We start from the raw sequence: 72,089 nt of genomic DNA on the forward strand, positions 1-72,089 counted from the left end.
CTTGGCACTTGAAGACTTGCTGCTCCATTGCTTCGAGCCTCGCCTTCACGCTTCCGGTCTTCTTGGGCCCCTCAACATCACGGATGTGCAGCACCCCCTCACGCATCTCGATAGATTGAGGGTGTTGCAGCACTCCCTCTAGGTAAGGATTGATGACCTTCTCGAAGAACTTGTCCTTCGGAGCTTTTGGGTACGCCATAGCGATCTAGATCTGTCTGCACAGCAACTCGAAACGAAAACAGAGGAAATTTGCATGATACGAGGGTCAGACCTTTCGGGAGAATATATAATGATTTTTTCCTAACCAGAAGGAGTACTCCACAAGAAAACGGAGTCGAGGAGGCACACGAGGTGGTCACAAGCCCCCTAGGCGCGGCCAGGGGGGTGGCTCGCGCCTGGCAGGCTTGTCGCCTCCTAGTGCGCTTTCCGGACTACTTTAAAATTTTCTATTTTCCTGAAAATTCCAAAACGGAGAAAAATTCCTACTGGAAAAGTTTTGGAGTCGGTTTACTTACCGAATCACATACCTCTTCGTTTTCGGAATCTGAAAGAGGCTGATAAATATCCCTTATGTACTCCTCCGAAGTTATGGAATTGATAATATTGCTTTCAACATTTATGGGAGTACCTGATATAAAATGCTTGATTCTTTGCCCATTTACCACTCTCTGAAAATTACCTTCCGTGTTGTTGATCTTGATGGCACCGGAATGATATACTTGCTCAACAATGTAAGGACCATCCCATTTAGAGACAAGCTTGCCTGCAAAAAAATCTTAAACGAGAATTATATAGCAAGACATAATCACCTACATTGAACTCACGTTTTTTTATCCTTGTATCATGGCACCTATTAACCTTTTCTTTGAACAACTAGGCATTTTCATATGCCTGAGCTCTCCATTCATCAAGTGAGCTAATATCAAATAACCTCTTCTCACCAGCAAGTTTGAAATCAAAGTTGAGCTCTTTGATTGCCCAATAAGCCTTATGCTCTAGCTCAGGAGGTAAATGACATGCTTTTGCATAAACCATTTTGTACAGAGACATGCCCATGGGATTCTGATAAGCAGTTCTATAAGCCCACAATGCATCACCAAGCTTCTTAGACCAATTCTTTCTAGACCTATTGACAGTCTTTTGCAGAATTAGTTTAATCTCTCTATTACTTAACTCTACTTGACCACTAGACTGAGGGTGATAAGAAGATGCAAGTCTATGGTTGACATCATACTTAGCAAGCATTTTACGGAAAGCACCATGAATAAAATGTGAACCACCATCAGTCATTAGATATCTAGGTACTCCAAATCTAGGGAAAATAACTTCTTTAAGCATCTTGATAGAGGTGTTGTGATCAGCACTACTAGTTGGGATAGCTTCTACCCACTTAGTAACGTAATCAATAGCAACTAGGATATGAGTATACCCATTAGATTTTGGAAAAGGTCCCACATAATCAAAGCCCCAAACATCAAATGGTTCAATGACAAGTGAATAATACATAGGCCTTTTCTGACATTTATTGATATTACCTATTCTTTGACATTCGTCACAAGACAAGACAAACTTACGCGCATCCTTAAAGAGAGTGGGCCAATAGAAACCTGATTGCAATACCTTGTGTGCAGTTCTATCTCCCGCATGGTGTCCTCCGTAAGCCTCGGAGTGACACTTCTGTAGGATCTGTCCCTCTTCATGTTCAGGTACGCAACATCTAATAACACCATCTACTCCTTCCTTATAAAGGTGAGGATCATCCCAAAAGTAATGTCTCAAATCAAAGAAGAATTTCTTCTTTTGCTGGTATGTGAAACTAGGTGGTATATATTTGGCAACGATATAATTTGCATAATCAGCATACCACGGTGTACAACGCGAAGCATTGATGACACTCAATTGCTCATCAGGAAAGCTATCATCAATAGGTTGTGGGTCATCAAGAACAATCTCCAACCAACATAAGTTATCTGCTACGGGGTTCTCATCACCCTTCCTATCAACAAGATGAAAATCAAATTCCTGTAGAAAGAGAACCCATCTGATAAGTCTAGGTTTAGCACCTTTCTTTTCCATAAGATACTTCATAGCAACATGATCAATGTGAATATTCACCTTGGAATCAACAATGTAAGACCAGAACTTTTCACATGGAAATACGACTGCTAAAAATTCCTTTTCACTAGTAGCATCGTTTCTTTGGGCACTCTCTAGAGTTTTACTAGCATAATGAATAACATTAAACTTCTTATCAACTCTTTGTCCTAGAACTGCACCAACAACATAATCACTAGCATCACACATGATTTCAAAAGGTAAGTTCCAATCAGGTGGTTGAACAATAGGCGCAGTTATCAAGGCCTTTTTAAGTATTTCGAAGGCTTCCTCACAATCATCGTCAAAAACAAAAGGAATATCCTTTTGCAAGAGATTGTTAAGAGGCCTAGAAATCTTAGAAAAGTCCTTAATGAACCTTCTATAGAAACCAGCATGACCAAGGAAACTTCTTATACCTTTGATATCTTTAGGGCTTGGCATTTTCTCGAGCGCATCAACCTTAGCCTTATCGACTTCAATACCTCTTTCGTAAATTTTATGTCCTAAGACGATGCCTTCATTAACAATAAAGTGGCACTTCTCCCAATTGAAGACAAGATGGGTATCTTTACATCTCTGCAAAACTCGATCAAGGTTGTTGAGGTAATCATCAAAAGAAGACCCGTAAATGGAGAAGTCATCCTTGAAAACCTCAACAATCTTTTCACAAAAGTCAAAGAATATAGTCATCATACATCTTTGAAAGGTAGCTAGTGCATTACATAAGCCAAAAGGCATACGTCTGTAAGCAAAGGTACCGAAAGGGCAGGTGAAAGTGGATTTTTCCTGATCAGATTGTGCAACAGGTATTTGGGAGAAACCAGAATAACCATCTAGAAAGCAGAAGTGTGTGTGTTTAGACAGTCTTTCTAGCATTTGGTCGATAAAAGGCAAAGGGTAATGATCTTTCCGAGTGGCTTTATTCAATTTCCTAAAATCAATCACCATCCAATAGCCAGTAATAATCCTCTGTGGGATCAATTCATCCTTATCATTAGGGACAACGGTAATACCTCCCTTCTTAGGGACGCAATGCACCGGACTTACCAAACACTATGAGAAATAGGATAGATAATACCTGCTTCTAGGAGCTTTAGTATTTCCTTTCTTACTACCTCTTTCATCTTAGGATTTAATCTCTGTTGATGATCGGCAACTGGTTTGGAATCAGGATCGTTTTTAATTTTGTGCTGGCATAAAGTGGGACTAATGCCCTTAAGATCATCAAGAGTATATCCAATAGCAGCACGGTGCTTCCTCAGAGTTTTTAGTAAGTTCTTTTCTTCATGATGTGAGAGGCAAGCACTAATAATAACACGATATATCTCTTTTTCATCAAGATAAGCATACTTAAGAGTATCAGGCAACTGTTTAAGCTCGAACACGGGATCACCCTTTGGTGGGGGTGGATCTCCAAGCAGTTTGACACGCAAATTATTTTTAAGGATAGCATGTTGTTCAAAGATAACTCTATCTATCTCATTCCTTTCATCCATCTGCATATCATTTTCATGCTCAAGCAAGTATTGCTCTAAAGGATCAGTAGGAGGCACAACAATAGAAGCTAGGGCAATAATTTCATCCTTACTAGGCAACTCTTTTTCATGAGGTTGTCTACCAAACTTGGAGAAATTGAACTCATGTGACACACCTTCAAAGCCAACAGTGACAATTTGCTTATCACAGTCAATATGAGCATTGACAGTATTGAGGAAAGGTCTGCCAAATATGATGGGACAAAAGCTATCTTGTGTGGTAGCAATAACGAGAAAATCAGCAGGATACTTAGTTTTACCACACAAGACTTCGACATCTCTAACAATTCCCAAAGGGCAGATAGTATCTCTATTGGCAAGTTGAATAGTGACATCAATAGGTTCCATCTCGCAGGTGCAATCTCGTCTATAATTTCATCATACGAAGATTAAGGTATTGCACTAACACTAGCACCCACGTCACATAAACCATGATAACAATGATCTTCTATCTTAACAGAAACAACATGCATGCCAACAACAGGCATATGTTTGTCTCTAGCATGTGGTTTAGCAATTGTAGCAGCATCTTCACAGAAGTGAATATCATGGCCATCAACATTGTCGGACAGGAGATCTTTGATAATAGCAATGCTAGGTTCAACTCTAATTTTCTCAGGGGGGTGTAGGTGTTATAATGTAGCCCCTACGTATCACAGTTGAAACTTTAGAATGATCCTTTATCCTAACAGGGAAAGGTGGTTTCTGAATGTAAGCACTAGGAACAATAGGATCATTATAAGCAATGACTTTCTCTTCAACTGGATTGGGTTTAACTACATTGACTTCTAAGGGAGGATGATATTTAAACCACTTCTCTTTAGGGAGATCAATATGAGTAACAAATGATTCACACAATGAAGCTACTATCTCAGAGTCAAGTCTATATTTAGCGCTAAAATCACAAAAAGTATATGTTTCAACAAAGGATTTAACGCAATCGAACATAAGATTCATACCTGGATCCTTACCTTCATCAAACTCCAAATCTTCAGAGTTGCGTTTAATTCTTTCCAATAAATTCCATTTGAAGTCAATATCTCTCTTCGTAAAAGAACCAGTATAAGAAGTGTCAAGCATGGTGCGATTATCATGAGAAAGTCGAGCATAAAAGTTCTGAATGATAATTTCTCTCGAGAGCTCATGGTTGGGGCATGAATATAACATTGATTTAAGCCTCCCCCAAGCTTGAGCAATACTTTCTCTGCCACGAGGCAAAAAATTATAAATATAATTCCGATCACGATGTACCAAATGCATAGGATAAAACTTTTGATGAAATTCCAATTTCAATCCGTTGTAGTTCCATCATCTAGTATCATCACATAGCCTATACCATGTCAATGCTTTATCCCACAAAGATAAGGTAAAGACCTTCTTCTTGACCTCATCCTCAGGTAAACCTGAAAGCTTAAATAAACCACAAACTTCATCTACATAGATTAGATGCAAGTCGGGATGTGATGTTCCATCTCCTGTAAAAGGATTAGCCAACAGTTTCTCTAGCATACCCGAAGGAATTTCATAACAAGTATTTTCGTAGGTGCAGAAGGTTGAGGATCAACTCCTCGTGCTTCCGTTCGAGGTGAAGATACCCCAAGCAAGCTCCTCAAAGTATTAGTTTCCATAGTGACAAGTGACAATAAATTTCAGCAGACTATATAAATGTTTCCTAACCAAATTCCACTTACCAAAGGCGCTTCACTCCCCGGCTACGGCGCCAGAAAGGAGTCTTCATGACCAAGAAGTGTAGGGGATCTATCATAGTCCTTTTGATAAGTAAAAGTGTCGAACCCAACGAGGAGCAGAAGGATCTGACAAGTGGTTTTCAGCAAGGTATTCTCTCCAAGCACTGAAATTATCGGTAACAGATAGTTGTGTGATAAGATGATTCGTAGTGAGTAGTAAGTAACAATAGTAACAACGGTGCAGAAAGATGGACCAATCCCTTTTTTAGCAAGCGAAAAGCCTGGACAAACTCTTATAGGAGGTAAAGTGCTCCCGAGGACACACGGGAATTTCTATCAAGCTAGTTTTCATCACCTTCATATGATTCGCGTTCGCTACTTTGATAGTTTGATATGTGGGTGGACCGGTGCTTGGGTGCTGCCCTTACTTGGACAAACATCCCACTTATGATTAAACCCTCTCGCAAGCATCCGCAACTACGAAACAAGAATTAAGACAAAGTCTAACCATAGCATTAAACTAGTGGATCCAAATCAGCCCCTTACAAAGCAATGCATAAACTAGGGTTTAAGCTTCTGTCACTCTAGCAACCCATCATCTACTTACTACTTCCAAATGCCTTCCTCTAGGCCCAAATAATGGTGAAGTGTTATGTAGTCGACGTTCACATAATACCACTAGAGGAAAAACAACATACAACGCATCAAAATATCGAACGAATAGCAAATTCACATGACTACTTATAGCAAGACTTATCCCATGTCCTGAGGAACAAAAGTGACTACTCACAAAGCATAATTATGTTCTTGACCAGAGAGGTATTGTATAGCATCAAGGATCTGAACATATGATCTTCCACCGAGTAATCCAACTAGCATCAACTACAAAGAGTAATTAACACTACTAGCAACCTTACAAGTACCAATCGGAGTCGCGAGACGGAGATTGGTTACAAGAGATGAACTAAGGTTTGGAGATGAGATGGTGCTGATGAATATGTTGATGGTGATGAGTCCCCTCCGATGAGAGGAGTGTTGGTGATGACGATGGCGACGATTTCCCCCTCCAGGAGGGAAGTTTCCCCGACAGGACGACCCTGCCGGAGCTCTAGATTGGTCCTGCTGAAGTTTCGCCTCATGGCGGCGGCGATTCCTCCCGAAAGCCTCCTCTTGATTTTTTTTCTAGAACAAAACCCTCCTTATAGCAAAATATGGGAGCTAGAGGGCCAACAGGGAGCCCACAAGCCCCCTAGGCGCGGCCAGGGGGGTAGGTCGCGCATAGCAGGCTTGTGGCCTCCTCGTGGCTCCCCTCTTGTACTTCTTCCGCCCTCTAATTTTTATAAATTCCAAAATAATTCCTCGTTAATTTTCACGGCTTTTGGAGTTGTGAAGAATAGGTATCTCAAACTTGCTCCTTTTTCAGGCCAGAATTCCAGCTACCGGCATTCTCCCTCTTCATGTAAAACTTGTAAAATAAGAGAGAAAAGGTATAATTATTGTACCGTGAAGTGTAATAACAGCCCATAAAGCGATAAATATCAACATAAAAGCATGATGCAAAATGGACGTATCACTGCCCAGAAGGCTTATGTCCTTAATGCACCGCTCGGTGTGCTGAATCCCGAACGTCGTTTGTGGATGCTTCGAACATTTCGCATACACGTTTTTGATGACTACGTGGTAGTTCAGTGTGTAATACTTAACGGCTTAGAATTGAGGGGCCGAAGACTTTTTGAACGTCATAGAACATCTGAGATGTTCCAAGAGATGAAATCGGGATTTCAGGCTTGTGCCCGTGTTGAGAGGTATGAGACCTCCGACAAGATTCCTTGTCTACAAAGTAAGGGAGAAAAGCTCAATCGTTGAGCATGTGTTTAGATTGTCTGAGTTCTATAATCACTTGAATCGAGTGGGAGTTGATCTTCCAGCTAAGATAGTGATTGACATAGTTCTCCAAAGTCACTGCCACCAAGCTACAGAGCTTAGTGATGAACTATAACATATCAGGGATAGAGATGATGATACTTGAGCTATTCACGATGTTTTACACCGCGAAGGTAGAAATCAAGTAGGATCATCAAGTGTTGATGGTTAGTAAAACCACTAGTTTTGAGAAGGGAAAGGGCAAGAAGGGATACTTCATGAAAGGCAAACCAGTTGCCGCTCTAGTGAAGAATCCCACGATTAATCCCAAACACGAGACTAAGTGCTTCTATTACGAGGGGAACGGTCACTGGAGTGGAACTTGTTGGGTAACGTAGAATAAATTCAACATTTTCCTACGCATATTCAGATCTTCCTATGGAGAGACCAGCAACGAGAGAGGGGTAAGATCATCTTCATACCTTTGAAGATCGCTAAGCGGAAGCGTTGCTAGAACGTGGTTGATGGAGTCGTACTCGCAGCGATTCCGATCTAGTGCCGAACTACGGCACCTCCGCGTTCAACACACGTGCAGCCCGGTGACGTCTCCCGCACCTTGATCCAGCAAGGAGGAGGGAGAGTTTGGGGAAGAACTCCAGCAGCACGACGGCGTGGTGTCGATGGAGAGACGAGGTCTCCCGGCAGGGCTTCGCCAAGCACTGGCAGAGAGGAGGAGGGAGAGGAGCGGGGCTGCGCCGAGAGAGAGGAAAAACCGTGTGTCTCAATGGCCAAAAGTGCCCGATATATATAGGGGGAGGGGAGAGGGGGTGCCACCCCTAGGGTTCCCACCCTAGGGGGTGAGGAAGCCCCCCCAGATGGCAGGTGCGGCGGCCAGAAGGGGGAGGAGGGGGTGGCGCACCATCTGGTGGGACTTAGGCCCACCTGGCCTAGGGTTTGCCCCCCCCCCCTTTTCTCTCCCTTGCGCTATGGGCTGAGTGGGGAGGCGCACCAGCCCACCTAGGGGCTCGTTCCCACCCCCACATGGACCACCTTATCTCCCGGGGTCGTTGCCCCCCTTCGGTGGTCCCCCGGGGCCACCTCCGGTGGTCCCGGTGGTCCCGGTACGTTACCGGTGATGCCCGAAACACTTCCGGTATCCGAAACCATCCGTCCTATATATCAATCTTTACCTCCGGACCATTCCGGAGCTCCTCGTGACATCCGGGATCTCATCCGGGACTCTGAACAACTTTCGGTAACCTCGTATAACAATTCCCTATAACCCTAGCGTCATCGAACCTTAAGTGTGTAGACCCTACGGGTTCGGGAGACAGGCAAACATGACCGAGACACCTCTCTGGCCAATAACCATCAGCAGGGTCTGGATACCCATGGTGGCTCCCACTAGCTCCACGATGATCTCATTGAATGAACCACGATGTCAAGGATTCAATCAATCCCGTATACGATTCCCTTTGTCTGTCGGTATAGAACTTGCCCGAGATTCGATCGTCGGTATACCTATACCTTGTTCAATCTCGTTACCGGTAAGTTTCTTTACTCGTTCTGTAGCACGTCATCGTGTGACTAACTCCTTAGTCACATTGAGCTCATGATGATGTTCTACCGAGTGGGCTCAGAGATACCTCTCCGTCACACGGAGTGACAAATCCCGATCTTGATTCGTACCAAACCAACAGACACTATCGGAGGTACCCGTAGTGCACCTTTATAGTCACCCAGTTACGTTGTGACGTTTGATACACCCAAAGCACTCCTACGGTATCCGGGAGTTGCACAATCTCACGGTCGAAGGAAAAGATACTTGACATTAGAAAAGCATTAGCATACGAACAATACGATCTAGTGCTAGGCTTAGGATTGGGTCTTGTCCATCACATCATTCTGCCAATGATGTGATCCCGTTATCAATGACATCTAATGCCCATGATCAGGAAACCATGATCATCTATTGACTAACGAGCTAGCCAACTAGAGGCTTGCTAGGGACACATTGTGATCTATTTATTCACACATGTATTATCGTTTCCTGTTAATACAATTATAGTATGAACAATAGACGATTATCATGAACAAGGAAATATGATAATGACCATTTTATTATTGCCTCTAGGGCATATTTCCAACAGTCTCCCACTTGCACTAGAGTCAATAATCTAGTTACATTGTGATGTATCGAACACCCATAGCATTATGGTGTTGATCATGTTTTGCTCGTGGAAGAGGTTTAGTCAACGACTCTACAATATTCAGATCCATGTGTACTTTACAAATATCTATCACTCCACTCTGGACATGGTCCTGGATGGAGTTGTAGCGGCGCTTGATGTGCTTCGTCTTCCGGTGAAACCTGGGATCCTTGGCTATGGCAGTGGCTCCAGTGTTATCACAGAAGAGTGTCATAGGACCCGACGCGCTTGGAACCACTCCAAGGTCGGTGATGAGCTCCTTCATCCAAATTCCTTCATGAGCCGCTTCTGAAGCAGCTATGTACCCCGCTTCACATGTAGATGCTGCCACGAATTCTTGCTTGCTGCTGCACCAGCTCACTGCCCCACCATTCAACACATATACATATCCGGTCTATGACTTAGAGTCATCCGGATCTGTGTCGAAGCTAGCGTCGACGTAACCGTTTACGACGAGCTCTTCGTCACCTCCATAAACGAGAAACATTTCCTTAGTCCTTTTCAGGTACTTAAGGATGTTCTTGACCACTGTCCAGTGTTCTGTACCGGGATTACTTTGGTACCTCCCTAACAAACTTATGGCAAGGTTTATATCAGGTCTGGTACACAGCATGGCATACATTAGAGAGCCCACGGCTGAAGCGTAGGGGACAGAACTCATCTTCTCTCTATCTGCTGCCGTGGTCGGCGACTGAGTCTTACTCAATCTCATACCTTGCAAAACTGGCAAGAACCCTTTCTTTGAGTTTTCCATATTGAACTTCTTCAATATCTTGTCAAGGTATGTACTTTGCGAAAGACCTATGAGGCGTCTCGATCTATCTCTATAGATCTTGATGCCTAATATGTATGCAGCTTCTCCAAGGTCCTTCATTGAAAAACTCTTGTTCAAATAGGCCTTTATGCTCTCCAACATCTCTATATTATTCCCCATCAATAATATGCCATCCACATATAGTATGAGGAAAGCTACAGAGCTCCCACTTACTTTCTTGTACAGACAGGCTTCTCCGTAAACCTGTATGAACCCAAACGCTTTAATCACCACATTAAAGCGAATGTTCCAACTCCGAGATGCTTGCACCAACCCATAGATGCAGCGCTGGAGCTTGCATACTTTGTTAGCACCCTTAGAGTCGACAAAACCTTCTGGTTGCATCATATACAACTCTCCCTTAAGGTTCCCGTTAAGGAACGCTGTTTTGATGTCCATTTGCCAAATTTCATAATAATAAAAGGCGGCTATTGGTAACATGAGTCGGACTGATTTCAGCTTCGCTACGGGAGAGAAAGTCTCTTCGTAGTCAACTCCTTGAATTTTTCGAAAACCCTTTGCGACAAGTCGAGCTTTGTAAACGGTTACATTACCGTTTGCATCAGTCTTCTTCTTGAAGATCCATTTATTTTCTATGGCTCGCCGGTCATCGGGCAAGTCCACCAAAGTCCATACTTTGTTCTCATACATGGGTCCTATCTCGGATTTCATAGCCTCAAGCCATTTGTTGGAATCCGGGCCCACCATTGCTTCTTCATAGTTCGAAGGTTCACCGTTGTCTAACAACATGATTTCCATCACAGGGTTGCCGTACCACTCTGGTGCGGAGCGTGCCCTTGTGGAACTTCGCGGTTCAGTAGCAACTTGATCCGAAGCTTCATGATCATCATCATTAACTTCCTCTTCTGTCGGTGTAGGCGCCACAGGAACAACTTCCCGCGCTGCGCTACTTTCCTGTTCGAGAGGGGGTGTAATTGCCTCATCAAGTTCTACCTTCCTCCCACTTACTTCTTTCGAGAGAAACTCTTTCTCTAGAAAGGATCCGTTCTTGGCAACAAAGGTTTTACCTTCGGATCTAAGATAGAATGTATACCCAATAGTTTCCATAGGGTATCCTATGAATACGCATTTCTCCCCTTTGGGTTCGAGCTTTTCTGGTTGAAGTTTCTTCACATAAGCGTCGCAGCCCCAAACTTTAAGAAACGACAACTTAGGTTTCTTGCCAAACCATAGTTCATACGGTGTCGTCTCAACGGATTTAGACGGTGCCCTATTTAAAGTGAACGTTGCAGTTTCTAATGCATATCCCCAAAATGATAGCGGCAAGTCAGTGAGAGACATCATAGATCGTACCATATCTAATAAAGTGTGATTACAACGTTCAGACCCTCCGTTGCACTGCGGTGTGCCAGGCGGCGTCAGTTGCGAAACGATTCCACACTTCCTTAGGTGTGTGCCAAACTCGTGACTCAAATATTCTCCTCCACGATGAGATCGTAGACATTTAATTTTTCTGTCACGTTGATTCTCAACCTCACTCTAAAATTCCTTGAACTTTTCAAACGTCTCAGATTTGTGCTTCATCAAGTAGATATACCCATACCTACTCAAATCATCGGTGAGAGTGAGAACATAACGATAACCACCGCGAGGTTCAATGTTCATTGGACCACACACATTAGTATGTAATATTCCCAATAAGTCGGTTGCTCTCTCCATTATTCATGAGAATGGAGTCTTAGTCATCTTGCCCATGAGGCACGGTTCGCATGTGTCAAATGATTCAAAGTCAAGAGACTCTAATAGTCCATCAGTATGGAGCTTCTTCATGCGCTTAACGCCGATATGACCAAGGCGGCAGTGCCACAAGTATGTGGGACTATCATTATCAACTTTGCATCTTTTGGTACTCACACTATGAATATGTGTAACATCACGATCGAGATTCATCAAGAATAAACCATTCACCAGCGGAGCATGACCATAAAACATATCACTCATATAAATAGAACAACCATTATTCTCTGACTTAAATGAGTAGTCGTCTCGCATTAAGCAAGACCCTGATACAATGTTCATGCTTAAAGCTGGTACTAAATAACAATTATTAAGGTTTAAAACTAATCCCGACGGTAGATGTAGAGGTAGCGTGCCGACGGCGATCACATGGACCTTTGAACCATTCCCGACGCGCATCGGCACCTCGTCCTTGGCCAGTCTCCGCTTATTCTGCAGTTCCTGCCTTGAGTTGCAAATGTGAGCAACAACACCGGTATCAAATACCCAGGAGCTACTACGAGCGCTGGTAAGGTACACATCAATAACATGTATATCACATATACCTTTAACGTTGCCGTCCTTCTTGTCCGCTAAGTATTTGGGGCAGTTCCGCTTCCAGTGACCCTTTCCCTTGCAATAGAAGCACTCAGTCTCAGGCTTGGGTCCGTTCTTTTTCTTCTTCCCGGCATCTGGCTTAACGGGCGCGGCAACAGCTTTGCCGTCTTTCTTGAAGTTCTTCTTACCCCTGCCTTTCTTGAAACTAGTGGTCTTGTTGACCATCAACACTTGATGCTCCTTCTTGATTTCTACTTCTGCAGACTTGAGCATCGAGTACAACTCGGGAATGGTCTTCTCCATCCCTTGCATGTTGTAGTTAAGCACAAAGCCTTTGTAGCTTGGTGGGAGAGACTGGAGGATTCTGTCAATTATAGCATCATCCGGAAGTACGACTCCAAGTGAAGTCAGACGACCGTGTAACCCAGACATTTTGAGTATGTGCTCACTGACAGAACTGTTCTCCTCCATCTTACATCTAAAGAACTTGTCGGAGACTTCATATCTCTCGACACGGGCATGAGCTTGAAAAACTAGCTTCAGCTCCTGGAACATCTCAGATGCCCCGTGTTTCTCAAAACGCCTTTGGAGCTCCGTTTCTAAATTGTATAACATGCCACACCTGACCAGAGAGTAGTCATTTGCCAGACGTTCAGAATGTCCTGGGCTGCTGCGGGAGCGGGAGGGTCACCTAGCGGCGCATTAAGGACATAAGCCTTTTTAGCTGCTTCAAGGATGAGCTTCAAGTTGCGAACCCAGTCCGCATAGTTGCTACCATCATCTTTCATCTTGTTTTTCTCTAGGAATGCGTTGAAATTGAGGTTGACGTTGGACATCTACAATATTTATAAAGACAACTTTTAGACTAAGTTCATGACAATTAAGTTCATTTAATCAAATTAAGTATGAACTCCCACTTAAATCGACATCCCTCTAGTCATCTAAGTGATACATGATCCATGTTGACTAACCCGTGTCCGATCATCACGTGAGACGGACTAGTCACCATGGTGAGCAACTTCATGCTGATCGTATTCGACCATACGACTCATGTTCGACCTTTCGGTCTCTTGTATTCGAGGTCATGTCTGTACATGCCAAGCTCGTCGAGTCAACCTAGGTGTTTCGCGTGTGTAAATCTGGCTTACACCCATTGTATGCGAACGTTAGAATCTATCACACCCGATCATCACGTGGTGCTTCGAGACAATGAACCTTCGCAACGGTGCACACTTAGGGGGAATACGTTCTTGAAATTCTAAGAGGGATCATCTTATTATGCTACCGTCGTTCTAAGCAATAAGATGTAAAACATGATAAACATCACAATGCAATCATATAGTGACATGATATGGCCATTATCATCTTTGCTCTTTCGATCTCCATCTTCAGGCATCGCATGATCATCATCGTCACCGGCGTGACACCATGATCTCCATCATCATGATCTCCATCATCGTGTCTCTGTGAAGTCGTCACGCCAACTACTACTATCACTGCTACTATAGCTAACCGTTAGCAATGAAGTAAAAGTAGTAAGCACATGGCGTCGCATCTCATACAATAAATTAAGACAACTCCTATGGCTCCTGCCGGTGGTCATACTCATCGACATGCAAGTCGTGAAACCTATTACAATAACATGATCATCTCATACATTATACATGCAACATCACAACTTTGGCCATATCACATCGCATGTCAAACCCTGCAAAAACAAGTTAGACGTCCTCTAATTGTTGTTGCAAGTTTTACGTGGCTGATTTGGGTTTCTAGCAAGAACGCCTTCTTACCTACGTGACAACCACAACGATGATATGCCAAAGCTATTTACCCTTCATAAGGACCCTTTTCATCAAATCCAATCCGACTAGAGTAGGAGAGACAGACACCCGCTAGCCACCTTTATGCACGATGTGCATGTCTGTCGGTGGAATCAGTCTCACGAAAGTGTACGTGTAAAGTCGGTCCGGGCCGCTTCATCCCACAATACCGCCGGAAAAGAATAAGACTAGTAGCGGCAAGCAAATTGACAAATCATCGCCCACAACTTTTGTGTTCTACTCGTGCATAGAATCTACGCATAGAAAACCTGGCTCGGATGCCACTGTTGGGTAACGTCGCATAAATTCAAAATTTTCCTACGCATACTCATATCTTCCTATGGAGAGACCAGCAATGAGAGAGGGGTAAGAGCATCTTCATACCTTTTAAGATCGCTAAGCGGAAGCGTTGCTAGAACGCGGTTGATGGAGTCGTACTCGCAGCGATTCCGATCTAGTGCCGAACTACGGCACCTCCGCGTTCAATACACGTGCAGCCCGGTGACGTCTCCTGCACCTTGATCCAGCAAGGAGGAGGGAGAGTTTGGGGAAGAACTCCAGCAGCACGACGGCGTGGTGTCGATGGAGAGACGAGGTCTCCCGGGAGGGCTTCGCCAAGCACCGGCACAGAGGAGGAGGGAGAGGAGCGGGGTTGCGCCGAGAGAGAGAGGAAAAACCGTGTGTCTCAATGGCCAAAAGTGCCCGATATATATAGGGGGAGGGGAGAGGGGGTGCCACCCCTAGGGTTCCCACCCTAGGGGGTGCATCAGCCCCCCCAGATGGGAGGTGCGGCGGCCAGAAGGGGGAGGAGGGGGTGGCGCACCATCTGGTGGGCCTTAGGCCCACCTGGCCTAGGGTTTGCCCCCCCTTTTCTCTCCCTTGCGCTATGGGCTGAGTGGGGAGGCGCACCAGCCCACCTAGGGGCTGGTTCCCACCCCCACTTGGCCCACCTTATCTCCCGGGGTCGTTGCCCCCCTTCAGTGGTCCCGGTGGTCCCGGTACGTTACCGGTGATGCCCGAAACACTTCCGGTATCCGAAACCATCCGTCCTATATATCAATCTTTACATCCGGACCATTCCGGAGCTCCTCGTGATGTCCGGGATCTCATCCGGGACTCCTAACAACTTTCGGTCACCTCGTATAACAATTCCCTATAACCCTAGCGTCATCGAACCTTAAGTGTGTAGACCCTACGGGTTCGGGAGAAAGGCAGACATGACCGAGACACCTCTCTGGCCAATAACCATCAGCGGGGTCTGGATACCCATGGTGGCTCCCACTAGCTCCACGATGATCTCATCGGATGAACCACGATGTCAAGGATTCAATCAATCCCGTATACGATTCCCTTTGTCTGTCGGTATAGAACTTGCCCAAGATTCGATCGTCGGTATACCTATACCTTGTTCAATCTCGTTACCGGTAAGTCTCTTTACTCGTTCCGTAGCACGTCATCGTGTGACTAACTCCTTAGTCACATTGAGCTCATGATGATGTTCTACCGAGTGGGCCCAGAGATACCTCTCCGTCACACGGAGTGACAAATCCCGATCTTGATTCGTACCAACCCAACAGACACTTTCGGAGGTACCTGTAGTGCACCTTTATAGTCACCCAGTTACGTGGTGACGTTTGATACACCCAGAGCACTCCTACGGTATCCGGGAGTTGCACAATCTCACGGTCGAAGGAAAAGATACTTGACATTAGAAAAGCATTAGCATACGAACAATACGATCTAGTGCTAGGCTTAGGATTGGGTCTTGTCCATCACATCATTCGCCCAATGATGTGATCCCGTTATCAATGACATCTAATGCCCATGATCAAAAAACCATGATCATCTGTTGACTAACGAGCTAGCCAACTAGAGGCTTGCTAGGGACACATTGTGATCTATTTATTCACACATGTATTATCGTTTCCTGTTAATACAATTATAGCATGAACAATAGACGATTATCATGAACAAGGAAATATGATAAGAACCATTTTATTACTGCCTCTAGGGCATATTTCCAACAGAACTAGCCTAGTTACTTGGTAGATGAGAAGGCTAGCAAAGTCGACAAAAGTATATTGGGTATACATGATATTGATGTGTACCTTACTAGTACAACTTGTAGCACCGGGGTATTAGATACTGGTTCGGTTGCTAAGTGTTAGTAACTCAACATAAAAGCTATGAATAAATAGAGACTAGCTTAAGGCAAGGAGACGATATGTGTTGGAAGTGTTTCCAAGGCTGATGTGATCACCATCGCACGCTCCCCCTACTTTCGAGATTAGTGTTGAACCTAAATGTTGTTTGGTGTTTGCGTTGAGCATGAACGAGATTGGATTGTGTTTATTGCAATATGGTTTTTCATTTAAAGAGAATAATGGTTATTCTGTTTACTTGAATAATACCTTGAATGGTCATGCACCTAATATGATTGGTTTATTGAATCTTGATCATAGTATTACACATGTTCATAATATTTGATGCGAAGCGATCCAAAGTAGTAAAGATAGTACCGCTTACTTGTGCACTGCCGCTTGAGTCATACTGGTGCAAAACGCATGAAAAAGCTCCATGCTGATGGATCTATGGACTCACTCATTTTTGAAACGTTTGAGACATGCGAACCATGTCTATTGGTGTAAACTCATGAAGAAACTCCATGCAGATGGATCCTTTGGACTCAACTGATTTCGGAACACTTGAAACATGCAAATCATGCCACATTGGCAAGATGACTGAAGCCTCTTTTCCAGTGAGAGTGAACAAGGAAGTAACTTATTGGAAATAATACATTTTTAATGTATGCAGTCCAATGAGTGCTGACGCACGCTGTGGATATCGTTATGTTCTTACTTCACAAATGATTTGAGTAGATACTAGTATATTTACTTGATCAAACACAAGTCTGAATTATTGAAAGGTTCAAGTAATTTCAGAGTGAAGTTGAATATCATCGTGACAAGAGGACAATATGTCTACGATGTGATCGTGGAGGTAAATATATATCTGAGTTGCGAGTTTAGTATACATCTAAGACAATGCGAAAAATGTTTCAAAACTCATGCCACCTCGAACACAATAGTGTGATGGTGTGTCCGAAATGTCATAGCCGCACCCCATTGGGTATGGTGCATACTAAGATGTCTCTTATCGAATTACCACTATCGTTTTTGGGTTACGCATTAGAGACAACCGCATTCACTTTAAATAGGGCACCACGTAATTCCGTTGAGATAACACCGTATGAACTATGGTTTGGCTTAACCTAAGTTGTCGTCTCTTAAAAGTTTGGGGTTGCTACGCTTATGTGAAAAATGTTTCAGCCCGATAAGCTCGAACCCAGAGCGGATAAATGCATCTTCATAGGATACCCAAAACAGTAGGGTATACCTCCTATCTCAGATCTGAAAGTAGATGTTTGTTTCTAGAAACGGGTCCTTTCTCGAGGAAAAGTTTCTCTCGAAAGAATTGAGTGGGAGGATGGTGGAAACTTGATGAGGTTATTGAACTATCACTTCAAACAGAGTGTAGGAGGGCGCAAGAAGTTGTTCCTGTGGTGCCTACACCAATTAAAGTGGAAGCTGATGATAGTGATCATGAAGCTTCGGATCAAGTTACTACCAAACCTCATAGGTCGACAAGGAGACGTACTGCTCATGAGTAGTACGGTAATCCTATCTTGGAGGGCATGTTGCTCGTCAACAATGAACCTACAAGCTATGGAGAAGCGATGGTGAGCACGGATTTCGACAAATGGCTGGATGCCATGAAATCCGAGAGAGGATGCATGTATGAAAACAAAGTATAGACTTTGGAAGAACTACTTGATTGCCGTAAGACTGTTAAGTACAGATGGATCTTTAAAAGGAAGACAGACGATGATGGTAAATGTCACCATTAAGAAAGCTCGACTTGTCGCAAAGATGTTTCTGACAAGTTCAAGGAGTTGACTACGATGAGACTTCCTCACCCGTAGCAATGCTAAAGTCTATTGGAATTATGTTACCAGTTGCTGCAATATTTGCAAAATCTTGTAGATAGGATGTCAAAACATTGTTTCCTTGACGGTTTCCTTGAGGAAAGGTTGTATGTGATACAACGAGATGGTTTTGTCGATCCTAAGGATGCTGACAAGTATGCAAGCTCCAGCGATCCTTCTATGTATTGGAGCAAGCATCTCGGAGTTGGAATATACGCTTTGATGAGATGATCAAAGCGTTTGGGTTTATACAAGGTTTATGAGAACTTGTATTTCCAAAGAAGTGAGTGGGAGCATTATAGAATTTCTGATTAGTATATGTGATTAACATATTGTCTATCGGAAATAATGTAGCATTTCTGGCAAGCATAAAGAGTTGTTCGAAAGGAATTTTTCAAAGGAAAACCTGGATTGAACTACTTGAACATTGAGAACCAAGATCTATGGAGATAGATCGAGACGCTTGATAAAAATTTCAATGAATACATACCTTGACAAGATTTTTGAAGGAGTTCAAAATGGATCAATTGAAGAAGGAGTTCTTGACTATATTGTAAGGTGCAATTTTGAGTAAGACTCAAAAGCCCTACCACGACAGAAGAAAGAGAAAGGACGAAGGTCGTCCCCTTTGCCTTAGTTGTAGGCTCTAAAGTATACCATGTTATGTACCGCACCTCATGTGTGCCTTGCCATGAGTCTGTCAAGGGGTACAAAGAGTGATCCAGGATTGAACCACTGAACATCGGTCGAAGTTATCCTTAGTAACTAATGAACTAAGGAATTTTTCTTGATTATGGAGGTGATTAAAGAGTTCATCGTAAAGGGTTACGTTGATGCAAGCTTTGACACTAATCCAGATAACTCTGAGTATCAAACCGGATTCGTATAGCAGAGCACTCATTTGGAACAGTTCCAAATGGTGCGTGGTTGCAACATCTATAGGATCACATAGAGATTTGTAAAGCACACGCGGATTTGAAAGGTTCAGATCCGTTGACTAAAAACCTCTCTCACAAGCAAGACATGATGGAACCCCAGAACTGTATGGGTGTTAGATTCATTGCAATCACATAGCGATGTGACCTAGATTATTGACTCTAGTGCAAGTGGGAGACTATTCAAAATATGCCCTAGAGGCAATAATAAATTGGTTATTATTATATTTCCTTGTTCATGATAATCGTTTGTTATCCATACTAGAATTGTACTGATTGGAAACTCAAATACATGTGTGGATACATAGACAACACACTGTACCTAGTGAGCCTCTAGTTGGCTAGCTCGTTGAACAAAGATGGTCAAGATTTCGTGAACATAGACAAGTGTTGTCACTTTATAACGGGATCACATTCTTAGGAGACTGATGTGTTGGACAAGAGCCAAACTATAAACATAACTTATGATTGTGCCAGTTTATTGCTACTATTTTATGCATGCCAATGTATATGTTCCTATGACCATGAGATCATATAACTCCCAGACACCGAAGGAATACCTTGTGTGTATCAAACGTCGCAACATTACTGGGTGACTATAAAGGTGCTATACAGGTATCTCCAAAGGTGTCTATTGGGTTGGCATGGATCAAGACTAGGATTTGTCACTCCGTGTGACGGAGAGGTATGTCTGGGCCCAGTCGGTAATACAACATCACAACAAGCCTTGCAAGCAATGTGACTAAGGAGTTAGTCACGGGATCATGTATTACAGAATGAGTAAAGAGACTTGCCGGTAACGAGATTGAAGTAGGTATGGAGATACCGACGATCGAATCTCGGTCAAGTAACATACCGAAGGACAAAGGGAATAGTATACGGATTAACTGAATCCTTGACATCATGGTTCGATTGATAAATATCTTCGTAGACTATGTACGAGCCAATATGGACATCCAGGTCCCGCTATTTTTTATTGGCCCGAGAGTGTCTCGGTCATGTCTGCATAGTTCTCGAACCTGCAGGGTCTGCACACTTAAGGTTTGGTGACGATTTGGTATTAATGAGTTATGTGTGGTAGTATATGAAAGTTTTTTCAGAGTCCCAGAGGAGATCCTGGATGTGACGAGGAGCTCCGGAATAGTCCGGAGGTAAAGATTTATATAAGGGAAGTCATATTTTGGCTAGAGGAAAAGTTTTGGGTTTTTTAAGTATTGCACCGGGAAGCTTCTAAAAGGTTGTGGCAACATCTGTAGGGGTCCGGAGGTCCACCAAGTGTTACACCACATCCCAAGGGTGTGTATGGGCTGAGGGGAGATATCGTGGCCTTATTGGGCCAAGCGCAGAACTCCCTCAAGGCCCATGTAGTTGAGAAAGGTGGAAATTCCACCTTTCTATGGAAATGAAGGAAGGGGACTAGGATTCGACCCCCTCTCCCCTTGACTGCGCCCTAGGGCTTGAAGGGGCTGTTCCCCATGCCCCTCCACCTTATATAGAGAGGAGGGGGCGCCCCAAGAGCAGACACGAAGCCCTTGGCGCCCCCCTTTGTCCCTAGATCGTTTTCTCCTCCGTTTGCGGTTTCAGTAGCGCTAGGCATAGCCCTGTCGGGATAGCACCACCACAACCGCCACCATGCCGCCGTGTTGCCGGAGAAATCATGTACTACTCCTCCCTCGCTCGCTGGATCGAGGAGGCAGAGGTGTCACCGAGTTGTACGTGTGCTGAACACGGAGGTGTCGTTTGTTCGGCGCTTGATCGGGAGTTCATGGGACGAATCGTGATTGGATCACGAAGAAGTACCACTGCATCAACCGCATTCTTTAACGCTTCCGCTTAGCTATCTACAAGGTTATGTGGATCCGATCTCCCCTCTCGTAAATGATCATCACCAAGGATAGGTCTTGCGTGTGCGTAGGAAAAAACTAGTTTCCCATGCTACGTTCCCCAACATAATCCATATTAAGTGGATTCTCTTTGTCTACATCATGTCATCGTTCTCCAAGAGTTACTCTGTTTTACTTAATACTCTAGATGCATACTGGATAGCAGTCCATGGGTGGAGTAGTAGTAATCGGTGCAGGTAGGAGTCGGCCTATTTGCTTATGGACGTGATGCCTATATACACATGATCATTGTCGTGAATAAAGATTGCATAACTATGCGCTCTTCTATCAATTGCCCAACAGTAGTAATTTGTTACCCACTGTATACCTACTTCGAGTGAGATGACACTAGAGAAAACTATGACCCCCAGGTCTATCCACTTATATATTGTCAAAACCTCTATTTCATCGCTGCCTTTATTATTACATTTTATTTATTTTGAAATTTATATTTTTCAACTATCATCTACACACTCCATTTGCTTGCAAGTAACGAGTACAAGGGGATTGACAACCCTCTTCCCAGCGTTGGGTGCAAGTGTTTTCTTCTTTGTGTGTAGTTGTTGTGTATCCACTTATATATTGACGAAACCTCTATTTCCTCGCTGCCTTTACTTACTTTTTATTTATTTTGAAATTTATATTTGTCAACTATCATCTACGCACTTCATTTGATTGCAAGTAACGAGTACAAGTGGATTAACAACCCTCTTCCATGCGTTGTGTGCAAGTGTTTGCTTCTTTGTGTGTAGATGTTGAATATGGGGGTTGCGTGCTACTCCTATTGGTTTGATAACCTTGCTTACCACTCAGGGAAATACTTATCTATACTATGCCGCATCACTCGCTCCTATTTGCAAAAAAACCAACGCAAATCACACGTATCAACCTCCCATGGATTAATAAACCTTACGTCATCCACTTGAGGGAAAATTGCTATTGTCCTACAAAACTCAATGCTTGGAGGCCCAACAAAGCCTACAAGAATAAATTTGTGTGCTAGATATCAGTAACACAGATCTAATCCATCGGGATTATATTGGAAATATGCCCTAGAGGCAATAATAAATTGGTTATTATTAAATTTCCTTGTTCATGATAATCGTTTATTATCCATGCTAGAATTGTATTGACTGGAAACTCAAATACATGTGTGGATACATAGACAACACACTGTCCCTAGTGAGCCTCTAGTTGACTAGCTCGTTGATCAAAGATGGTCATGGTTTCTTGGCCATAGACAAGTGTTGTCACTTGATAACGGGATCACATCATTAGGAGAATGATGTGATGGACAAGACCCAAACTATGAACGTAGCATAAGATCGTGTCAATTTATTGCTACTATTTTACGCATATAAATGTATATGTTCCTATGACTATGAGATCATGCAACTCCCGGACACCAGAGGAATACCTTGTGTGCATCAAATGTCGCAATGTTAGTGGGTGACTATAAAGGTGCTCTACAGGTATCTCCGAAGGTCTCTGTTAGGTTGGCATGGATCAAGACTGGGATTTGTCACTCCGTGTGACAGAGAGGTATCTCGGGGCCCATTCGGTAATACAACATCACAACAAGCCTTGCAAGCAATGTGACTAAGGAGTTAGTCACGGGATCTTGTATTACGGAATGAGTAAAGAGACTTGCCGGTAACGAGATTGAACTAGGTACGGAGATACCGACGATCAAATCTCGGGTAACTAACGTACCGAAGGATAAAGGGAACAACATACATGATTAACTGAATCCTTCACATAGAGCTCCAGTAGATAGAGTTCATCGTAGAATATGTAGGACCTAGGTCATGTCTACATAGTTCTTGAACCCGCAGGGTCTGCACACTTATGGTTCGGTGACGTTTTGGTATACTTGAGTTATAGGTGTTTGTGACTGAAGGTTGTTTGGACTCCCAGTTGGGATCCTGGACGTCACGTCCAGCTCCGTAATGGTCACGAAGTAAAGATTGATATGTAGGAAGTCTTGTTTGGGTCACCGAAAAAGTTCGGGCTCATCGGTAGTGTATCGGGAATGCCGGGAGGGTACGGGGGGACCACCGTGGGGAGGGGGTGTGACGACCCAAAGGCTTCATGGGCTGTGGGAGGAGGTATACCAGCCCCTAGTGGGCTGGCCAAAGCCACACCTAAGGGCCCATGCAGATGGAGTGGAGGAATAAGGAAAAAAGTCAAAAGCTGGAAACAATTTCTAAATTAGGAAGGAGTCCTAATAGGATTCCACCTCCCTTGTGGGAGGTGGATTCCTCCCTTGTTGGCTCGGACGAACCTCTCCTTGGAGGAGGGTCCAAGGCATCCTCCCTCCTCTCCCTCCTATATATACTACACGTTTTAGAGGTGAGGGATAACCCTAATTATCACGTGCTCCCTCTACTTTTCTCTAGAATGGTTTCTCCTCTAGTCTAGTTCAGCTGTGCTTAGGCGAAGCCCTGCTGGATTAGTTCACCACCACCACCACCATGCCCTTGTGCTGGAGAACTCATCTACCTCCCCACCCCTCTTGCTGGATCAAGAAGACGGGGATCATCATCGAGTTGTACGTGTGTTGAACGTGGAGGTGTCGTCCGTTTGGCACTAGATTGGTCTGGATTGCGATGGGATCGCGGGACGGACCGTGATGAGATCGCGGGACGGGCTACGATTTGGATCGTGAATATGTTCCACTACATCAACCACGTTGTATACGCTTCCGCTTAACGATCTACAAGGGTAAGTAGATTCACTTTCCCCTATCCTAGATGATCATCATCATGGATAGGTACTCCGTGTGCGTAGGAAATTTTTTGCTTCCCATGTAACAATCCCCAACAGTGGTATAAGAGGTAGGTTCATGCATAGATGATATCTCGAGTAGAACACAAAAGAGTTTGTGGGCGTTGATGTTCAATTTTTTCCCTCCTTAGTCTTTTCTTGATTCGGCGGTATTGATGGATTGAAGCGGCCTGGACCAACATTACTCGTACGCTTACGAGAGACCGGTTTCATCGACTAACATGCAACTTGTTGCATAAAGATGGCTGGCGGGTGTCTGTTTCTCCAACTTTAGTTGAATCGGATTTGTCCAAGGCGGTCCTTGGAGAAGGTTTACTAGCAACTTGCATATCACCGTTGTGGTTTTGCGTAAGTAAGCTGCGATCATACTAGATACCCATAGCAGCCACGTAAATCATGCAACAACAAATTAGAGGACGTCTACTTGTTTTTGCAGGGTATGCATGTGATGTGATATGGCCAAAGACATGATATGATATATTGGATGTATCAGATGGTCATGTTGTAATAGTTAAATATCGACTTGCACGTCTATGCAACGTCAACCGGCAGGAGCCATAGGGTTGTCTTTAATTATTTTGCGCTTGGAGATGCTTGGCTTTATTGCTAGGTTGTAGCTTTACTAGTAACAACATAGTTAGCGCGACAACCTATATGGCAGCACAATGATGGAGATCATGATGATGGACATCATGGTGTGGTGCCGGTGATGATGGAGATCATGCCGGTGCTTTGATTATGGAGATCAAGAATCACAAGTTCATGGCCATATCATGTCACTTATGATTTGCATGTGATGTTAATCCTTTTATGCACATTTTTTTGCTTAGGACGACGGTAGAATTATGAGGTGATCCTCTCCCTAAAATTTCAACATAAAATTGTGTTCTCCCCGATTGTGCAGCGTTGCGACAGTTCGTTGTTTTGAGACATCACGTGATGATCGGGTGTGATAGACTCAATGTTCACATACAACGGGTGCAAAACAGTTGCACACGCGGAACACTCGGGTTAAACTTGACGAGCCTAGCATGTACATACACTTCCTTGGAACACAAGAGACCCAAAGGTCGAGCATGAATCATATAGTTGATATGACCAACATGGAGATGTTTAGCATTGAAACTATACTCAACGCACATGATGATCGAACCTGAGTTAGTGAATTTGGATCATTCGACACTCGAATGACTAAAGGGATGTCAATTTGAGTGGGAGTTTATTAGTAATATGATTAGCTAAACTCAATTATCATGAACATAGTCAAAACGTCTTTGCAAATTAAGTTCTAGCTTGATTTGTAGCTCTACTATTTTTAATATATGTTCCTAGAGAAATTTAGTTGAAACATGATAGTAGGAATTATGCGGACTAGGTCCGTAAACTGAGGATTGTCCTCATTTCTGCACACAAGGCTTATGTCCTTAATGCACCGCTCGGTGTGCTAACCCCGAGCGTCGTCTGTAGATGTTGCAAACATCTGACATACACGTTTTGATGGCTACATGATAGTTCAGTGCATAATGCTTAAACGGCTTAGAATTGAGGCCTTGAAGACCTTTCGAACATCGCAAGACATACGAGTTGTTCCAACGGATGAAATTGGGATTTCAGGCTCGTGCCCTTGTTGAGAGGTATGAAACCTCCGACTGTGTGAGTGCTACAATCACTTGAATTGAGTGGGAGTTGATCTTCTAGATGTCACAGCCCTAGATTGTAGCTTGTAGTTAGTTGCATCAGTGAGCATTCATGCATGCATTCAAATCAACTTAATACAATGGGGATGATCTACAATTGGGAAGTGATCAAAACCCCAATGATTTGAATAATTGACAACAATGCAATAAAAATTAATACCTTAAAAGGGACCAAGAAAATGTTCCAAATACTTGGTAAAATAGTGACATAAAATAAATTTGTCAAACCAAAATTCTAGGTCACAAGAACTTTTGAAAAAGGATTTTTGAGTTGACCCAATAGCTAATTGGAATGGAATTATTTTGATTCCTTCTATTCTAAAGCTTCAAAAATGTTGAAACTTTTATGTGGCATTGGATATTATTATCTCTGTCAGGTAATAACATTTTAGGGTTTTATTTTTGGTAAACCAATTTATTTTAAAACCTAAATCTAAATGCTAGAAAGAAATAAAAAGATAAAAAGGAAAAGAGAGAGAGAACCTTACCTGTTGCCTGGCCCAGCCCACCAAGGGCTCAGGCGTCTTCTTCCTCCTGCCAGAAGGCAGAGGAGAAGCTCGCCACGGCGCATGGCCAGGGGCTCCACGCCACCTGCCTGCCTGGCTCCCCGCCGCCCTGGTGAGTGGGATAAGGTCGGGAGAGCCGTCTCCATCGAGCCCGCCTCTTTTGCCCGCCCTGCTCTCCTCCTCGCCGCTCGCATGGCCGACCGCGTCTGCAGCTCGTCGCCGCTTGTCGCACATGTGGCCACGGACCTCCCCTCGCCTCTCCGAGAAGCTCAGAAGGACCGCCTCGACGCCCTATTCCTCCTCGACAACGGAATCAAGCCCAGAGGCCCCGGGTCATCGCCATCGTCACCATCTTCCCCATCTCCGGCCGTCGGTCGCCGCCGTCGATCTGCTGCCACCGATCCTCTCCGACCTCCCCGATGCCAAAAATAGAATCGCAGTGAGGCACTTCTTCTTTCCCCTCTCTTTCCCCTCGCTCTCCCGCACCGTAGCCCCGTAACGCACCATGGCTGAGAGCTTCTCGCCGCCAGCCATGTCGTCGTCGCTGTGGTACCCCATCCACGCGCTTGAGCTTGGGATCGAGCTCCTGGAGCGGCCAGGAACATCTTGAGCCCATCAGCTACCCTTCCCATGCCCTGCAGCCACCACCCACACTAGGTCGAGCCCCCGCCGCCGCCTCGGCTCGTCGCCGGCGCCTCTCCGGCCACCTTCAGTCCCTCCTGCTACCCCTGGAAGATGAGTCGCTTCGCCAGCTTCGCATAGCCGCAAACCGCGCCTGATTTGGTGCCCTGTAGCGCGTTTTAGGCCAACTCCGGCGAGCCCTCCGCCGCGGCTATGGTCGCCGGCGACCACCCTCCTGTGGGGGCCGACGTGGCCAGCCATTAACTACTAACCCACTCTTCCCAGAGACACTAACAGAGGGCCCCACATGGGGTCAAAGCTTGATTAGCTTCGGGTTTGACCGGGGATTAGCCCTGTGTCACTAATCGGTGGGCCCTGGCTGTCAGATTTGACCTGACCCAGGCTAGTTGACTGCTGACGCAATGCTGACGCAGTAATAGCTTTTTTGATTTAATTTAATTCCAGAAAATGCCTAAAACTTATAAAAATCATAGAAAATAATATGTAAGTCCAATGAAAATAATTTATATATGAAAAATGATCAGAAAAATCCAAAGAATCTGATTATGGCGTTTACATGCATGTTTGAAACAGTTAACAACACCAAATAGGGAAAATGATGAATAGGATAAATTTAATAATTAGTTTGGAGTTGGAATTTGATTCCTATTTGAATTCCACTTCAATTGTTATGACCAAACATTGATCAACGGAAACCAGTACCTCAAAATACCATCCTCTTGCATGATAAAACAAATTATGCATGAGCATCAGGTCGAATCAATTAAAAGGGTATCCGAAAAATACCTTGTTGAAGTGATGTTTGAATCCTGATTCAAATCCTGATTGAACCTAAGAAATGGTAGCTATATTGGCCCTGTCACATTTCATTTCCATTTCTTGATCATGCATCATGGTGTTGCATTTCCGTGAAGTAAATGTTGTTCCTTTCTTGTTTGCCGGTGTTGTTCCCTCTCGGTAAATGATGGTCCGACGATGTGATCGTTGACATTGATGAAGACTCATTGCTATCTTCAGACGTGTCAGGCAAGCAAACCCCCTTGAGAATATTGATATAAACCCACTCTCTCGCTCCTGCTCTCTTTTACTACATGAGGACAAACACGATTCAACCGTACATGTTATCGGTAGTTGAACCCATTCCTCTGCATGACCTGATTTTGTCACAGTAAATAGTTGAAACCACTTAGCATGACTAGAAACTGCTTGAGCTTTGTTGTGCTTACTCATCCATGCTTGCTTACAATGCCTGCTATGCCTAGAGTCGTGTCGGGTCTGATCCATCTGGATGATGAATCGGAATGGTTGTGTTCATGTCCTACAGTGCGAGAGTAAAAGTGTGAATCCGATTTGGTAAAGGTAGAGATGAGAGGCCATGTAGGAGTACATGGTGGGTTCTCTCATTGGGACCATCCTTAAGAACTGAGTTCTATGTATGTTATCCAAGACAAGATACTACCATGCATTGGGCCCTGAAATATGACCCGCTCGGCTTATTAATTGCCTAGATCCCTGTCCAGGAGTTGCAATTAGTTTCTGGTGTTTGTAGGAAAAGTGTTGGTGGCCGTGTTTAGCTCTGCCCGACGGGGTAGGCTTCTCTGCAGTAGATACATAGTGGCACGGTGTGCCAAGTGGCACCCGGATGGTGGGCTTGGGAACCCTGCACACATTGTTTGGGGCCGTAGAGGAAACCTCGTCTGGACTTCCTTGCGGGTTCAGTCTCAAATAGGCGATAAACCTGGACTAGGGTCTTGTGTGGTTAACGGTCGTGGCTGACACCCACGCCAGTGCTTCCGCTTGAAGGTTGCCGAGATGCATGACGTGCATAAGGTGCTAAGTGGTGAGAGCATGTGTGAAGAAGTATACCCCTGCAGGGTGAATCAATCTATTCGAATAGCCGTGTCCTCGGATATGGACTACTTGGAAGCATTACGGGGTACATAGACAAGTTTAATGGATACTCTAAAACATGCAAGATAAATGTGAATGCTATGGAAGGCCTTCTCGTAGGGAGACGAGAGTGGATCCATAGTGCTGTATTGAATTGGTGAATATGTGGACTCGTGTGCTCTATCCCACCTCAAAGAAAGAACTTGTAGTTGTAGTACAGGTTAGCCAAGAGTCAAAGCTGGCTTGCTGCAATCAAACCCCACAATCCTTTCATTGAAACATGATGCATTTGTAGATAGTTCTGATGTAAGACATGCTGAGTACCTTTGTACTCATGGTTGCTTTATATATGTTTTTGCAGAGAAGACTTAGACTCATTAAAAGGTTCTACGCGATGTGTTCGATCTTAACCGGAATAGCTTGGGAATCTCAGACAGAGGTCTGGCTCCTTTGGTAGGGTCGTAGTAGCTTTTCAGGATCTTCCAGCCACTTTTAGTAGATGTCTGTATCCAGACATGATTTGCTTCCGCTTGTTGTTTGTATGACTTGAGTGTCGGGTCACGGGACCCCTGTTTGTAATAACACACTATGTTGATTCTTATGAGTCCTTAATAAAAGCTTGAGTCATAGAGTTATCTTGTGATGCCATGTTGTATCTACAAATATCGTGCATATTGTGTGTATGTTATGAAATGCATTATATGTGTGGGATTCGACACCTAGTTGTGTGCCTCTAGTAGTACTCTTGACAGGGAAATGCCTCTTTGTGCTTCTATCGAGCCTTGGTAGCTTGCTACTGCTCTAGACACATTGATTGACTGGCGTGTATCTTTCTTTTCTGATGTGTCTGTCCCCTCCGGGAAATGTCACGCGGTGTAATGGAGTCCTTGTAGCTTGATACGACTCGTCTACACACGCTGTTGATCGACACCTGCCTTGCTGGGTTATGTATGTCTGTCCCTGTACGGATGTACCGCTTGGGTTTATAACTAGTCATGTCGACCCGGGTTCTTTGTCGTTTGAACACTAGCAACATATTCATATGCGTTAGCCAAAAGACGCAAACGGTCCCGGCCAAGGTAAGGTCGCAGCCCTGGAGTTTACCGAGCTTGAGGCCACAAAGTGATGTGATGTGTTACACGCTAGGTTCTTATGACTCGGGATCGGGGTCCCGACAGCTTTGGTATCAGAGCTTGACTGCCTGTAGGATAACCAAGCCAAACTAGTCGATGTTGAGTCTAGCAACTCTTTAGTTATATAAGGGAATTATTTGTGGAAGGGAACGTAAGGCTCTTTTTACTCCTTTCCTTGTGTCATTCTTATTCTTAGTCACCCTCTTATTTATTCTACGGGATTTAAGAATTAGGCTTTCTCATCTATTCATTAGGATGACGAGTTACTATGCTGGAGACTTATAGAAAAGTTGTTGTCTTCCTGGATCAGGGTCTCCATAAGAATTCAATCCGTATGTTGTTAGGTTTCTTGCACGTTGCCTCATATTTCATGCCCGTACAGCTGTTATGCTGTCCGAGTTTTCCAAAGTTCCCAAATCGTCTGATGCGATTGCAAATTCCTTCCTCTTTTCCCAATGTCTTTTGGCCGGACAAAGCACACTAATAATTGTGTTGAGGTACTCTATTACCTCGACATTTTGTTGAAGTATTAGGAAAACAGGTTACTCCGCAAACTACCCAATAGTCTAGATGTGTGCTATGTCTTCCAGTGTGATAGTTCTGGCCATCATTTTTGAAAACCATCTCGTGATGTTAATTAGTTTGTAGGTATTTTATTTCGGGGTCTTCCAAGGATCATTCTGCTCATCTCTGTTGACATGTTGCTAGTACCTTTGGAATGATTAGTAACCTTGTTGTAGCTCCCAAGGTTCATGGTATATCATTCTTCCAACACCATGAATCATCTTTGGTAGAAGTTCTCCGTGAACTAAGGATCATAACAAGAGTGCTCGTTATGATTTCTCTACTCCATATTGTGATTCTACCTACTTCCCCCTTTTGCATGGGTTATCTGGAAGAATTATGTTGAACCCGTTCGACATGCTAATCCATGCATCCACAACTCAAGAAACCATGTGCTTCTGATTCGGCCCTATCTAGTTGTATCCTGACCTTCAATTTTGAGAGGATAGTAAAGAGTAATTGTGCATTCGTGTCATCAATGTCTTTTATTCCTGTGGTCTGTCAAATTTTTCTATTCTCGAAAGACTGGGAGAAGCAAACTCCAGTACCACATCCATTTATTGGATTGGGTCAACGTAATTGTATTCCGCAGATCAAAATGCTAACCCAGCTTTTGTTCTGTTCTATCTTGGAGTATTACCCTCTTCTTGTCAAGAATGTTGTGAGAATTGCACCATCTCTAAGGAACTCTTGATGTAGTGATACTTCTCGCTATCATTGTTCATCCCTCGGTTTTCGTGTTGGTTGTAACCGGAATATCGACAAGTGAACCATGATGTGTGAAATCAATACTCCTAGCAATGCCATTGTTTAGTAGTTAATGGACAATAAATTCACTCTTATGGTGATGATGATTGAATCGTCATCCTAAGATTGACCATGCTACCTAGTCCATATTTCATGGTGCACTTTTCGATCAATGAGTTAGGATTTTGTCAATCCCTCGCTCTATTGATCACATCATCCTGCCCTGAAAAGCGAGATTGTTCCCGAACTTAATAACATATCGGTGGTTCGTGATTTTTCGAATATCTTCTCGGAAGTATTACCAGGTTGTTTCCTGACTATTATGATAGAGCTCGTGATCAAGTTAGTTTCTTTATAAGCCATCTTCTCCAAGATTCCGTGTTAGATACCCCGAGCTAGTTGGTTAAGCTAAACAACAACTTGGAGAGTCGGAAGATAAAAGCTTCCCCTAAACTTAGTTCATTTTAAAAGGATATCTTTCCTGTTGTGAGAGTCTTGAAGAAAGATGATATTGCCATCGGTTGATTCGTGTGATCAATTGTTGCATATATTATCTTGTTCAATTTTGATTTGTGTATGGGCTATTGTCAAATCAAACTCAGAACCAAAGATTTTAGTAACGGTGTCTTACTCATGGATTTCTCTGAGCATATACCATTATATTCTTTAATCTGACCAATGCTATTATCTCGCTCACATAGTTGTGGAAATCCATTTATATGGTTATCTTGATGAATTGTTGTTGAGCCCATCGGCAACATTCTAATTTGTTCCATGATCTATGTTGGACATTAAGCTAGTGCTGGAAACTTTGTAGACATTGTCTTCGTGTCTCGTGCATGAGGTATATGTTAGGTGTAATAAGTGACTTTCTTAATTCATGTGCATTGGTGCAAGTTGCTGCCACGAATTTGGGAAGGTCGTTTTGTTATCTTCAGAATCATCCCAAATCAGTCATGCATGTGCGAAGTATGATGTGGTTTGATAGCTTTGCCACCTCTCTCTCCATATGTATTTCCTAGCACACCAAGACACTGATTGATTTGTTCAAGGAAAATAAGTTAAGTGCCATTCCTGAAGGTACCAGACGGACTTGCACATGGCTTCGTTATCCGCAATGATGGTTCCCATCCACAACTCGGTAGTGTTTTGTTGTAGGACTTTTCATGTGGTCATCATTATCTTGGGCAGCGTGTTCACATGTGTCTTGTAATCCAGCTCATGTTTGGAGTTGGCTTTCGTAGTTCATTTCCCGAGAATGTCGCAACGTTATCTCATCGACTTTTGTTGCAAACCTTCTCTTCAGACGTGCTGAGTCTGAAGCATGGTGTCACCAACCGGAGCTGAATCTCAGGCAGTTATAATGGTTGGAACTTTCCCCAAGAATTATAATATTGGTCTCTATGTAACCCGGTAAAGTGATATAATGGCTAACACACCTAGCCGGAAGACTTGATATTATAATATCTTGTATCACCAATCTTAGCCATCTCCCCGTGAGGTTTTGTATGACTTCTTTTGGAAGTTGTTCCTCATGGACTCCCTTTGATGCCCCGAATTCCGACCTATACTTGATGTGCTAGATATCAAGCATGACCTATTATTGGGTTCTGCTAGTACATCAAGGAGAACATTAGAAGCGGAGTGCTAAATGTCTCTCGGTCGATCAACCAGATTTCGTTACCTTGCCGGGGATCTTCTTGTTCCTCTCGGCAGGGAGGCGTTGGCCAGCCGAGGCCTTGTCAATCTTCCCGGCAAGGGTGGCTTGCCGGGGTTTAGTCCTTCTTCCTCGGCGGGAGGGTCTCGCCGTGGCATTGTCTATCACCCCGACAGGGAGCTCCTGTCGGGGTCTCTTCTTCTTTCCCAGCAAGCGAGTGCTTGTCAGGGCTTGCAATCAGCATTTGGTGGCTTCTGATTCTTGCTTCCGTCCTAAGCTCCTGCGACGCGCCTTGCGGCTACAGAGGGGCTGCCGATGTCCGCGCACTAGTCCGGGGAACTAGAGACCCCAGTCTTTTGTGCACCGATTGGAGCCCCCGGGCCTGGGCCACACACGCATGCGAGGCGCTGTTGGGACAGGCCCAAAGCGGTGCGCGGACTCGCGGGCTCTGGCCTTATCGGAATCGAGCCGTTACAGGCTTTCTTTCCCCACGTTGTGCATTGAAGGCGCGAAGTGGGAGGGTGCGCGACATGTGCGTGATGGCCTCTTCATTCCTAAAAACGCCTCTGCGACATGTAGGACATGCACATCGGCGGTCGGGCAAGGGGCGATCGTGGCCTCAAAAGCCGCGGGCATGGATGGGCCCGCCCCTGCATGCATTGGTGCATCAAGGCAGTTCCATGTTCCGCTCGTGACTTGAGGGTGATTGGGCGAGAGGGGCGGTGGCTTCTGGAGCGTGGAGGGTGGCCTTGCCTTCTTTTGTTTCTTTCAGCTTTGTCGGTGGCACCTGCCCCTAACCATGGTTAGGGGATGGGGCCGGCCTCCGTCGGCCACTAGGGAGGCTAGGGAGGCAAGGGAATCCCGCTCGGATCATACCACAGCTTCATGGGCCGCAGCCAGCGGGAGCCCCATCGACCGTGGAGGAGAGGCTCGAGGGGCCAAGGACGTCGGGGACGCGGCCGAGGGAGGCGGAGTGCTGCGTCGATCTCCCTCCTCGTGCCTTCTTCTTCGGGTGGCCAATCGGAGGCAACACCATTCGATTTCAACGCAGAGCTTCATGGCACCCTTCGGGGTCACCTGCGTCTCCCTCGCGGCTTTGCCATGGTGATGGAGGTCGACCGGCCTCCCGTCTTCTGGCTGCGAGCGCACGGATGCTCCCATGGCGCCATGCAGGTGCACATGGAGTATTCGAAGCCCAATTCCATGCTACTTGGGCATGACTAGAAGGCCTTCGCCTAGGCTCATGGATTCGAGGACGGCTACGTCTCCGCTTCAAGCGGATGAAGGCCCGTATGCTCGTCGTCAACTTCTACGGGTGCTCCGGTGTGCGTCTCGGCTGCTGCGAAGAAGGCTCGAGCGACGTTGAATGCTCCGCTTCGAGCGACAACGGCGGGGAGGGAGGCAGTGGTGACGGTGCTGAGCCTAGTCTCAAACCTGGGGGAACCAAATCGGGCGATGATTCCCCCAGATCGAACTGAGTGCTTCCTGCAGTGGCGCAACCTCATCACGCCTCTCCCCCTCCTTGGAGGGGGGATCTCAATCTGATCCGTCGCCCCTTCCTGTGGCTTGATGAGGCCGAATCCGCTCTCGTCGGTATAGTGATGGTCTCTGAGGAGCCATCATGGATGTACCGCGGGCCTTGCCGCGTCTTGTCTTCATGAACTCAGATGCCTCCGCGAAGTTCGATCCTTCTTAAAAGACAGAGTCTTTAGGTTAGGATAATAATGCTTTGTAATTGGTACCAAATGTCTCCAGACAAATGAATGAATAGATGCATCCTTTATTCGACTCTCATTTTGTATGATTATTCCTTTGCGCTTTCCGGATGGTTGCCGGGTTGACTTATCCTACTGCGAGTACTTAGAGGAGCAGATCCTCAGAAAACTCAACAGAGGAGGTCGTCACCGGGAAGAATCCTTGCCGCACTCAGTAAAACCATGTAAATCATCGAGCGCGGCTCGAGGAGAAATAAGGTGCTACGTAGTCGTTCGAAATGTTGAACGAGTTCGAAACGAGATGTGGCCGCTCAAATCGTTGAACAGGCTCGAAACAAAGTCGGAGTGCACTGATCCTAGCAAGGTCCATCTATGTGTGGGATTCTCATACAAAAGTCTATGCTTCAAAAGGATACAACTAATCTACCAACACTGTGGCAAGAAGTTTGCCTGTGTACTTATTTCACGCGTCGCGGCATTCCTAGTCGCAGCGTCTGAAGGTGCTGCCGGGGAGGAATATCCGTACCCCCAGCAAGCTGATGTTGCCTCTAGCGGCCTTCTTGCAGACGAGCTTTTCGTTGGTGGCCTTTGGCCACTAAGAAGGAAAGAGGCACGCTGGGGCGTAACACTTTCTCATCTCTTTTGCAAGAGTTTTGCTGGCGGAGCCCCCGAGCGCATCTTTCGGCCGTCACAGCGCTCCAAGGAGAAATGCGAGCCGGAGGGCGCGTAAAGGGGAGGTTCGGGGCCTCGAACACGTCCTCGATGACCATGAAGCACTCCGGAGATGTGCGTTAGTCGGAGTAAGCGTTGAAGGCCTGGCCGAAGCCCCCTGTCATGACCTCGACAGCAGCGCGGCGTTCCAAGGAGGTGTGTCGGTCGGGCGATGCGGAGCTCGGGGCTTCCGCTCCTTCCACCCGCGCTCGCATAGCACCTATGGAGGCGCTACGAGCTCTTGCGCGGGCAGAGCAGCCACTGCCTCCTCCCACTCAGGGAAGATGAAGCGGCGAACTGAGATCCGTGGAGCCGATGAGCGGCTCGTCGAATCGAGGCGGCGCTGACGCCGGCCTGATTCCGGCGATCCCCCTACCCGGCGTGACAAAGATGACAGAGAAGGTTCGACACATATGGGGGCCTCAACGGTCCCCTTTTTGCTCGTTTGGCGGGGAGAGGGGTCGCGGCAAGAGGAGAACCAATAGTCAGGGTCCAGCAAGATCTTTTTACCCAGGTTCGGGTCGCGTGGTGCGTAAAACCCTACTCCTACATGAGCTTAGTTATTCGGTTTGGGTTACTATAGATTTGTCCCTCTTTACAGCCTTTTGATTGGTAAAAAATCCAAAAGTCCTTACTACTGAGCCTCGGCCTCCTTTTATAGGTGAAGGGGTCACCACAGTGGCTCAGTGGGTGAACGGTGGGTTCACGAGTGAAACAGCGCCGACCAATAGCTACAGTCTTACTGCCTTGTCAGAGGTGCATTAAATGCTTCCACAAAATTGCCTGACCTGGTCAAGGGGGGTTGGACATGTACCCACACGTGGCAACTCCGGGGTGTTGCGCTAGCGTGCGGGCGGACGCGTGGTTCAAGCATCGGCGGTGGTGTGTTCGTCGGTGGAGGCGTTCACGGGTCGCGAGGGCGCCCTGGGCCCGCGCTTCTCCTCGGGCCTTCTCTTCCTTCCCGGTAGGCTTACCTTATCGGGGATCTTCCTGTTCCTCCCGGCAAGGATGGCTTGCCGGGTCTCAGTCTTTCTTCCTCAGCGGGAGGGTCTCGCCATGGCATTGTCTATCCCCCCAGCAGGGAGCTCCTGCCAGTATCCCCCCGGCAAGCTCAAGCGACGCGCCTTGCCGCTGCGGAGGGGCTGCCGCTGTCCGCATACCAGTCCGGGGAACTAGAGACCCCAGTCTTTAGTGCAGCAACATGTTAGCATGGATCAAGACTGGGATTTGTCACTCCGTGTGACGGAGAGGTATCTCGGGGCCCAGACGGTAATACAACATCACAACAAGCCTTGCAAGCAATGTGACTAAGGAGTTAGTCATAGGATCCTGTATAACGGAATGAGTACAGAGACTTGCCGATAACGAGATTGAACTAGGTATGGAGATACCGACGATCGAATCTCGGGCAAGTAACATACCAAAGGACAAAGGGAATAGCATACGGGATTAACTGAATCCTTGACATAGAGGTTCAACCGATAGATCTTCGTAGAATATGTAGGAGCCAATATGGACATCCAGTTCCCGCTATTGGTTATTAACCAGAGAATGTCGCAGGTCATGTCTACATAGTTCTCGAACACGTAGGGTCTGCACACTTATGGTTCGATGACGTTTCAGTATAGTTGAGTTATAGGTGTTGGTAACTGAAGGTTGTTTGGACTCCACGTGGAGCTCCGGAATGGTCAGAAGGTAAAGATTGATATATAGGATGTGCTGTTTGGGTACCTGAAAAGTTTCGGGCTCATCGGTAGTGTACCGGGAGTGTCGGGAGGGTACCGGGGACCATCGGGAGGGGTGTGACGACCCAAAGGTGTCATGGGCTGTGAGAGGAGGTAGACCAGCCCCTAGTGAGCTGGCTAAAGTCTCCCCTAAGGGCCCATGTGGCTGGAGTGGAGGAATAAGGCAAAAAGCCAAAAGGTGGAAAGGGTTTCCAAATTAGGAAGGAGTCCTAATAGGATCCGACCTCCCTTGTGGGAGGTGGATTCCTCCCTCGTTGGCTCGGCCGAACCTCCCCTTGGAGGAGGGGCCAAGGCAGCCTCCCCTCCTCTCCATCCTAAATATACTAGAGGTTTTAGAGGTGAGGGCTAACCCTAATTGCCACATGCTCCCTCTACTTCTCTCTAGATCTATTTCTCCTCTAGTCTAGGTCGGCGGTGCTTAGACGAAGTCCTCCTGGATTGGTTCACCAGCACCACCACCTTGCTAACGTGCTGGAGAACTCATCAAACTCTCCGCCCCTCTTGTTGGATCAAGAAGGCGGGGATCGTCATCGAGCTGTACGTGTGCTGAATGCAGAGGTGTCGTCTGTTCGGCACTAGATCGGGATGGATCATGATGGGATCGCGAGACGGATCATGATGAGATCCCGGGATGGGCTGCGATTTGGATCGCGAAGATGTTCCACTACATCAACCCCGTTATATACGCTTCCGCTTAGCGATCTATAAGGGTATGTAGATTCACTCTCCCCTCTCGTAGATGATCATCACCATGGATGGGTATTGCGTGTACGTAGGAAAAAAACTGTTTCCCATGCAACGATCCCCAACAGATTCATGATGTGTAGTTATTAAAAACATAAAGCTCTTATTTTATTATTACAATCTTAATTATCGATGCAATCCCATGAGACGGATAGGGCCTTTTGTAGGACAATTGATTCTTGATGCAGGACATGTGGTCGTCAAGATGTAATTTTGACACATCCCCCACTTAGGTTCATAACACGCACATCTGAATGGGTGACTTACAAGGCACAAATTAAGATCCTATATGGCCCCAACACAAATACAAGGTTCTAAGCATCAAAGACCTCATACACATACCTCTTTTTATTATAAGTGTTACATCACCATTAGCTTGATTGATCCATTTGAAAGGTGGAATTATTCCTTTAACAATTGTTGCTAGAGACCATCGCTTTACGGAAACCTTCCTCTCGCGGGTGCGACAACCCAGGGTCACTTCTTGAGGAAATAGGTATGGGGTATTTTCTGTTCCATTACCGGATCACACAAATAGAAAGTATTAGTAGACTAGTTGTACGTTACCAAAAAAATGCTTGTCATGGTTGCTAGGTTGCAAACTCGTAGAAAATTGGATCACGCAGCTTCAAAATTGGTTTTGAAGAAAATTGTGTCATGCAGTATTAAAGTTGCATCATACAATATCGATTTTTTGTCCAAATATACCATGAGTCTAATTTCAAAGATCTCATAGTAAGGATTTCAAAGGTCTAAACGAATCTGAATTTCGACACGCAAAAAGATATGGCGGCTTTCAAAATTTGAAAACGTGAATAAATGCACATACACATCTATGAGATATGAAATTAAATGTGATGTATGGACAGATGATCATTCTATATTTATGTGCCCCATCACATGAGTTAAGGCTGGTTGTGATGGGTAGTATCATATACTAGTATCATGCATATGATACTAGTGTATGATACCACATCCGTAATGCATAATATCATATGTTTGTCTCATAGTGTAGTTCATTTATTGCCATGCATGACAAAGTAGCACATAATTTAATATGATACGGTATCATGATATGATACTCAACCCTCTCTTTCTTCATTTAATCCTATGCCACCTCATGAAAAGTGCTTAGTTGGCATGCATGATACTACCTATGATACTACCATTACGGGAAGCCTAAGACAAAATTTAGACCACATGACTCCATGCGTGTGTGAGTCGGCCCATCGCTCCCTACAATTAGTGTATAGTAAACACTTTATATAATTAGAATAAATATAAGGTTAGACATATAACATTTCTGTAAGAGCAACTCTAGTAGATACTGTATAATCTCGTCCCGCAAAAACTGTTTACGCTCCCTCTGAACCGGATTCGCAGTACCGCACGGCGTCAGTGGAACAGATGTTGCGAACATGTACCATGAAAATATTCGTACGTTAATCATGATTTAGCAATATAACTTATATAAAAAAGGGATATATATCAAATTTAAATGTTTTAACATCGTATAATACAATAGTTCCCTCGAATAGAACACATGTTCAATTCCGAATCACAAATGGTCCAGAATTAAACAATTGTTCAAATCACACATAAAAAGAAATAGATTAAGTTAATAAAATGGGAGTCTATTTCTCATATAAATGCCATTGATACTTAATGAGATCATTGCGGAGCTGCAAGTGTGTGTCACGGTCTTCAGTCTGTCGGTGGGTCTCAAGAAGTGCGGTGACCTCATCTAGGTTTCTGGTAGTCTTAACACGATTATAAATATTGTCAAAGAAAAACTCTAAGTTTAAATCCCTCTCATCCCCGACGATCATGTTATGTAGAATTACACATGCAATCATGATATTTGACAAGGATTTCTTATCCAACAAGCGAGCAGGACCTTGAACAACCGTAAATCAAGCTTGCAAGCAGACACCAAACGCCTTCTCAATATCCTTTCGGCATTCTTCTTGTGCTTTGGCAAAACTAGTTTGTTTTCTACAAGTTATGAATTGTCTTCATAGATGTTTCCCACGAACGATAATAACCTATGGTATAATCATATCCATTGAAGGTGTAGTCGCAAGTCGGGGCATTTTCACTAGCTAGCTGCACAAAAAAGATATGATCTATGCAATACATCGATGTCATTGAGAGACCCCGACAATTCAAAGAAGCAATGGAAAATCCACAGCTCTTGAGAAGCCATGACATAGGAACAATAGTGGGTTTGCAATGATGGCCGGTCTACTGCCTGACCCAAGATTTTGGGTCGTTCTTCCAGTGTCAATACATGCAATCCACATTCCCAAGCATGCCCGGCCATCCTCTGGCGTCATTCATCGCCATCAATTCGTTTGGTGTCCTCCTCAGTGGGACTTCAGAGGTACTCAGGACCAAATATTCGGATCAATGTCTTTGCAACCCCCTCCACACATTTAAGCATGGTATCTTCTTCATCGGTGTAATCGGCCATAATGCAATATGCTATCACTCGATTATCGTCGATATTTTTTGGTATGCACCAAATGCTAGCAAACTGCAACATTTCTCCAGTGAATGAAAAAACGTAATTTTTGCTCGCGAACTTCCACAAGGCGAACAAAAGGAGACCTACATATTCGATAACATCTACGAAAGAGATCAGTTGGATAGGTCGGTATCTCGGCAAAATAATCTTTCATGAGCAATTTGCGACTTCATGAGCAATTTTCGACCAAGAGGTCGGTTGCGCGGAATGCAAAGGCGAATAACCGTTGATGTGCGGTGCTTCTTCTTCTTGTCTGCTTCAAATTTGTCGACGACCTGCAATAGGAGGCGCCCGACATCATCATCAAAAAGCATCACTGTCAGAATCATCTGACTCCAACAACAAGGATGAACCTCAAACATCATCCATCTAAGAAAATAAATAACCGACTTCATAAAAAATCACCCATCGGCTGAATTGAAAATCGGTAAAGAAGCTACAAATGTTATGTTTTACCAGAATAAAATTTGTCGCAAACAAAACAAAATTAGTCGCAACCCCTTCCACCCATCATTGGTCGAAAGCCGCAACCTCCATAGCCCCTACTTCTCCACCAGAGTCGCCGCCTCTCTTACTTCCCCTCACCTCTTCACGACACGCACGGACGGCAAATGCTCAATCATGCCGAGATCAGCCGAATTCACGCACAATGGTACACCCCTCAAAGCTACCGGTGGATCCATGGCGACGATGGATGTAGCCTGCGCATGGCAAGAAATGGCCTCCCTTGAGCTCTAATTTTGGTGGAGAAGATGCCAACAATGAGGACCCAAGCTCTCAACAATGTGGGGTGCCGGAGGAAGCAAAAATCATTTGATATTTGGGGAGGTGGTGGCAGCGGAATGACAGGCGCTGATGAAAATTCCTATCCCATGAACTCACGTTTGGGATAAAGGAAAGGCGACTGTTAGGGATCATTGCTCTTGTCTCATGCGCTCCATCAAAACCATCACTCTTGGCTCATGGATCCCGCGTCGCACGCCTCCCATCAGTATCAACGCTGCTACTGCCCCACTAATGCAAAACGGAAAGCCGTCCACCACCGCACAACATCTCCACTTGTTGCAGTTGTTGTTGTGACATAGCCATCACCAGCAGCCCTTGCAATAAGGTCGGCTTGCGGTGCTAACGATTACAACATCGACAAAGTACATTGCAGTGAATGGTTGTTATCGATTATGTGGATGGTGGACGCCATTGACACTGTTACAACCCCCATTCTACAGCAGGTCTGGTGATGCTGATTTGAAACACCATCATCGAGAGAGGGACTATTGGAGCTTGTAGGCACTAGGGAGGCGCGGTGCTCACAGTTCTTCTGCATGGTGGCAGCATGTCCGGTGATATTGCTTTGCAACACCGCCGCTGTTGCAGAGAGGAGGGTGTGGTTGCGCTTGTAGGAAGGGGCGCTACTCGTCGCTTTGTTGCATGGCAATATCAGGACCAGTGATGTTGCTTTGCAACACTTTTGCCGTGTAGAGATGAGGGAGTGCTTGCGCTTGTAGGCAGTAGCGCTGCTCTCTACTATGCTGCAAGGAAACAACTTAAGGGTGGTGCTGGCTGGCGCCAACAGGCGTTGCATCGCAGCACCGGTTTCTGTCTAGCGATTGCTACAACGCAGCACCGGCACGGCCCATGAGCGGTGCATGGAAGCTCTAGTTGACCCTACAGCATCATGCCCCCTCAACAATTGCGCTTTGTGTAGCACCATGCTCGCACGAGTGGTGCAAGACGACGGGCGTGCTACCAGCCTTGAAGAGGGCCATGGCGGACAGTTGGGAGCAAGGAACCAAGGTAAGAGACGAAGGAATTTGGGATCTCGCTCGACGACTCGGGTACTTGGGTATGCGAAGGAGATAACTAGATCTCGTTGGAATGGGGACTTGGGTATGCGAAGGATGCATGGCACTCAGTCGACGCAGCTGATTTTCTAGAAAATCAGCCGGCTATTTACAAGAGTTTTCCTAAGGAAACCACAAAGGAAATGAAGAAAATGGAAGATTTAATGGTTGTGCAATGATTTTTTAGTGCTCCTAAAAAATATTGTACGACGGTTTGATATACATTACGTGTTCGGGTTGTTTTTTTGTCCCATACCGGTTATTTTACGGGCCTCGTGGATGAATGATTAGTTCGTTGTGTTGCATGTGGCTCGCATCCACCATGCTAATTTTGGCTGTTTGGTACACTATACGGGCTTTTCACCCTGTCACGGTGGATGCAAAAGGGGATCTCTCAGCCAGGCTGGGGGAAACGCAAAGATCAAGCGTAACTCATGTACAGGCTCGTTCCTCCGATTTTCTTCTTCCCCCTTCGGTCTCTTCAGACCAAACGCCACCGTGCCCTCGTGTCACACCTGTCACGGTAGATGCAAAAGGGGGTCTCTCAGCCAGGCTGGGGGAAACGCAGAGATCAAGCGTAACTCATGTACAGGCTCGTTCCTCCGATTTTCTTCTTCCCCCTTCGGTCTCTTCAGACCAAATGCCACCGTTCCCTCATTTCACACGTGCATCCCTCTCAAGATGAAGTGGAAAATGGAAGTGTGGGACATCGATCCTTCTAGGGCCCACAGGCCACGATTGAGTGTGTGTGTCTATTTAGTCTGAGTGTGGATAGGGAAGGATAATGCGTGTTATATGAGATCTCTGAAACTCACCCACCTCCCTCTATATACCTCATCTTCTTCTTCTACAAGGAAACCACAAGGCTCCGATCTCTCATCCCACCACAATTTGATTCTAGATCTTGCTGGGCTGTTACAAACTGGTAATCAAAGCTTCTTCCATCCCACCACAATTTTTTTCGCTGCCTCGCTATGCTCACAACCACTGTGGTTGTGGATTCACTTCAGCGATTCCACCCAAAATCGCCAGTGCGGTTAGTCCGATTTGGAGAGAGCACGACGGCGCCGCCGTCGAAACCTTCCGCCGAGACATCTTGTATCCTTGCCATCATGTCAGAATCAAGTGGTGAAATCAAATCGCCTCTCGACTCGCTTCTGACACGATTCGAAGAGAGCAAAATCATCGGTGACAAACTTGTGGAGGCGCAACTGGCCTTCAACAAGCAGGTCTCCAGCGACTTGGCTCACCTGCGATGGCAGATGGATTTGACATAGGACATTGTGGATGATGCGAGACCGCAATGACACCACACCGACCATGCACATCCTGCCACACCGGCCACACATCAGCCGCGTGGAGGTGGTCCACCGTCATTCTGCTCCGTTTCAGCCGCCAATCCCCAGAGGAGTGCCCAGTGCAAGGACCACACACGCGCTTGGTGAACGACGGGCCACCCCTCATCCTGATGCGGCTCAAGTTGTCCCTTGGCGGCATGGCATAGGCGCAACAGATCTCACCACGAGGCTTCCGTAAGGCAGTTCCCGTGGACAACTACGTTGCCAAGCCACCCAAGCAAAAATTTCCAAGATTCAAAGGCACTGCACCATACCTCTGGATCGACCGATGCGAGTCATATTTCGAGCTCTGCCGGGTGTCGCTACACAGCTAGGTGACCACGGCCTCGCGCTACATCAAAGGGCATGCCGCACACTCCCAATAGGCATACCGCTAGGCACACTTCATGCTCATGTGGGATGACTTCTGTCGTGCTCTCAAGGAGCAGTTCGGCCCTGATGAATTTGGGCTTCAGATGCACAAGCTACTTTAGCTCCATCAGATGGGAACAATTGCAGACTACCGGCTCGCCTTTGAGATACACATGTATCATCTATTGGTGCTTGATGCGACCCTAAGCAGAAAATTCTTTGTCACCCACTTCTTACTTGGCCTCCATGACGATCTCCGTGCAGTAGTACGACTGCAGGCCCCTTCTAGCATCACTCGCGCGTCGGTGCTCGCACGCATCAAAGAGGAGGAAGCAAATCATCATCGACCACTCCCATGCCTGATTCCAGCAGGGCGGCCACCACCACCTCCCTTGCCACTTCCGGCTCGTCTGCAAGGGGCACCTCGCCCCGCAGGAGCTGTTCCTATGGCTGCAGTCGACGAATTCGTGCGCATGCGGCAATTGCATGACCATTGTCGTGCCCATGGTCTATGCTTCAAATGAAGCGACAAATACTCTTGTGACCACCGCTATAAACAAGCAACACAGCTGCTCACAATTCAGGTGGGACACCATGGGAAAATTCTCACACACGAGGTTGTTCACACAATGGAACTACTCGACGAGCCAGCACCAGGGGCAGCAGAACAAGAATTTTGTGTCATCTCAACGCATGCCGTCTCCGATGGCAACACGCCTTAGTGGGAAATCAGGTCATGCTCCTGCTTGTTGACACCGGAAGCACTCATAGTTTCATCTTGTCAAAGTTTGTAGAATGAATTGTGCAACAACTACATCACTACCGCTAGTGGAGGTCTGAGTAGCCAACGACAAGCAGCTGGTTTGTGACAGGCTCGTTCCCAATCTCAAGTGGTGGTTGCAAGGGCATACGTTCATGACAGACATGTGTCAACTACCACTTGGTGCATACGATGGAGTGCTAGACATAGTTGGCTGGAACAATTCACTCCAATGAGCTGCCACTCGCTTGAGAAGACGCTCACCTTCGAGCACGTAGGCGCCATGATCACGTTGCAAGGTGTTCGACATCACGCAATTCAGTTCCTAGAGACTATCGAGCCAGATCAGTTTCAGAAATGCCATGCTCGCAATGAAATTTGGTACATGGATCTCATTGACACCCAACCACCACCATCCCGCAAGAAGACCAACAAGATTCCAGCAGGCACTCAAGCAATAAATTTTGACTACAGTGATGTGTTTGGGGATCTAAAGAAGTTGCCACCGCATAGAGAATATAACTGTGCTGTTACTCTAGTGGATGACATGCAGCCCACCAATGCACGACCATACCCGTACTCTCCTCTTCAGAAGGATAAAATTGAGTGACAAGTCCAAGAAATGCTAGATTCAAGGGTGATAGCACACATCATGAGTCCCTATGCAGCCCAATCCTGCTGGTCAAGAAGAAGGATGGATCCTCATGATTTTGTGTTGATTATCGTCGCCTCAATGGTACCACCATTAAGAACCGTTTCCCTCTGCCAATCATCGATGAACTGCTCAACAAGCTCGCTGCCGCCGCCTATTTTTCCAAGCTGCATTTAAGGGCGGGCTACCACCAAATCTCGATGCGGGAAGGTGAGGAGGAGGAGACAGCTTTGAAAACCCATCATGGGCACTTTCATTTTCGCGTCATGCCATTCGGACCGACGAACGCACCGGCAACATTACAGTGCCTAATCAACCAAATCTTTGCCAAGTAGGTGCACAAATTTGTGATCATATTTTTGGATGACATTTTGGTGTTTAGTGAGACGTTCCACGAGCACGAGGAGCATCTCAAGCTGGTGTTCGATATCCTTCGCCGGCATGAACTCTACGCCAAGATGTTGAAGTGTTCTTTCGCTCAAGAGAGCATCAGTTACCCGGGCCATGTCATCTCAGCGCGGGCGTCGTCACCGACGTGGAGAAGACCCACACCATCCTAACTGGTGAACACCGTCCACACCCACCGAGTTGTGTGGATTTCATGGGCTCACCGGCTACTATAGAAGTTCATCTCACACTACGACATCATCGCCAAGCCGTTGACGAATCTCCTTACCTAGAAGGGCTTCGAGTGTACGACACATGCTCACACTGTGTTCAACCTTCTCAAGCATGCCATGTCCAGCGTCCTGTTGTTCACATTGCTAGACTTCGCCAAGTCGTTTAGCATCGAGACTGAAGCATGTGACACACGTGAAAGGACATTGATGTCGCCTAGAGGGGGTGAATAGACACTTTAAAATGATTAGGGTTTAGGCTTGAACAAATGCGGAATAAAACTAACATTTAATTAGTCAAGCACAAAACCTAAAACAACTAGGCTCACCTATGTGTACCAAGAACTTATGCTAAGCAAGATGAACAACTAAGTAATAGCAATATATATAACAAGAAACATTATGGCTATCACAAAGTAAAGTACATAAGTAAAGGGCTCGTGTAAGAGATTACCGAGGCACGCTCCCGAAGTTCACAGCCTTGTGGATGCTAATCTCCATTTGGAGCGCTGTGGAGGCACAATGATCCCCAAGAAGCAATTAGGGCCACCGTAATCTCCTCACGCCCTTGCACAATGCTAGATGTCGTGATTCCACTAGGGGACCCTTAAAGGTGGTCACCGAACCCTTACAAATAAGGTTGGGACAATCTTCACAACTTAATTGGAGACTCCCAACAACACCACGAAGCTTCACCACAATGGATAGTGGCTCCGAGATGACCTCAAATGCTCGAGGCAATATCCACAACCTAATTGAAGATCCCAACGCTTGCCCGGAGATTTACACGACAATGATTGAGATCCGAGGCACCACCAAGCTTCTAGGGCGCCAAAGAACCGAAGAAGAAAAATCTCTAGGGTACCAAGCACCCAAGAGTAATAAGCTTCTCAAACTTTTCACTTCAACGTATCATCATGGAGAAGTCAAATCGATGCAACTAATGGAATGGCAAGAACACACGAAGTGGTCAAGTCCATCACACTCAAATCACTCCACAACAATAAAAGCTATGGAAGAATAAGACAGGAAGAACAAGGAGCTCACAAAGAACTCCAAGATCTAAATCCAAGGGGTTCCCCTCACATAGAGGAGAAAGTTATTGTCCGCCAAGAAGAGATAAACGCGGAGTTAGCAAAGCTGAGGGAGGTGGTGGCAAAGGCCCATCAGGATGCTGAGACGGAGTCCGCCAGGATGGAAACTCGACAAGCCCAGATTGCGGCCGAAAGGATGCGATTGAACACCGACAACTGGCGGCTTGAAAGACAGCAGCGCGCGTCCGACGCCGTCCATCAGCGGAGGCACCAAGGTCGCCTGCCCCATGATCTCAATCCTACTCGCCTGTTCGACACTCCTCAAACACCCGGGATGGGAGCCGCCCCAGCAGGAGGGCTGGGCCGCCCTCCTAACCCGCCGATTCAGCCGACTGAGGGTCAAATCCCTCGTTTCTGCACCCCTCGAGGCCACTTCTCTAACCCGGTGGATAACGTGCTTGCCGCAACTCGCCATCTGGAGTCTCTTCCGATCCACGGCAACACCCCAGCTGAGATCGAAGCAAGGAACGCCATCGAGATGTTGAAAACGGCGGTGGTCCAAAACGCGCAGTTCTCACACAGCCCCGAGCGATTGCACTCCACCCCCCAGGCGAGCTATACCAGGAGTAGGCTGGAGGATCAGCCAACCGTAAACAGTGCCCCGCGACACTTCCCGCAGGACAACCCGCCCGAGCGGAACCCGCCGGGCAGAGGTCCACCCAACATTCAAGAGGCTCAGACTCCTCCCACGGGGACCGGAGGGCGAGTTGGGGTGCCCTGCTTGTCCCTGGCCCTTCGAAACAATAGAATGCCCAAGGATTTCAAAGGACCAAGAAAGGTGCCTAATTACACACCAGATCTCGAACCAACATCTTGGATCGAGGGCTATGAGATCGCCATGGACATGCTCGACGTAAACGAGGCGGTTTGCGCCAGATATTTCAGCATGATGCTCGAGGGATCGGCGCGCACTTGGTTGAAAAACTTACCCCCCAATTCTATCCAGTCCTGGGCCGAGCTGAAGGAGCGTTTCATCAAAAACTTCCGGGGAACCTGTAAACGGCCGATGACGATCGTCGACCTACAACACTGCGTACAACGCCCGGATGAGTCGGCACACCATTGGTCGCAGCGAGTCGCGGAAATTATCCACTCATCGGATGGCATCACTGCAGCGCAAGCTGTACTTATCCTCGAGCACAACTGCCACTATGAACCGCTGGTCCAGAAATTGGGGCGACTCAAACGGAAAGTTCAGGATATGGGCGAGCTGATGGATACCCTCACTAGGTACGCCGAGGCCGATGATACCAAGGATCCCGGCGAGGATGGTAAGGGTAACTCGCCCAGGAAGGGCGATTCAACCAAAAATCACACCCGCCTCCAAGGCCGCAATCGTCACAACCAGGGGACCAACGACAAGCGTAGGCCACAGGAGGAGCCCTCGGATCTGGTTGCCAACACCAACACCAATGACGGCAAAAAGGCCGCGTAATTACGAAGAGCTACTCAAAGGCCCTTGCCCGCACCACGCCACGGCCGACGGCCCGGCGGGCCACTCTTGGGAGAACTGTTTCGTGATGCGAGAATTTCGGGCCGAGGCAATCAAGAGGAGCCAAAGGGAAGATCTGAACCGTCGCCAGGACCAACTCGCCGCGCCCAATCAAAGGCACAACCCCTTCTGCGGTTTTCCCGAACAAGAGGCACAGGGGGGCCCGCAGCCAGGCGGCGGCCAGTACCCGGTGCACCACCAACGGCGGTACAACCCGCCGGGAGTTTTCCAGCAGCCGCCCCCGCAGGGGGCTCCGCAGGACCAGGACGACAATGGGGGCTTCTGCAACAATCCTAAACAGCTAAGTAATGGGCAGTACCATGTTTTCACCACTAATGCTTGCAGGCGTGATAGAAAGGTAAAACACCGGGCGTACAACGTAATTGAGCCGGCAGTTCCCAGATATCTCCACTGGTCCGAACAGACCATAACATGGAGCAGAGAGGATCACCCGCCGAGAATAGATAACCCGTGCGACCTGGCATTAGTCGTGGCTCCCCAAGTGGGGGGCTACACTCTATCAAAAGTACTAATGGATGGCGGCAGCAGCATTAATATCCTATACTTCGACACCTTCCGGAGGATGAATCTGTTAGAGGAAGACTTGATGCCTTCAACCACGGTCTTCCACGGCATCGTCCCGGGCAAATCGTCTTATCCCATAGGCCGGGTCAGGCTCTCAGTAGCGTTTGGAACTGCGCAGAATTACAGGTCGGAGTCTCTGGTCTTCGAGGTGGTCAAACTAAAAAGCCCGTACCATGCGCTGTTCGGGCGACCGGCTTATGCTCGCTTCATGGCCCGCCCGTGCTACGTCTACCTCAAGCTCAAAATGCCTGGTCCTAAAGGGCCTATCATGATTAACGGAGATAGAAGAATTGCAAAGGAGTGTGAGGAAGGAGATGCGGCCTATGCAGAAGTCGCCTGCGCGGCGGAAGAGCTCAAAAACCATCGGGCCAATGTTGACCCGGCATACATGTCACCGCTTAAGAAGCCGACTTCAGATTCCGAGTCGCCCCTCAAGTTCAAACCAACGGATGACACGAAGACAGTCGACTTCGTCCTTGGCGATTCATCCAAGCAGTTTACCATTGGAACGGGTCTGGACCCCAAATAGGAAAGCGCGCTCATCGAATTCATCCGTGAGAATTGGGACATCTTCGCATGGAAGCCCTCTGACATGCCGGGTGTACCGAGAGAATTCGCTGAGCACCATCTTAATATTGACCCAAAGTGCAAACCTGTCCAACAATACCTTCGCAGGTTTAACGAGGAGCGACGGAAGGCGATTGGAGAGGAAGTCGCCCGTCTTTTAGCCGCCGGGTTCATCGTGGAAGTCTTTCACCCCAAATGGCTAGCTAACCCAGTGTTAGTACTCAAGAAGAATGGCACGTTCCGTATGTGTATTGACTATACGGACCTCAACAGAGCTTGTCCCAAGGATCCTTTCGCTCTTCCCCGCATCGACCAAATCATTGACTCGGTGGCGGGATGCGAACGATTGTGCTTTTTGGACGCCTATTCAGGTTATCATCAGATCAAAATGGCTGTGGAAGATCAGGAGAAGACCGCCTTCATAACCCCCTTCGGGGCCTTTTGCTATGTGTCCATGCCGTTCGGGCTCAAGAGCGCAGGGGCGACTTACCAACGCTGCATCCAGAATTGTCTTCATAACCAAATTGGCCGCAATGTTCATGCCTATGTTGACGACATTGTGATCAAGACCCGCCGGGAGGAGACACTTCTGGAAGACCTTAAGGAAACCTTTGATAATTTACGGGTATATCAGATGAAGCTAAATCCTACCAAGGGCGTTTTTGGCGTACCTGCGGGAAAACTACTATGTTTCTTGGTATCGGAGCGCGGCATCGAGGCTAACCCAGACAAAATTGACGCGGTTACTTCCCTTGGCAAGCCGATGAATGTTAATCAAGTTCAGCGATTGGCGGGTCGTATTGCGGCTCTCAGTCGTTTCGTGAGCCGCCTCGGATAAAAGGCGATTCCTCTTTATCAATTGTTGAGAAAGTCCGACCGATTCGTATGGACAGAGGAGGCTGACGAGGCATTTCAGGCCTTGAAACATCAATTGGTTAACCCGCCGGTCCTGGCGGCCCAGACTGAAAAGGAGCCTATGCTCCTGTATATCGCCGCAAATTTCAAAGCGGTTAGCGTGGCTGTGGTCGTCGAAAGAAAGGAGGAAGGAAAGGAATACCCGGTGCAACGCCCGGTGTACTTTATCAGTGAAGTGTTAACTCTTTCCAAACAGCGATACCCACATTGGCAGAAACTGGTTTATGGGGTGTTCATGGAGAGTCGAAAACATAAACATTATTTCCAGGAACACCCGATCACCGTGGTCAGTTCCGCGCCCCTCGGTGACGTCATCCAAAACCGCGAGGCAACAGGACGAATCACCAAATGGGCAATAGAACTTGGGTCGCATCACATACAATATACCCCCCGCACGGCCATCAAGTCCCAGGCACTAGTTGATTTCGTCAACGATTGGACGGAGCTTCAGGCTCCGGAAGATCGGCCCGACCTTACCTATTGGACTATTTATTTTGATGGATCCAAGCAGTTGGAGGGCTCGGGGGCGGGTGTGGTGTTGATATTCCCTCAAGGAGATAAGTTCTGCTACGTTCTCCGGCTCATGTTCCCTTGCACAAATAATGCGGCAGAGTATGAAGCTCTGCTTCACGGTTTGCGACTGGCAAAAGAGATGAACCTAACCCGAGTCAGATGCTTTGGGGATTCAGATTTGGTGGCGCAACAGGTTTCGGGCACCTGGGACTCTCGAGATCCTATGATGGCGGCTTACAGGCGAGCTGTGTGTGACGTGGCGGGCTATTTTCATGGGTACCAGGTTGATCATGTTGATCGGCGACTCAACGAAGCAGCTGATGCCCTCTCGCGACTCGGCTCACAAAGAAAACCGGTCCCCCCTAATGTTTTCTTGGATGTCTTGCATAAACCGTCTGTGACTGCACCCACGGAGGAGGAATTGGGGATACCAGATCCCGAGTCTCAGCTTGTGGCGGCTCTCCATGTCTCTCCGGATTGGGCTCTTCCTTATCTGGCTTATCTCGCTCGAGGCGAGTTACCCACTGATGAAGTTTTGGCTCGCCAGATTGTTCGGCGTAGCAAGTCCATGGTCATCATTGATGGCGAGCTATATAAACGAAGTGCTTCAGGGGTCTTTCAGCGGTGCGTCTCTTCCGAGGAAGGATGCATAATCCTAAATGACATCCATTCTGGAGATTGCGGGCATCACGCCGGGTCACGTTCTTTGGTATCAAAAGCCTTTCGACATGGTTTCTTCTGGTTGACGGCTCACGCAGATGCAGAAGATATAGTACGGCGGTGTGAGGGGTGCCAACGATATGGGAGGCAGGCTCATGTGCCGGCTCAAGAATTGAGGATGATTCCCATTACTTGGCCTTTCGCGGTCTGGGGGCTGGACATGGTCGGTCCCTTTAAGATGTCCTCCAACAAGAAAACTCACTTATTGGTGGCGGTTGATAAGTTCACTAAATGGATTGAGGCGGAACCTGTTGGGGCTTGCGATGCGGAGACTGCGGTCAAATTTCTGAAAAAGCTGATTTTCCGTTTTGGATATCCACACAGTATTATCACGGACAATGGTACTAACTTGTCCCAAGGAGCGATGCTCGACTTTTGTCGCCGTGAACATATCCGGCTTGATATTTCTGCAGTTGCTCACCCGCAGTCAAACGGGCAAGCGGAGCGGGCGAATCAGGAAATCCTAGGAGGGATTAAACCTCGCCTCATGGTTCCCCTGGAAAGAACTCCAGGGTGTTGGGTTGAGGGACTACCTTCGGTATTATGGAGCATCCGGACCACTCCGAATCGATCCACGGGGTTCACGCCTTTCTTTTTGGTCTATGGAGCAGAAGCTGTCCTTCCTACCGACATAAGACATGATTCTCTTAGAGTCGCCGCATATGTGGAGCAAGATAATGAGTTGGCGCGCCAGGATTCCTTGGATGCCTTGGAAGAGGCGCGTGACTTAGCGGCGGCTCGTTCAGCTATTTATCAGCAAGATCTGCGGCGTTATCATAGTCGCCGGGTTAAGAGTCGGGCTTTCCAGGAGGGCGACTTGGTACTTCGTCTGATACAAGATCGGGCAGGCATGCACAAGCTCTCGCCCCCTTGGGAAGGGCCTTTCATCGTCAGCAAGAACCTCCGCAACGGCTCTTACTACTTGATGGATCTTCGGCCCGATCGACCAACTACGGAGGCTGAGTCAACTCGCCCTTGGAATATTGCCCATTTGCGGCCTTACTACACTTGAGTTCTTAAAAACTCCATGCTTTGTAAGTTTTTTTCAGTCTCGTTATGAAGTAATAAAATGTTCCCCGACTTGGGGGCTTCTTCCTTAAAAAAGAGCAATTTGTGTCATCCTGTTGCGACCTTATGAGCCGACAGAATATGCATTTAGGGTGGGTGCACGAGCTTTTTAACTCGCCTCCCCCTGTCGTGACCGTATGAGCCGACGAAACCTGCATTTAGGGTGGGTGCACGAGCTTTTTAACTCGCCTCCCCCTGTCGCGATCGTATGAGCCGACGAAACCTGCATTTAGGGTGGGTGCATGAGCTTTTTAACTCGCCTCCCCCTGTCGCGACCGTATGAGCCGACGAAACCTTCATTAAGGGTGGGTGCACGAGCTTTCTGACTCGCCTCCTCCTGTCGCGACCGTATGAGCCGACGAAACCTGCATTAGGGGTGGGTGCACGAGCTTTCTGACTCGTCTCCCCCTGTCTCGACCGTATGAGCCGACAAAACCTGCATTACTGGTGTTAAGGTTTGAACTTGGAGGTTTTTTCTATCCTCTAAATGTTTTTTTTGCAGTGTCTTTTATGTTCCCAGATGATATGTTCAGAGGTCTGTCTTTGGCGGATTAAGCATTGCAGAAGATTTTTATAAAGGCGAATCAAATATTTCAAACCGCTTCAAAAGCGATATGAGGTTGTCTTTTTTGACAGAAGGGGTCATCAAAAGATAGTATTAACTATTACATGGTTCATGGACCAAATTCGAGAAAGGTCTACTTCCCTAAATCCTGGCGCGAGCTTTGACTGGCTTCGATTTGTAAATCGCCCAAGACCCAATTGCACTTGGACAAAGAAGCAAAATCATCTTCATCGGTCCAGATGGATGCTAGGTCTGGTTCCCAGTCGAAGGGCTTCTTGGGTCGCCGAGGGATTAGGCTGGTCACCATGAAGGTTGGCGGGCTGATTTTCTTATTCTTACCATCGTAAGCCGCCTGATATTTTGTTAAGTCAAGGCTGGCGGCGAGTTGAGTTGCTGCCAGCCAAGAATCTTTGACAACCTTCTGGTAGTCTTCTTCCACGAACTCCGAGCCGTCATCTTTAAGCTGAGGGAAGCCGGCAGCTACTTCTTCCAAATTAATTTCCGGAGCGTACGCCAAGCAGCGACTCAGAGCCGTCAGGACACCCTTCCGGGCGGCTGACCGGGTTAACTCGCCGATCTGGGGAGGAAGTGTGGATAGATATCCAAGCACCTTCTTGATGGAAGTGATGGGCTCTTTTGCACCTATTACGGCTTTAACGGTCAGCACACTGCCTGTGTACAGCTGTTCCGTCAGCGTATAGATCGCCTTCAGCATCAACACGCAGTCGTCTTGCAGATTGGCGACTCTCGAGCCTGGGAATTGATAACCGGTAAGTTAACATTAAGGAATTTGCCCAAGGAAGAGGATAAGGTTAGAGAGTTAGGTAAAGCTTACCAAAGATGGCTTGTGTCATGTTGGAGATATGGCGCTTTAAGCCGGATAGCTCCTGTTGGACGGTCGCCAGCTTTGCTTCTCCTTTTTCGGCTCTCTTCAAAGCCGCGCTTTGATCAGCCTGAGTTCTTTCTAACTCGGCTTTGAGCTTTTCCAGTTCAACCAGAGCCAACTTATATTTGTCTTCCCACTGAGTTCGGGCATCTTGTTGATCAGACAAGTTTGTCCTTAAGTCACCCAGGGCCAGTTCGGTCTGGGCAAGGCTGTCCTGTTCAAAATTTAAAACAAGGACAAGTCTCATCAATATTGCAAGGCAATACCCCTGACACTTGGGGGCTAATGTATAATTCTCAAGAAAAATTATACAGAAATCAAGACCCGGCTCATCCTTTTACTGATGAGCCGGCCCATTGGGGGTTAATGGAGATAGTATAGAGTATAAAAGTTTACCTCATGCTTGTTATTTAACATCTTTAGCAGATTCTTTTCCATCTTGTAACTCGCTTCCAGGCGACTTGCGAAGCCAGAACAGAGTTCTTTAAACTCCAGACCTGCATAGTCAGAAAGTTTCGCCTTGGAAGGCCCAGACTCGGGAATTGATGGAGAAGGGGATGCTATATGGTTGGAGAGGATTGTTATTGCCAGCTTGGAGAAACCAGAACCAGTAATGACTACAACATCTGGGTCATCAGCTGTCGCCATTACGATCGGTGATCTAGGGACATCCATTGATCCTTTGGGCGATTCAGGAAGGTCCGCTTGAATTGTCGGCTCATCTTGACTCGGATCTTCTTGAGTCGGAGTAGCTTTCCTTGGAAACTCAGAAGTGGCGTCAAGGATTGATCCACTGGTCTTCCTCTTTTTGGCTTGTGCCCTAACGAAAGAGATAGGTGTGTTAAAAAATTAAAAAGAGCGCTATTATCAAGGATCAGGGCGAGAAACTTACCCCGGGACTCGGATCATTGGTGGAAGGGTCGACATCACTGAGTCGCCAGAAGTAGGGGGAGAATCCTGCAGAATTTATACATCGATAATACAGGCGGGTTATGACTGTGACCCAAAAGCAGCACGAACAATGGTTGCTCAAATAAAAAAAGGGAGGTACCTCGCTTGGTTTTCTTTTGTTCTTTGTTGGCAAGCCAGGTATTAGATCGCCAGAGTGACTTCGCGTTTTCCAGTTCGAGGCGTGCTGTGTTCTCTTCAATAAGAAATTTGGGTCCAAATGGGCATCCAGATGTGAGAAGGGGACTTTCCCACATATTCGCCGGGCCGGCTTAGGCGAGGAAGGAGATGAATCGGAGGAGACGGAAATTACCTGGACGGAGTCCTCTTGGCTTCCGTTATCTTCATTCTGTTACAAGAGGAGTGAGAGATATAAATAAAAGTTAAAAGGTGATAGGTGGCGAGTGAAAAAGAGGACGGATTGGTACCTCTGAGAGTGCGTCACCAGCTTGAGATTCGTCGACTTCAGATGGCTCGGCCGCAGTAGATTTACCTTTCCCCTTGTTTTTCTTGGAAGGCGGCTTAGCACTCTTCATGGCTTGTTTCTTAGGTCTCCTAGACCAGAACTTGTCGCCTTTCTGGAAAGCAATATGGCATGAAGTCATGATGGCAGTAAAACAGATGGAATAAAAAGTTGAGGGCGAGTTAGCTTTGGTTACCTTGGGTGCCGGGTTAATCTTGCAGAAGGGCCTAAGGCCGATTTGGCCGCATTTTGCTGCAGGTTCGCCGGTCAGTTTCCTGATGATGGCGACGATGTCTTTTTCCGTTAATGCTATGTGGAAGTAGCATTGGGGATGATCCAGAGTGCCGTCGAATTTGCACATCAGACCATCTCGGCGGCTCAGAGGATGGATCCGCCATTCGACCCAGCAGTGGATCAGGTCAACCCCGGTGAGACCGTTGTTCGTCAAGGATCTCAGTTCGGACAGAATTGGGATGAAGTCCGACTCTTCTTCCTCGGTGAGCTTGTCTGGGAGCTTAAAATTGACTCGAAGGCGGGTTGGCCTGTAGCCCAGAAGTTTGTTCTCGCCGGCAGGGGATGTTTCTTTGCAGTAAAACCAAGATTCACCCCAGCCTTTGGGGTGGCTAGGCATTGTGAGTGAAGGAAACGGACTGTCCCTGCGACGCTGGACGTTGACCCCGCCAAGTTCCAAACTGGGGCCATTGTGGAATTCCGTCTGGCGATTCAAGTGCAAAAAGTACCAAAACAGAGGGATGGAAGGCTCGATCCGCAGATAAGCTTCGCAAAGGACTTGGAATAGACTTAGGTTGCTTATGGAATTGGGGCCCAAATCCTGGAGTCGGCATTCATGAAGGTCAGAGCGTCCCTAAGGAATTTAGATCCGGGCGGCTTAAAACCCCGTTCCAAGTGTTCCACAAAAACTACTATCTCCCCTTCCTTGGGGTTGGGGAGGTCTTCTCCTAACCCGGTGCGCCATCCAATGACGTCTTGAGGATCCAAGCAGCCCGTTTTCACGTAATTCGCCAAAACAGCATCATCGACTTTGGTAGGAAGCCAGTCGCTCTTGAAAACGGCACCCATGCTACAAATAGATAAGAATATGGTATTACATGTCTCGAACATTTATTATGTGAATCGGGATCAGTTCTTGCTTGACCCGCCGGACTGGGAGGCCGGGTTTGGCTGATGTGGCGACTTATCGGAGCAGGGCTATTCTCAGTAGCGATGCTACTGTGGGCGGTGAAATTTATTCTCTCCGAAACACTAAGGGAAGGACGAAGTTTCCGAACAGCCTTTTACAAATAGTGAATGAGGAATGGATCTGTTGAACAGATATAAAAGCTTGCGGACATGGCTAGAACATGGACGATGTGTGATCAGGGTGGTGCCTCATGTTTGAAGAAACTAGTGTATTTAGAAAATTCGCAAGAGCACAGATGGATAAGATTATTCGAGGCACTGGGTGCCCTAATGGCGCTCGGACTAATCAGTTTGAGGGTAATAAATGGTTGCGAGCAGAGGGCTTCGGAACTATGGCAAAGGCGGAAGCATGGCAATGGTGGCAGCATGAACAAGAAATAAATCTACCCTTAAAGAAGGGAAAACAGTGGCCTAACCTGAAGATCTTGGTCGAAGAAGATCGGCGGTGATGGAGGCTGTTGGAGAATGAAGGGACCCTCGGCGGCGGCGGAGCCTGGCGACGGCGACGGCTTGCGGGCGGCGCCGGAGCTCCTCGAACGGCAACGGCTTGTTGGCGGCGCCGGAGCTCTTCGAACGGCAACGGCTTCCGGGCGGCGCCGGAGCTCCTCGAACGGCGACGGCTTGCGGGCGGCGCTGGAGCTCCTCGAACGGCGACGGCTTGCGGGCAGCACTCGAGTTCTTCGAACGGGGGCGGAGTTTGCAGCCGGCGGCGAAACCCTTGGGAAGCGGTGCGGTTCTCTGTTGCGATAATGGGGGGGACTGACGAGACTGGTAGGTGGCCAGCGTCAGCCCTGTCCCTTCCGCCTATTTATCAGGACAAGCGCTGGAATCGAGGCGCCGTGAGCGGGAACCGCTTGGGAACAAAAGATTCGCCATGATGACGTCCGAAAATTTTGGGATAATGATGCACTAAAGATCCGTTGGGATTGTGTTAAATTTCCCGAAAGTCGAGGGCTAAGGAAAGTGCTGATGGGAAATGCATTGGCGGATCAAAGACTTTTTCCGGTATCGGTTGGCGAGTTAAAATTTTGGCGTATGGAGGAACGCAAAGGAGTGAATCGCCTTCAACTAAAACAGAAGCATTGGCATGAAGATTCAAGTCAATTTGGGGCCTAATGTTGGGGATATTGCTTATTAAGTGACCCGCCCAATATGGGTCGGGTTACTAGTAAGGCGGTTCATCCTTTGACTCATTTGGGCCTCGGCCTGGGCGGTTTAAGGCCGCAAGATGGTTGTGATTTATGGAAGGTCTCTGGGTTTTGCAAGACGGCGACTCAGAGGCCGCGGTGGTCACGATTTGTAAAGAGGAAGGGACTCTTGTAAACCCTAGAGCCTCGACCTCTATATAAAGGCGATTTTGAAGGGGGATAGGCAGATTAGAAATCATCGAGTATTAGGTAAGGCGAGTTATGCCTTTCCTGTAATCGAATCCACATCAATATACACCAAGCAGGACGTAGGCTATTACCTCCACGCGAGGGGCCGAACCTGGGTAACCCGCCGCGCTCCTCCTGTTCAACCCCTTTGAGTCGCCACCAACGTGCGATGGTTCCCGTACTAAGTCCTTTCACGAGGACATCTGCCGTGACAAAACCACGACAAAAGTGATTGGTGGAAATGTGCATCTAGATCTCCTCTCTCTTTTCCCTCAAGAAGTAGCAAGACTCATTGGAGGAACTGGGAGATATCAAGCTCGAAGAAGGTCAACAACGGGGGAAGAACACAAGCTAAAACGATGGAAAACCATTGGGGAAGAAGATACCCCTTAAATAGGTCTTCCCAAATCCAACTGTTATGTGCACACGTTGTGGACAAATGGTACTACCGCTTGGCTGAGTGGTTCTTCCACTAGAGTGGTACTACCTCTCGGCTGTCGGCGGTACTTCCACTCAAAACGATCAAAGGCACCGGAGGCACAAGAGAGAAAAACTAAGCGGTAGAGAGGCCGAAAGGGGAGGGAGGTAGTATCGCTCAGCCCCGAGCGGTACTTCTGCTCAAAAAGGGCAAAGGCGCCGAAGATGCCAGAAAAAAACTAAGAGGAGAAGGGGCCGGAAGGGGAGGGCGGCAGTACCACTAGAGCGGTACAACCGCTCTTCCCTCAGCGGTACTTCCGCTTGAGAGACAAAACCTCTTGTGGCACTAAAATCGCCATAACTTTCGCATACGAGCTCCGAATTGAGCAAACTCAAGCTTCTTGGATAGCACACAACAAGTACTATCCAAACAACGACATAAGAACATGCATTTATGAAAATGACAATGATATATAGATGTGAAATCTCTATGAATGAAGAACCGGCAAAAACTCAAACATTGAAAACATCATTGAGGATGCACATGAACTCCATTTTCGATGAACTCGAGCTTGTCATGAAGATGACCATAAGCTCAAGAACCCACATAGAGAAAACCAACCAAGAACCAAGAAAGATGATGATGCCAAGAATGCAATAGTTTTATCTCTCAACGAACGATGTGATCAAGCTACTCAATTGAGACCCCTCCTTGATAGTACAACAATCCATCCTATAACCTGGTCTCCCAACTAACAAAGTGAGACCAGTAAAAAAGGAAAACTATCAAGGACAAACCTTTGCCTTGCGCATAGTCCGCTTGAGCTAGATGATGTCGATGTTGTCCTCCTCAAGATGGACAACCTTTCTCGATTGTGTTGGCTTGATGAAGACTAGTATGTTGCTCCGCCATAATCCACTATTGGTGGGCCACTCTTTAGCACATCTTCACAAGTCCATTGCACCCACAATGGACGACAAGCTTCAAGCATGATCTCTTCATGATGCTCCACTTGAACTTGCACGCTGCAATCTTGATGATGATCAGCACTTGATGTCATCCTCCATGGGTCATATTAGATGTTTTCTTGATGCAAGCCCATGGAAATATACCTAACCCTACATAGAACTCTCACATAGACCATGGGTATGGAGTTCAAGAAGTTCCTGTGGACAAATCCTTCGAACATAACTCAAGGCAACCATTAGTCCATAGGGATTGTCATAAATTACCAAAGCCACATATGGAGAAATATGCTCTAACAATCTCTCGCATTTTGGTAATGGATGAAAATAACTTTCAAGAGAGTTTATATAAGTAAATAAGCATAACCAAGCACACACATTCAAAGCAATAATGCATGGGTTTGAGATGCAAAGCAACAAAAGAAAAACTCTCTTAACATGCCCAAATTCAACTCTCTACACTTCTCCCCCATTGGCATCGATTGCCGCAATGGACGACAAGCTTAGAAAGCCAATATAATAGGTATTCCTCCAAAAAGTGTGTATTTCTCAAAATATGAGTGCAATGAAATACACATATCCAATGATAAATAGTTGGAGGAACACAACCTATATTGAGGATCCAATGATTGCAAAAAGGATGATATGTCACAGAGACATACCAAAGAGTGAAGCAAGCAATCGAAAGATACCAATAGAAACAATCTACATGAATAAAAGATATTATGATATGGGCAAAGGAGTGTTTTATCGAAACTAGAGAAGCTCCCCATGATTTTTGATCTATTAAGATTTTTTATATTTGATACAAGTGCAAAAAATAGGATCATTACTCCCCCAAAATAAATAAAAACACACAACAAGTGCAAGCAAGTAGATAAGACAATAAGCATAGCACTTGCACCAAACATATGAAGAAACATGTAAAGTAAGCAACTTAAGAATAAGCTCAACCAAAATTATGTGTGTGAGTGATGGCACAACACTTTAAGAAGACTAATATAAGGATGAGCCTTAAGCATTAACATAGTCTTGATGAAATGAGACACAAAGTGCAAGACATATCCCCCCCCCCCACACACACACTAGAAAATGGGTTCACAACTTTACTAGTAAATAAATCTAAAACCAAAGATTGTGAAAACCGATGGTGAGGGTAGGAAATAATAGCCTTGTCAAGAGGAGGGATACCAATCAAAATGGAAAACCCTCGTCAAGATAATCATGAGAAGAACTAACCTTCATCACCAAAGAGTGCATCAAGATGCAAGGATATAAGATCCGCACTCAAGACAAATCTTAAATGAAAGCACCAAAAGTTAAAAAAGGAAATGCAACGGCGGACGTGAAAGAAAAGAGGATATCAACTAGAGATGTAAATTCTCTCATGTGTAAAAGATTCTAGGTAGAAGACAATCATGATGATATATATCCACAAAGAAGGATGTACACACGAAATAGTTACAAGAAGGAACGAAAGGAAGTCATATATATTACCAATATGATATTTGCTTGAAAGCATAGCACATGGCCTAATATTTTATTATCGTACATAAATGAACTTGCAACTCACAAACATCAAAGACATCAGAACTAGCAATAAGACATCATCGTTGGGATGCTTTGAGAAAGGAAATAAGTACCACAAGAATAATGTAGCCTACGAAAGGTTGTATGCAATAAATGTATGCATGGCGTAGATACTTGTTACCGAGATAGCATTGGATTGGTGTAGTAGATAATTGTTCGTCGATCGTCCTAACTTGGCTCCAATAAGCACGTGGTCTCAACACCTTCCTTGTAAGTGAGACGAGCATCCAATGCATATCCAATTGTTCCTACACAACAACACAAATAAAATGGTTCCCAAACTCATTGGGACCAAGGAGTTAGAGAACCAACAATACATAGGGCAAACTCCACATAAATATGTGCATATGGATATGAAATTTAATTTCATGCACACTTTAGCCAGTTTATGGCATGGTGGATTTACCTCTATATATTGGGTCAAAGAAAGAAAGCATGCCAAAGAAGTTACATGTAGTAAATATGCATGCTCAAGGATTTGAAGAATCAAATCAACACATAGTTGATAAGATACCAAAAGACAACGTATCAAGTGAGAATAAGATACCAAACGAAAAATTATCACTTCAAGGATACCAACTAAAAGATACATCAATGAACGTGATATCCATTGACACATTCCAAATAGAAGGAAACAAGATACCAATTGAAGGAAAACAAACAAGATGTATCAAGTTCCCGAAAGAGAGCTAGCTTCCAAACAAACCAAACCCTCGACAAATTTTCATGATGGCACAAAGCACGATAAAGAGAAAGACTTGCCTCCCACCAACACACACTTGGCGGGGATCAAAAATATTTTATGATGAATGCATAATAAGAGTGTTCTAAGAAAATAGGATAGCTCCCTCAAGAGATGTGCATTATATAGAATTTACATTTGAATACAAAATGCACAAGATCGGATCGTCACTTTCTCTATATCTATAGAAACACTAGGCTTGTTTAAAAAGGTCCACAAGAGGCAAGGAAGACAAACGATACACAAAATACAATGTAAAGATGATTATCAATTTCTACGACATGAAGGGAATACCAATTGTCAAAGGACAAGAAGTATTTGGAAATAATTCCCATTGGTAGATTGCAAGTATATCCAACATCAACTTTACTCCTAAAACACAAGAAAATGACATTTGTAGAGCTAACATGCCACCTAGGATCAAGATAAATTACAACATCAACACTACGTGGCAATATCTCAAATATACACATTTTCTAGGCTTGTAATATGCACATAGCATATTACTCCCCCATAATGTGACAACCGAACATTATTAACAAGGGGAAAATGTAAACTAACAAGAGATAATTAATGGAAAATTTAGAATTTGAATTTCTCATGAGTAAGACATACCACATACACACTAGATAATCTTGAAATATCAATACTAAGTGGTATTCCTCATGTATACATATTTATAGGATTGTGAGGTGCGCAAAGGACATCACTTCCCCAAAATGGGATAACCCATTAATCTCTCAAAAGAGCCAACAAAGATATAAACAAGATGCAAAAAGTCTCAACACAAGACTCGCATGTACATGATGTGCAGACCAACATACACATACTTGATTACTCAAGATATGCAAGTTAGAAGCACAACATGTACAAGCACATGCAAAGTGCAAAACCACAACATGCAAAGGGGCAAGTAACTACCAATTTAAACAATTTAAATACAAGTTACCATAAGGAGACACATTGGATATAAGATAGAAACTCTATAATCCAAATGATTTGACTTGAGACAATATGAATAAGGAATACCCCTTTATTCTTCATAATGTAGCCAAGTCTCCAATGTCCTCCACCATCACCTATTGATCAATTTTGCGCTTGTTGTTCCCCAACCAAGTTGGTTCCTAAGAGGTTAGTCACAATAGGCTTGGCTACCCAAATGGTACTTTTATTGACACCACTTTGAGTATGAACAAACTTGGCAAACCCATTGCCAACCATATCCTTCCCAAGAGAATAGATATTGATACGTCTCCAACGTATCGATAATTTATGAAGTATTCATGCCATATTTGCCTATGTTTATAATAATTTTATATGGTATTGATGCACTTTATATGATATATTTAGAACTAACCCGGACTGACGTTGTTTTCAACAGAATTACCATGGTGGTTGTTTTTTTGTGCAGAAAATGAAAGTTCTCTGAATCGCTCGAAACTTTTTATGATTTTTTCTGGAACATATGACCAATGTTGGAGTGAAGAACCACCAGAGGAGGGATGCCACGAAGGCACAAGCCAACAGGGCGTGGCCTGGGCCTTGGCCGCGCCCTGATGGCTTGTGGGGCCCACGTGGCTCAGTTGCGCGTGATTCCAACGCTGAAAAATCCTATAAATCCTAGAAACCCTATAAATAAATAGAGAACTTCCGCTCCGCCGCCGCAAGTCTCTCTATCACCGAAAAACCAATCTGGGGTGATTCTAGTACCCTGCCGGAGACGGAAAATCATCACCGGTGGCCAACTTCATCGTCATGGTGGAGGCCATGACTAGGAGGGAGTAATTCACCCTCGCGGCTGAGGGTATATACCAATAGCTATGTATTCAATCTCTCTCTCTCTTGTTCTTGATATAGCACGATCTCAAGAACACGGGCTTTGTTAATATAGTTGGATCATATGATCTATTTCCCTTACCATCTAGTTATGACGAATAGAGTCTTTTCCTTTAAGACCTCGCCATGTTGGATTAAGCCTATTGGTATGACAACACTTCATGTATGTCATGCGTGGGATACCCATAGTGACATTGGGGTATTCTATTGATTCACTTGATATATGTTGAGGCATCACCTTGTGGGTTCTTGTGACCTTGGGTGTCTATGCATAGGGGTTGATTGCACGTTTACATACCATGTTCTCCGATAGAAATCTTGGGGTGCTCCTTGCACGTTCTTTGTGTTGGATTGAATATTCTCACAATTTCTTCGTCTAATAATTGAAACTGTTTTATGCATGTCACATAATTTACCCACGGATACTTGTGGTGACATTGGAGTATCTAGGTGACATTAGGGTCGAGTGATATGTATCATTGGAGTTATTATAGTACGAACTATTAGATAGATCGAGTGGAAATGATAGCTTGATGTTCTCTTAGTACAAACTCTTGAATAGCTTGAACAGAAAGGATAGCTCGATGTTATCTTAGTACGAACTCTTGAATATATTGATCGGAAAGAATAACTTTGAGGTGGTTCTACTACCTACACCAATTTCATCTTATCGTTCTCCACTAGATAGGAACTATGGATTGATTCTTTGTTGCAAGTTGAGGGATCCAACTATGTTAGCATTGTTGCAGATTGCACTAGTGAAAATATGTACCCCAGGCCTTATTTCCAAGCATTAATACAACGTTTTTCTAGGTCTTTGTCACTTGTTACCTTGATTTTTTTATATTTTCAGATTACAAAAACCTATATCTACCATCCATATTTCACTTGTATCACCATCTCTTCGCCGAACTAATGCACCTATACAATTTACCATTGTATTGGGTGTGTTGGGACACAAGAGATTTCTTGAATTCGATTGCAGGGTTGCTTGAGAGAGTCCATATTCATCCTACACCTCCCACGGATTGATAAAACTTAAGTCATCCACTTGAGGGAAAATTGCTACTATCCGACAAAACTCTGCGCTTGGAGGCCCAACATGAGTCTACAAGAATAAAGTTGTCTAGTAGACATCAAGCTATTTTCTAGCGCCGTTGCCGGGGAGGTGAGTGCTTGAAGGTATATCTTTAAATCTTGCAATTAAATCTTTTAGTTTCTTGTTTTTCACTAGTTTGGTTTTATAATATAAAACTATAAAAAACGGAGTTTACATTGCCTCAATGATTTAGTCTTTTTAATGTCTTTCGTGAAAATAATGGTTTGGAAAACTGGGCTCAATTATTAGACGAAGAAATTGTGAGAATATTTAATGAGAATTCCTTGAATGATGAGGATGATTGCAATGTTGTTAGCTTGAATTCTCTGTATGTCCATAAATTTAATGATATGCAAAGCCACAAGCTTGGGGATGCTATGTTTGATGAAGATGATATTTTTAGTCCCCCAAGTTTTGATGAGCAAATTTATTATGCTGATGGCATGCCTCCGATTTATGATGATTATGATGATGACATGTATGCTATAAAGAGTAATGATAACCATGAAACTTGTAATCATGATTTTAATATTCAATTTGGTTATGTCAATCAATTGTCTCATGATAGTTATTTTGTTGAGTTTGCTCCCATACTATGAATGGGGAGAAAAATACTTATGTGGAGAGTAAAGAAAATTATACGCTTGTGCATCATGAAGATAATGCTTTGTGTGATAGTTATATTGTTGAATTTATTCATGATGCTACCAAAAATTATTATGAGGGAGGAACATATCCTTGTAGGAATTGCGACAATATCAAGTTTCCTCCATATGTGTTGAAATCTTGAAAATATGCTTGTTTTGGCCTCCTATGCTAGTTGATTCTTGTTCCCAAAAATGGTTCGCTCACAAATTACCTATGCATAGGAATAGGGTTAGACTTAAATGTTCTTGTCATATGCTTCATGATGCTCCCATTTTGTTTCAATTCAATATTTTTACGTGAGCATCATTGAAATCATCTTGTCTAGCTAAAAAGGCTTTAAAGAAAAGCGCTTGTTGGGAGACAACCCAACACTTTAACATTATGTTATTGTGTGTTAAAATGATTAATATAATTTATTAACCATGTTTTGTGTATTTTATTTCAATAAAGTGCCAAGTAAAGCCTTTGGGATAATGTGGAAACTTGTTAGTTTGAATCTGCGCAAAAACATAAACTTTTGCCTCCAGTATATGAATTGTGTGATTTTACTGGAAATTCAAAACATGCTGACATTTTTACACAGATTTTATATGAAAATTCTATGCGTTTTCCTAATTTTTAATAATTTTTGGAGTTAGGTAAGTATGGTGTTCACTCAGACCTTCACAAGTTGTTCGGTTTTTGACAGATTCTGTTTTGCATGCATAGTTTGCTTGTTTTAGTGTTTCTATAGCTTATATTGAGTGATATAAATTGTGGGAATGATATAATACAGTTGATATTATTTGGTAAAAATTATGAATCTAGTCATCACGGTATCTAAGTGAATGATTTATCTTTATTATACTAACCCATCTCACGAAGTTCCGTTAAGTTTTGTGTGATTGAAGTTTTCGAGTCTTGGGTGAGATACATATATGAGGAGAATAAGGAGTGGAAATACCCTAAGCTTGGGTATTCCCAAGACACCCCAAGGTAATATTCAAGGAATACCCAAGCGTCTAAGCTTAGGGAAGCCCCGGAAAGCATCCCCTCTTTCGTCTTCGATACTATCGGTATATCTTACTTGGAGCTATATTTTTATTTATCACATAATATGTGTTTTTTCTTGGATTGCCATTTTATTTTTTTGTTATATGTTATATGTTATTTATAATCTTGATTTTCACTAAAAAGTTCCAAGAATTGCCTTTAGAATGCTTGAATTGCATGTGTGATTTGTGTTGTATAAAAACAGAAACTGTTTTTGTAGTATTTGAATTATGTAATTTTACTGGAACGTGGAAAGTCTCTGAAATTTGTACACAGAAGTTTCATACAAATTATTTAGCATTTCCTACATTTTTATAATTTTTTGAGATACAAAAGTACACTGTTTCAGTAAATTGCTACAGATTGTCCTGTTTAGACAGATTGCTGTCATAGTTTTGTTATCTAGTTGTCGTGTAGTTTTCATGACTTATATTGGTAGATATAAACTGTGAAATGATATTATACAGTAACTAATGTTTGAAATTTATTATGCAACTTGTATTATGAGTACATGAAGTGGTGATTTATTCTTATGTGTACTAACCTATCTCATGAGTTGTTTTTCAAGTTTTGTGTGGATGAAGTTTTTGAGACATAGGTGAAAACGGGACATGAGAGAATTGAATGAGATACAAAATTTCAAGCTTGGGGATGCCCAAGGCACCCCAAGATAATATTACAAGAAGTCTCAAGTATCTAAGCTTGGGGATGCTACGCATCCCACCTCTCTTCGTCAACTATCGGTTAGCCTATGTTGAGCCTAAACTTTTATTCGTTGAAATGATATATGCTATTCCTGGAGTGCTATTTTGTTTTGTTTGCGATTTGAATAAAATATCAAGATTTAAAAATCTTTACTGAGAAAGAGTCCTCATATAGATACTTAATTGTTTGACTACTCATTGTGCTTCACTTATATCCTAAGAGTAAAACGTTGAATGAATTGAATATCTAAATGTGAAATTATATATATGTTTCATATGCTTATCCCATGGGGAGTACTTACTTCACATACTAGGATTATAAGCGGTAAAATTTATTGGAAGTTAGCAAACATAACATCGGTCATTTAAATGATTCATGAAAGAACATTGAAGGAACAGAGGTTTCACGTATAGATATACTATCTTGAACATCTTCTATGATTGTGAGCCCCATTAATTATTTTCAAACTTGATCAAGTAGTTGACGTTGGACAAGGAAAACAACTTAATGGTTATGTTTGTTTAAATTCACATAGCAGTTATATTGTCATGGATCCTCTAACATGTGGTGCTTGTTTAGAACCTTTTGATAGCCAAAACTTCATACTAAGTAGAGATACTACTTGTGCATCCAAATACTTGAACCTAGTTTCTTGCCATGCGAGTCCACCATATCTACCTATGGATTGAATAAGATCCTTCAAGTAAGTTGTCATTGCTGCAAAAAGCAATAAAATTGCTCCAAAATATGTATAATCTTTTATTGGAAGGGAAAATAAGCTTTGTACAAACTTGAGATGGTGAAGAAATAAAAGCGACGGACTGCATAATAAAGGTTGCCATCACAGGAGGCAATATAAAGTGACGTTCCTTTTCATTAACAGATTCCACATCCAAAAATAAAAAGCACACGACAACCTTTGCTTCCATCTACGAAGGGCCTATCTTTTACTTTTCATGTAGCATTAACTTCTTATTCCAATCTATTAATTCCTTAGTTTGCAAGCATCATGTGGTGGGGAAAGATCTAGAAAGATATATCCAATTGAATATAGGTGATCAGGATTCATTATTTGTTGACATTATGCCCAAGATAAAAAAGTTTGGAGGAAAAACTTTAAGCCCCTATCTTCCTTGTGTTTGACTGAAATAGTTTGTTCTAAAAATATACTTTGAGTGTGAGCAATCATGGACGATTAATGATAGTTGAGTATGTGGAATTTGTTGAACCAAAGCTCTTGCATAGACCCTTCCTGAAAATAAGATAAATTGTAATTGTTCGATGACTGAAACATAGTTTGCTATTCTTTTCAAGAAAGTTTATGGTCTATACTTTAACATGTGAATAACTTGCTACTAGATCTTGAGAAGCTTTATGAGAAATACTTGATGGTTATGGTGCTAGAAAAATGGCTGAAATTATCCTTGATAATTATTATACATTATGCTAGCATTCACACTTCATAAATTATTTCTTTTATCATTTACCTACTCGGGGACGAATAGGAATTAAGCTTGGGCATGCTGATACGTCTCCAACGTATCGATAATTTATGAAGTATTATTGCCATATTTGCCTATGTTTATAATAAATTTATATGGTATTAATGCACTTTATATGATTTATTTAGAACTAACCCAGACTCACGTTGTTTTCAGCAGAATTACCGTGGTGATTGTTTTTTGTGCAGAAAATGGAAGTTCTCGGAATCGTTTGAAAGTTTTTTATGATTTTTTCTGGAACATATGAGCAATGTTGGAGCGAAGAACCACCAGAGGAGGGCTTCCACGGAGGCACAAGACAACAGGGCATGGCTTAGGCCTTGGTTGCGCCCGATCGCTTGTGGGGCTCATGTGGCTTCGTTGCGCATGATTCCAACGATGAAAAATCCTATAAATCCTAGAAACCAATGAAATAAAGAGAGAACTTCCGCTCCGCCGCCACAACTCTCTGTATCACCGAAAAACCAATCTGGAGCGATTCCACTACCCTGCCTGAGAGGGGAAACCATCACCGGTGGCCATCTTCATCATCCCGGGGGAGGCCATGACGAGGAGGGAGTAGTTCACCCTCGAGGCTGAGGGTATATACCCGTAGCTATGTGTTCAATCTCTCTCTCTCTCGTGTTCTTGAGATGGCATGATCTCAAGAACACGAGCTTTGTTAATATAGTTGGATCATATGATGTCTTTCCCTTACCATAGAGTTGTGATGAATTGAGTCTTTTCCTTTAAGATCTCGTCATGTTGGATTGAGCATATTGGTATGACAACACTTGATGTAAGTCTTGCGTGGGATACACGTAGTGACATTGGGGTATTCTATATATGCAATTGATATATGTTGAGGCATCAACTTGCGGGTTCCGGTGACCTTGGGGATCTATGCATAGGGGTTGATTGCACGTTTTCATACAATGTTCTCCGATAGAATCTTGAGGTTCTCCTTGCACGTTATTTGTGCTGGATTGAATATGTTAGCTCTGACTTATTTTTATGCATGTCGCATAGTTTACCCATAGATACTGGAGGTGACGTTGAACTATCTAGGTGACATTAGGGTCAAATGGTATGGATCATTGGTGTTATTCTAGTACGAACTCTTAGATAGATCGAATGGAAAGGATAGCTTGATGTTATCTTAGTACGAACACTTGAATAGATTGAACAGAAAGGATAGCTTGATGTTATCTTACTACGGTCTCTTGAATAGTTTGATCAGAAAGAATAACTTTGAGGTGGTTCTACTACCTACACCAATTTCATCTTATTGTTCTCCACTAGATAGGAACTTTGGAGTGATTCTTTCTTGCACGTTGAGGGATCCAACTATGTTAGCATTGTTGAGAGATTGCACAAGTGAAAGTATGTACCTTAGGCCTTATTTCCAAGCATTAATACAACATTTTGCTCGTTGTTAGCTACTTGTTACCTTGCTGTTTTTATATTTTCAGATTACAAAAACCTATATCTACCATCCATATTGCACTTGTATCACCATCTCTTCTCCGAACTAGTGGACCTATACAATTTACCATTATATTGGGTGTGTTGGGGACACAAGAGATTTCTTGTATTTGATTGCAGGGTTGCTTGAGAGAGACCATCTTCATCCTACACCTCCCACGAATTGATAAACCTTAGGTCATCCACGTGAGGGAAAATTGCTACTGTCCTACAAAACTCTGCACTTGGAGGCCCAACACGAGTCCACAAGAATAAAGTTGTGTAGTAGACATCAGATATCATCACTAATGATTGGGTTGGATAAAATATCTTTCGGTAAAGAGAAGTGAAGTGACCCTTCTCACGACACAAGTAGCAACATGTACCCCTTACTTTTTTCTCAATTGTTTCTCAACTTGAGTAATGGTTACTTTGGTCTTCTTGGGAATAAGCCTTTCTTCCACTTGTGGTTGAGCATGAGATTGAACTCGTGGCCGATTCCCTTGTTTCTTGTGACTATGGGGCTTCGTCTTTAATGGGCAGGATCTAACATGGCACCATTCAATTTTACACCTGAAGCAAACAATCTTGGTCGAATCCGTGACCTTTTCTTGGCCCTTATTTTGTTGCTCTTGCACTTACTTTTCTTATTGGAGTTTAATCAAGTCCATCTTTGTCATTTAGGGATTTTTTTTCCTCACAAGATATTGTTGAGTGTGGACATTCCTTCATGACTCTTTTCCAATTCTTTCTTCAAGGAAGTGACTTGAGCCATGAGGTATTTGATTTCCTCTGCATGGTTAGCATCAACACAAGTACTAGAGTAAGTATAAGCTTCATTTTCAGAGCAACAAGGCAAGGAAATAATCCATCACAACATGTAGCAACATTATCAGTAGATGAATTACAAGGACTAGCGCATGTCAAAAAAGCATCTTGACTAAATATGGTGCTAATGTCCACATGAGGCTCACTAGATGTTACCTTAGTAGTACTAGCCTCATGAGCTAGTTGTAGCACATTATGGGATACTAGAAGATCATCATGAGAGCTTGTGAGCATTACATGACTTTGTTCCAATTTCCCATAATTGCTAGATAACAAGTCAAGTTGAGACTTTAGCTCAGCATTCTCCTTTAATATGGATGCTTCGCAAGAAATAGAGTTAGTAGCACAAGCATCATTATTAACAATAAGAGGAGAAGGCCACTTCGCAAGCTCTTTTTCACATGAAGTTTCAAGTTGAGCATGAGAGTGGTGAGTTCGATGAGTGAACTCTTAATGACACTTGAGCCATTTTCGAGGTACTCAAATTCCTCAAGGAGTTTAGCATGTGAAACTTGAAGCTTATCATTTTTAGTTCTACAATCATTAGCCACCCCAAGAGCTCTATCATGGGATTCCTTCAATATACATAATTCTAGACCAAAGGTCTCCTCAAGAGATTCCTTGGTGGTTTGTTCATTTTCAAGCTTGAGATAGCTCTGCGATCTCATTAGAGTAATCACGCTCATGACCTTCCATTTTCTAAATGGTGGACTCATGCTCCTCGAGATGAGCTTCCAACTCCTGAATATATTTCTTCCCCTCAATAGCAATACACATGATTTCCATGAAGTTGGAATGAGAAAGATTATTCTTATGAAGAGCTTTAAAAATCATTTCACCCTTAATTTTTAAGGATGCAATATTATCACTCTCTTCATCATTATCCTCATCCTCATCCTCATTATCATCAACATCATCAGCATGAGATACATTGGAATTCAAAGCAGGAGATACCTTCGAAGCCTTAGCCATAAGGCAAAAGTGAGAAACAATAGATGATGATGTAGGATCCCTTGAAGCATCATTCAGGGCCACATATTGTTCCTTGGAGTGATGGATTTCCTCTGCATTCTTAGCACAACAACCCAAGGAAATAGATACATTTTTATCATGGCAA

General features: G+C 45.0%; 1 pseudogene; it reads left to right on the forward strand.

Annotated features, from left to right (window-relative positions):
• Positions 1 to 26,181: 26,181 nt before the first annotated feature.
• Positions 26,182 to 46,006, forward strand: LOC123405315 (annotated as a pseudogene).
• The last annotated feature ends 26,083 nt before the right edge of the window (positions 46,007 to 72,089 follow it).

Source organism: Hordeum vulgare, chromosome 6H, assembly GCF_904849725.1.
Source record: "Hordeum vulgare subsp. vulgare chromosome 6H, MorexV3_pseudomolecules_assembly, whole genome shotgun sequence".
Lineage (NCBI taxonomy): Eukaryota > Viridiplantae > Streptophyta > Magnoliopsida > Poales > Poaceae > Hordeum > Hordeum vulgare.